General features: G+C 44.2%; 1 protein-coding gene across 1 annotated transcript; it reads right to left on the reverse strand.

Moving 5' to 3' along the window:
- Window positions 1-4,051: 4,051 nt before the first annotated feature.
- NXT2 (nuclear transport factor 2 like export factor 2) lies at window positions 4,052-49,556 on the reverse strand. The gene is made up of 4 exons (XM_086918457.1): window positions 49,422-49,556; window positions 34,896-34,982; window positions 28,172-28,316; window positions 4,052-5,036 (listed from the first exon to the last, which is right to left on the reverse strand). The coding sequence occupies exons 1-4, from the start codon at window positions 49,431-49,433 to the stop codon at window positions 4,864-4,866; spliced, it is 417 nt and encodes a 138-aa protein (XP_086774583.1). The 5' UTR covers window positions 49,434-49,556; the 3' UTR covers window positions 4,052-4,863.
- Between the last annotated feature and the right edge of the window lie 22,533 nt (window positions 49,557-72,089).

Raw genomic sequence — 72,089 nt, forward strand, 5'->3', positions numbered from 1 at the left:
TACCATTACAGACATCATTATCATGACTACCTTTATCACCCCGTAACATGTGCGCATGCCCGTGTTTGTATGCTTTAACGTATGATAGCTAGTACGCCTGTATTTGGCGTTTAAATATCAGCAAACAATCCATCTCAAGCGGGCCGCCATGGCTAAGAGGTGGCAAAACAAACAAGAGGAAAATAGAACAGCCTCAACGCAAAGACAATCATAACTTGTCTCTCTGCTAACTCGGACAGAACAACGCTTTAAATCTAAAACTGATACACTTTTTTTTTAACTGCTTTAAATTTTATTCAGAGTATGAAGAGTTGCACTAGTGATCCTCCATTGACCTTGTATTCTTGAAGGGGGTTAGGAGGTAACTTCGATATAAACTGACTTCATGATGAGATTTGGACTACTGGCACCTGCAGTGGAATCTTTATTCTCAAACCATCACCTACTGCCATTTTTAGGTATCGCCCGAGACAGCACACGTGCTGTCTCTTTGAGACATTTAGTAAGTGGCTTTTAAAAGTGCCACCAGAGGCTTTTGCTGGCCTACAGCTTGCGTTCACGAGCTAGTGCACAGCTGCCATCTGTGTTTAGGTCTCGCTTGCACATTGCTCAGGCGAGATTATAGTAAGGGTAAAATAACAGTCTACCAAAACGGCAGATTAGACACAGTTCATGTGATCTATGCGCATGCACAACGCCAGCCACGTCACACACCACCATTTGTTTGTGCCTCACATCAGACTTCAAAGGAATGCACTCCCGCTCCCCACCCCACCGCCACAGCAATGCCGAGAGCTGGTCTCCGCCTGCTCTCCTGTGTGCTTGCATCTTCCTTCCTTAGCCCTAGGCGTTTTGCGTGTTCTCCCATTCTGTGCTTTCTCGACCCCGTACTGGATTGCTGTCCAAGCCCCATCCGCCTGCTCTCCCGCGTGCTTGCATCTTCCTTCCTTGGCCCTGGGTGTTTTCCGTGTTCTCCCATTCAGTGCCTTTTCGACCCCGTACTTGATTGCTGTCCAAGCCCCAGCCCTCGCTGCCTTTATCATTAGACACTTTGCCTGTTTTCCTGTTTCCCCTTGCTTTTTCCCGGCTCCATCATTCTGTGCTATGATAAACTGAATGCGCTTTGTATCACTCAACCCTGCGTGTTCCTTGCTTCAGTCTCTGTGCTGCTGCACCATATCACTTGGGGACACCACCACATCACTCAGGGGCATCACTACCGGGCAACACCACATCATTTTGGGACACCACCACATCACTCTGGGACACCACCACATCACTCGAGGACACCGGGGCATCACTCGGGGACACCGGGGCATCACTCGGGGACACCGGGGCATCACTCTGGGGCATCACCACGTCACTCGGGGACACCACCACATCACTCAGGGACACCACCACATCACTCAGGGGCATCGCTCCGGGGCACCACCACATCATTCTGGGGCACCACCACATCACTCTGGGGCATCACCACATCACTCGGGGACACCACCACATCACTCGGGGACACCATCACATCACTCAGGGGCATCGCTCCGGGGCACCACCACATCACTCTGGGGCACCACCACATCATTCTGGGGCACCACCACATCACTCGGGGGCACCACCACATCGCTCGGGGGCACCACCACATCGCTCGGGGGCACCACCACATCGCTCGGGGGCACCACCACATCACTCGGGAGCACCGCCACATCACTCTGGGACACCACCACATCACTCTGGGACACCACCACATCACTCGGGGGCATCACTTCGGGGCACCACCACATCACTCCGGGGCACCACCACATCACTCGGGGCACCACCACATCACTCGGGGACACCACCACTTCACTCAGGGACACCACCACTTCACTCAGGGACACCACCACTTCACTCAGGGACACCACCACTTCACTCAGGGACACCACCACATCACTCGAGGGCACCACCACATCACTCTGGGAAACCACCATCTCACTCAGCCCAACCACATCATCACTCAGCACCACAACAGCACTGGCCTTGCTTGCTACCAATAAGCATTGCCATAACCAATAGGACTCGCATTAGGAAAGTGTAAGCTATTGGCTTTGTGAATAACAATGCTATTAATTTATATATTTTCAAAACATATTTAAAAAAATAGTCATTTACAATACCAATAGCTCACACTTTCCTATTGCATTGCAAATGTTTGTTTTATTGCTGTAATCCGGCTCCTCCGCTTGCACTACCCCCTCCCTTTCCCCCCTCCCTCCTGTTCAGCTTCATTTGTGTCCTCTAGCTGTGAATCATGCTCCTCTGCTTGCACTCCCCCTCTTCTTCGTCAGTTTCATTTGCGTCCATCACTGTGAATGCTCCTGCTTCCAGGCACACACACCACCAGCAGTCAGTGCACACTTCCACCAGGCACACACCACCAGCCGTCCGTGCACGCTTCCCCCAGGCAAAACACGCACACACACACACACACACACACACACACACACACCACCAGCAGCAGCAGTCAGTGCACGCTTCCACCAGGCTCACACCCACACCACAAGCCGTCAGTGCACGCTTCCACCAGGCTCACACCCACACCACAAGCCGTCAGTGCACGCTTCCACCAGGCGCACACCCACACCACCAGCCATCAGTGCACGCTTCCACCAGGCACACACCCCACCAGCCGTCAGTGCACGCTTCCACCAGGCACACACACCACCAGCCGCCAGTGCACGCTTCCACCAGGCACACACACCACCAGCCACCAGTGCACGCTTCCACCAGGCACACACACCACCAGCCGTCCGTGCACGCTTCCACCAGGCACACACACACCACCAGCGGTCAATGCACGCTTCCACCAGGCACACACCACTAGCCGTCAGTGCACGCTTCCACCAGGCACACACACCACCAGCCATCAGTGCAACCTTCCTCCAGGCACACACCACCAGCCATCTGTGCACGCTTCCACCAGGTACACACCACCAGCTGTCTGTGCATGCTTTCACCAGGCACACACACTACCAGCCAACAGTGCACGCTTTCACCAGGCACACACACCACCAGCCATCAGTGCAGCAGGCAGGCTGTTCAGAGTTTCTTGGTAAATGTGTTCGATGCCTGGGAAGGAGTGGGTCGAGTTTCCTTAAACCATGCTGAGTATGCAGGTGCAGTGCATGAACTCTTGTGTGAGTGAGGCAAGCCGCCTGGGGCTCGCTCACTCACTCCACACTTGTAAACTGAACCTGCACAAGGCTTTTTCTCATTTGCAAAGTTCGGTGCACGCGCATACCTAGGCAGCCCTTACATCCCCGGGAATGACTGCTTCCTACAACCAGAATGGAAACAACATTCCGAGCAATGAAAACAAGTTCATTTGATGTAAAGAACTGTTAACAAAAACCATGTCCAGCTATTGAAGTTCTAGCAACTTAAACAAAACAGGAACAAAAAACAAACAAGCACTGGCATAGCCAATAGGTCTCACATTTGGACCCTATAAGTATTTAGTTATGCAGCAGAATAGCCTTGGTGCAACACCACCAACTGTTGCATGGCTAAAAACTTATAAGGTCCCAAATGCGAGACCTATTGGCTATGCCAATGCTGGTTATCTTTGTACCTTAGGAAGATTAATTCCGTTATAGGTTGCTACACATCCTTCAAAAACAAGTTAAGCCTTTTCTCTTCCTACTTTTCCTTTTGGCAGTGAAGTCCTTATACTGCGGATTCATTTTCTTGCGCGTGGCCAGGTCTTGAAGAACTTGAACTTAGCACAACAGTGTAAACCTAGCCTAAACCATAACATTCATAGTAATTCCTTCCCTCTGAGCTGCTTACTCCTGCCGCTAAATCACACTACTCCCATATTGGAAACACATCAATTGATGATTTCATTGGCCTGATAAGCACACACAGAGGTCTGTTACAGCCAACACGTTCACAGATTAAATATTTACGGCTATTTGTAGTAACTAGTTACAGAAAGCAGCAAACAAGTAGCATGATGTCCGAGAACTGACACGCTGGCAACTACTCCATGGGAACTAAAACCATGTTGGCAACCATGTAAAAGTAAAATTGTTTTTATTAAAGGCTACACATAGCTAATAAACCAACTTTCACTCTTGGCAAGTTACTTTGCGCTTAACTAAGAAACTGAGGTTCTTGTTATAGACGGAGTTCCAAAATCATGTAGTTTATTTCAAAGTTTTGTTCCACGCCAAAGGTATATATATTTCATGTTTTCTCATAAATATTTTTCCGTTTTCAATTCCTTCTTATATAAATTGACAACTCTCCATCATTGGCAATAACAAAGGAACATGCAGAAAAATTCCTAATTTTGTCAGCACGCTACTCCTTCCTCCCAGTAGTTTCTTAGAAAGCTGTTCACTTCAGGAATAGGCGTGAAGCAGGAGCCTCAGGGTGTGTAAATTGGTCAGTGTAGCAGTTATAGAGTAACACCCAATTGTGGAAATGTAACATTAGAAGTGCGCACACACAAAAAAGCGGCGTTTTCTTCAAGGCAAACTTGTAAAACCAAGCGTTGTGGTAGTGGGTGGATTCGTAGGTGACAAGTCCTCACAACTTCCTCCAACAGGCTAATTGTTAATGGGAAATACCTCTTTCCTTTGGATTTGTACAAAAGGTTTCCAATGTCGGTGTTGCAATCAGCATTAAACTTCAGGAGTGTAAATAACCTACTGAACGAGAAACGTTACTCGTTTTATCTTAACAAAATATAAAATGGGTAACACATTGATGTAGGGGTAATCGCAATAAAAATACACCAAAAGTTCTTAGAAATGCCTGGATGTTGCGGCTTTAAAAAAAAAAAAACAAGAGATCCAGCACAGTCCAGAAGATGCTCCTTCAGGTCTAGGACTCCTGAAAGCGGAAGCAGTCATTTGCAATTTTCCAGACCGTATTGTCAGGTGTCACTTGTGCTGTCAGCAGTAAGTTCTGATTGAAGTCACTCGGTCTATTTCCTTCGAAGTTGACGGTTCCACAGGTCACCACTAGGACGGTTGTCTGGCCTCCAGTAGCTTCGTCTTGGAATAAAGAGAAGAAAATGCATCAGCACATAGAAAAGGGACATCTCAGATCCATCAACAACAAATTGCAGTATCTAACTGTTTACTACAATAAATCTCAAAGGGGCTCAGAAGAGGCTGTGACGAGGAAATAACTAGATAATCTGAAAGCAAACAAAAAAGAACCCTATCGCCAGCAAGCAGACACCTACAGCACAAAGAAAATGCAGAGGGCTTTGCCGTAGTCTGCCCCCTGGTACCTGCCTAATTCTTCGTGGTTTTAAATTATATTGTCATAGCAGGGGCACTTTTAGAGAAAGCAAAAAACGGCTGCCAGACATTAGGCTGGCCAGCATTTTTTGACTTTGAAAGCTTAAATCAATAAAAAAATAAATTAAAAAAAAAAAAGCCAACAGATGTCCTGTGGTGATTTTTAATGAATAAGTGTATACCCTCCCATCCCGTTTACTCGCACTGATCAGCAGTAGTGATATTGTTTGCGTTTAAAAACTCTTTGCAGACTCAAACTTACACTAGAAACACAGAAAAAATAAAACATTTTATATAACTGGCCTCCATCCATAAACAACCATAAACATTTTGTTTGTTAAAACAAGAATAGTTTAAAGCAAGAATGTTCTTTGCCCCAGAGTCCTTAAAGAGGAGGGACCCATGGACAAAACGCGCCATCGAACATGTGCCCAAAAGACCATCTGTAAATACATATACATACTTCCAAATGGGCATAAGTAAATCCAATGAAAATCTTGCAGTACTAAAAACAGTGCAAAAGAAAAAGAATCTGGAAAATTAACATCTCAAGTAACAGCTTTTTTTTTACTCCTAGGCCCCTACACAACACCAAGAAACTGCCTTTGCAAAAGATCGGTATTCAGTTTCCACACCCCACTGGGAAGGCTGCTTTTTATGTCAAACGACAAAGCTGCACACAACTTCTTGCAGATACATTGGCTGGCTCAGAGGAACCTAAAGTTTAAAAAGCCACTTCGAGGAGTAGGTAAGAGGGAATTTAACACCAATTCTTTTGCGCAGAGAGATGCCGATTATGGATTTAAACCTCAAGACCACCCTGGTCTGGTCAAAAACAGCAGAAGTCAGATGAGAGCAAAAAGACAGAGCTGATCAACTGTCTTCGAGAGGTAATAGTAGGTGCTGATCAATGGCCTTAGAAATGGAAACAGCAAAACAAACACACACACAATATTTTCATACCAGTTGAAAACGAAATGGTTACTTACTAGTAGTAGTAGCGTTGCATCTAGAAAAATTTTCTGGATTTACATGCTGTGCATTATTCCGCCAGCTAGTGGTTGGGTCCGGAATTGTCTTACATTTTTTTTCTTGTTTTGGTCGCTGTCGACCACCATTTGGTGCCAGGTACGTCCCCTGTGTGACGTTAGACGGTATCCTGGAGGTCGACGTGCGTGGTGGCCATCTTCGGATTCTTTTTTCAGTTTTCATTATGTTTTGTAATCTTTGAGATAATTTTGAAATACTGTTGTAGGCTTTTGCTTCCCACTTGTTTGTTTTCCTTCTCGGGAAGGCCGGTTGGGTCGCATGTGAATCTAGAAAATTCTTCAAGCTGCAAAAAAATACTCCTACTGGTAACTAACCATTTCGTTTTGCAGCGGGAATTCTTTCCTGGATTCACATGCTGTGCATCAGATTATGTAGTGGTTTTGCCCCTTCCTTTCTGGGAGGCTGTGGTGAAAGGAAAACCTTGCAACCAGGTGTTTAAGCACCTTCTGTCCAATTTGAGCTTCCTTACTCATTTGAATATCCATACAATAATACTTTGTAAAGGTGTGTGGTGATGCCATTGTTGCTGCTGAGCAAATGCAGTCAATAGGCACATTGGCCATAAAAGTCAGCGTTGATCCTTTCTTCCTTGAGGCGAGAGCTGTTGGTTGCAATGTTAGTTCCTTTTTGGCATTGCAACAACATAATTGGATAGCTTGTACTATGCATCTTGCAATAGTGACTTTTGTTACCGCAGATCCTGTGTTATGTGCATAGCAACGAATAATTGCTTTGTTTTCCTGATTTTTTCCCTGTTTTCAGGAAATAATAAAGTAAAGCCCTTCTTACATTCAGGGTATGAAGGCTTCTTTCTTCTTTTGTTTTTAGGTCTTTGAAGAAAACTGGCAGTAGAATGTTTTGATTTAAGTGATACTTAGATACCACTTTTAGTAATAATTGTGGGTTCGTTTTTAAGATTACTTTATCCTTTAGGATTTGTAAGTAGGGTTCTTGTATAGTTAATGCCTGCAGCTCCCATTCTCTTCGTAATGATGTTACAGCAATGAGAAAGGCTGTCTTGAGATTAATACGTTTCAGATTCGCTGTATGCATGGGCTCCAAGGGTTTGTCGTCAGTTGAGAAAGTACCTTATTTGAGCTCCATGTTGGTACAGGAGCAGGTCTTGGTGGAGCTATTCTTTCTGCTCCTTCTAGAAATCTTTGATGACTGGTCTTGTAAAAAAAGCTTTTGTATGTTTTCCTCTTGTATATGCCACTATTGCTGCGAGGTGCACTTTGAGGCTTGAAAAACTGATGTTGCTGTGCAAGAGGTAAGTAAGATATGTAATAACTATTTGTGTATTTATAGAATGTTTTGTTTATAGTGCTGCACCATGTGGTGTATCTCTTACAACTAGCTGTATAACATTTTCTTGTGGACGGTGGTCTTGCTTCTTTTAGAATTTTCATGGGTCTGAGCAGTAGATTGAGGTGTCCAAATTCTATGTATTCAGGCGCCAGGCTTCTATTTGTAGCGTTGCTGGCTCCAGGTGAAAGATCCGTCATTTGGCAGTAGATCTTTTTCTGCTTTGATCCGGATCATTTCTCCTTCGGATAGTTCTAGGAGAGTGGAGTACCAGGTCTGCCTTGGCCAGTGAGGAGCAATTGGAATCATGTTTGTTCCTGGTTCTTTTGCTTTTTGTAGCAATCTTTCCATTAGGGGTATTGGTGGAAAGGCATAAACAAATGTCTGACCAGTTGAGTGAAAGTGCATTTCCCTTTGACAGGTGGTGCGGAAACCACAAGGCAAAGTTTTTGCATTTTCTGTTCTGCATAGTTGTAAAATCGGTCCAATACTGGAGTTCCCCAGATGTTGAATAGATACTTTATATACTGTGGTCTGCTTTAACTCCCATTTGTGGGAGCAGTTCTGTCTGCTCAGTTGGTCTGCTGTAATGTTGTCTATCCCTGGTAGATGTACTGTTAGTAGACTGATCTTTTAGGGTACTGCCCAAAGCCAGATTTCCTATGCATGTTTGTTGAGGGGAAAGGACCTCATTCTACCCCGTTTGTTCAGGTAAAACATTGTAGTTGTATTGTCGGTTTGTATTAATAGGTTTATCCCCTGAATGTTTCTGGAATGCTTTGAGTGCCAGAAAAACTGTTTTCATCTCCAAAAAATGGATATGATTTGTAGTCCTTTTCACTCCACTGACCATGAACTTTCAGCTGGTTGAGATGAGCACCCCACCCGTTGAGTGATGCACCCGTGGTGACTTTCACAGATGGAGTTGGGTACTTGAAAGGTCTCCCCTGTGCTAGGTTGTTGGATACCCACCATAGGTGCCTGCACCCTTTGTGTAAAAACCACTAGATCCTCCAAACTTCCCGTGGCTTGTGACCAGCTGTTGGTGAGCCATTCTTGGAATGGGCGCATGTGTAGGAGAGCGTGAGGGATGAGTGGGCTACATGATGCCATCATGCCCATAAGTTTCATTACCTGCCTCACTGTCAGAGACGGGCCACTCTGGAAGAGGGCTGTTTCTCGATGGATAGCTTGTATTCTGGCTTGTGTGGGATAAGCCTTGGCGTTTTCGGTGTTCAGTCTTGCTTACAGGAAAGTTCTCTCTTTCTGGTGTTGTTGAAGATTTCTTGTGGTTTATTGAGAAACCCAGTGTTTGGATTGTTTTTTTAACATGATTATGACATGTTTGTTTTGTGCATGCCCTTATTAGCCAATCGTCTAAATAAGGGTAGACGTTGATTGTATCTCTTCTCGGGTATGCTGCCACTTTGTGAACACCCGTGGAGCAGATTTTATTTCGAATGGGAGTACATTGAATTGGTAGTGTGTTCCGTTGTGTAGGAATCTTAGGTACTGCCTGTGCCTTCTGTTCATAGGGTTATGTAAATAGGCGTCCTTGAGATCTATTGTTGCCAAGTAATCTCACTTTTGAATCTGTGGAATTATTTCTTGAAGGGTACACATTTTGAAATGTTGTGTTAGTATGAACTTGTTTATGAATCTTTAGTCTATGATTGGCCTTAGAGTTTGGTCCTGTTTGGGTACTAGTATGGAAAGTAGTTTTGTTTGTACCACTGTTGTAATGGTACCTTTTCAATTGCTTTTTTTTGGCAATGTTCTTTTATTTCTGAGTTGAGCAATGTTTTTTCTGATCGGTTTAACTTTCTTGTTTTTGGTGGATTTGCAGGTGGTGTCTTTGCGAGTTCTATGCAATATCTGTGTTGTACTAAATTTAATATCAAATTGTCTGTTATCATTTTCCATTCTTTGTGGAAAAAGGATATTCTTCTGGCCACTGGTATTTTGTGTGGGTCCGTTTCCATGATTAAGTCAGTTAGACCACTTTCCTCTTGCTCTAGAGGATTGGCCTCTTCCTCGAAAGGGTCGTTTCTGCTGTTGTTGCCAACCTTGGCAGCTAGACTGTTGGCCCATCTGTTGGTTTGGGTTCTGCCCCCGAGATGGTTATGCCGCTTGCTGTCCTTTACCAAAGCTGCCTCTACTTGTGTTTTTTTTTGTTAGAGAAATCTCCTCTTTTAAAACAACATCTTTGCTGTAGGGCTCCCATATCCCTTGTTGTTTCATTGTCTTTTTTAATTTGTTGGAGGGATTTATCCACCTCTGTGCCAAACAGAGCTTCACCGTTGAATGGTCAGTTGAAAATTGAGGTCTGAACTTCTGGTTTGAACCCAGAAATTCTGAGCGAGGCATGCCTTCGGAGGATGGTTCCTATGCACATTTGTCTGCTTGCAGTATGTGCTGCATCCAGGGCTGACTTTAGGCAGGTGTTAGCCATGCCTTTCCCTTCCTGGACAATAGATTTTGCCCTCTTCCTGTCCTCCTCAGGGAGTCTGTTCAGCAACTCCTCTACTTCATCTCACTGTTGGTGTGCGTACCTGTTTAAAAGGGCATTAGAGATGGCAATGTGCCACTGTGTTGCTGCTTCTTTATCCCTTCTCCTCCATGTCCATCCTTTTGCTTTCCTTTTCAGGTGGTGGCCCTGTGTTGGAGACTGCATTGCTTCTCCTCCTGGCTGTAGTGACAATGATAGTCAGGTAATGTACTTTCCTGAATATATTTTGAGGAGGGTTTGTGCTTCTTCTCTACTCTGGGGGTTACCCCCTGTTTGAAGCTGGTTCTTTGAATGCTTCTTTGGCTTGGTCCAGGACATTTGGCTGCATAGGCAGCTATGGTGTCCCTTTTGAAGCTGGTGCCAGTGTTCCTAGCAAGAAACATGTATCCCCTTGGTCCTCCTCTAGAGGGACTCCAAATTGATTTACTGCCCTTTTGAGAATGTCATTGCAGAAAGCTGTCACCAGGAGGTGAAGCTTTCGAAGGATAGCAGCAAATCTCTTCCTCTGGACTCTCGGTTCGAGATCGTTCCATTGTTCCAGGAAATTTTTGGAGTTCTCCTTCTCTTTCAGTAAATATCCATATTCCTTGGGTTCTTCGCCTTGATGTTCTGGTGTCTGGGGAGTCTCGAAGATAGCTTCTTCTCCTGCGGCGTCTTCTGCCTCTTCGGCGTCGAAAGCTCTGGTCCGGGCGCCGGTGTTTTCAGGATACGATAATCCTTCAATGAGGCATTGAAGTCCTTTTGCAGGAGCGCTGCCAATTCTTCATCGAGTCTTTTCTTTTCGACCTCGAAGGCTCTCTGAGCGTCAGTGGCCGGAGATTTTCTTTTTCCACCCAGACGTCAACGTTAGTCTTCGACGATTTAGTGGTCTTCATTGCGGGTTCAGCGTCGACCCCTTGTTTCAGCGTTTTACCCTCCTCAGTGACCTTTGGTTGGGTTCGGTGGGGTTCTTTTAAAATCGGGGTTGGCATTCAATTGCCTTTTTGCTCAGCATCGGGGCTACCTTGTGTTCATTGCCCTTCGGTTCCGACGCATTTTTAAGGTGTCTTACCTACTCTGCTTTCTTTTTTGGATCCTTAGCCTTTTTTATCCGCGTGGATTTTTACGGAGTCCCCACCTAGGACCTAGAAGTCCGATCCCTCGTGGGTCGACTCCACTGGTGCTCCATGTTCCTAGTCGTCGCTCGAGAAACCCAGGTCTCTTAGAGAGGTTTTCTTCGCTGTCTGCGACATTGTGGCGTAATGGGCCTGTCTTGGACTTCGACGCGTCCGTAGCGTTTTCGGTAGAACACTGCGCAGGCCTCACAGTCCTTGTGGTTTTCAGGCAAGCAGAGGTTGCAGACGTTGTGTGGGTTGCGTTGTGCATTCTTGCGGTGGCACTTAAAACAGAACTTGAAGGGGTTATTCTCCATCACCCCAACCTCGCCATTTGTGGACCTGAGTGGTTCTCTGGTTCTGCCTCCCTCACGACGTTGATGATCGCGGATAACTTTTCGGTGATGTCGATCATCGATTTTGTTCTTTGATAAGCTTCTTCTTTTTAATAGTTTATTTGGGGAACAACAAAAAAAATCTTCAGAGCTTCCAGTCTTGATTCCAGACCCACCGGCGGAAAAAACAATCTGAAGATGGCCACCACGAACGTCAACCTCCAGGATACCGTCTGACGTCACACAGGCGACGCATCTGGCACCAAATGGTGGTCAATAGTAACCAAAAGAAGAAAAAAGAAAGAAAAAAGACAATTCCGGACAAAACCACTAGGTGGTAGAATAATGCACAGCATGTGAATCCAGAAAAGAAATCACGCTGCAAAACAGTATTTCTGCAATGTTTTTCTCCAGCTAAAGAATGGCACTTAAGGTACTTGTAAGATATTAACCCCTCCACTGCTGGTGACTGAACCACTCCGTCATCATCCGTGGTCGTGCTGTGCTGATGAAAGAGCGGTTCTGTCACGGCCCGCTCGGCACGCCTGCACGGCGCGGATTCGCCTGTTGTCAATGATTATCAGCCAGTTAAGCATCCATTATATAGCTGGACTACTTAGTAAGTCGAATGGACCGACTGGGGGGCTCTTATGAACAGTGGTAGCTCAAGCTTATTTTTTTTTTTAAACACTTTATTGCAGACTGGACAGACAAAATTACAGTACCTTTGACCAAATATCCATCACAGTCCCCTTTTTTGTTTCTGACCCTATACAAAACTGCCTAAGTATAAGAAATGGTGACATCGTATTCCTGTCTAGTAACATCTTCTCAGGACCAAAGAAAAGCATAACATCCCTCAATGTTCATCCAGGACAATATTCAACTACTCTGTCAGTGGCAGGATAAAAAAAATACCCAACTCCACCCTCCCTCCCACAACAGTCTACCCACCCCGTGCCCAACCTCAAACCCACCCACTCCTGGTCGCCCTCTACTAAAGTCTAGTGCGTTTGCTAAGGCAAGTGACATAAACCAACATACTTATAGTGACAGGGAAAAGGAAAAACCTGGTCTTCATGGCATGGGTGGGTGGGGGTGTGTGGAGGGGGGGGGGGGGGGGGGGGGGGTGGGCAGGAGAAGCGAAGCTCATCCGCCGACCCTTCTATAGCGCCGCGACCTGTGGCACCTCATCGTCCAAACCCTCCATGGTCAGTATCATCGCATCCCAGTCCATCGCTATGGGTTGTTTCCTATGGCCTTTCTCTTCCTCCCGTCTCAAGGCCTCCCCTTCTGCCTTGCCCCACTGTAAGAGGTCTGAACGCCATGCATGCACACTGGGGGACCTAGGGGATTTCCATTTCATCGCCAAAAGCAAGGCCAGATCAATAAATTGCAGTTTAACCTTCCACGCCTTAGATCTCCTTCGCATCCCCACCAGGCAGTACAGGGGTTCCAACAGGACCGGCAGTTGTGTTATTGTATGGAGGATCTTACATAAGTCGTCCCAATAGGACGATAACCGTGGGCAGGACCACAACATGTGAATAAAATCAGCTTCACCACCCTGACAGCGGGGGCAACAATGGGTGGAGTCTGGGAACATACAGTGAATTCGCTTCGGTGTAAGGTATGCCCTGTGGAGTACCACCGTTTGAATATGCCTAAATTTAGCGTTACGCGATACCCTCTATGGGTGTTCCAGTATAAGCTGCCAGGTTTTATCCGGTATCTCAACGCCAGAATCATATTTCCAGGACGCTCTAAGTGCAGTGAGCGGAATTGCCCAGTGTTTCCGGATCCCCGTATAGAGCCAATGAACCAGATGTACCCCCTCGCCCATATAGTACAGCAGGTACACCAGTTCGTGTTGTGTTGGTTTTAGTCGTAGGGGTACCCACGTACTCCTAATGTAATGGGAGGTCACGGCATGCAATAAATATGTGCGTGGGGGAGCTCCTGTGATTTGCACGAACGAATCGAAGTCTAACATTGCCTCATCGACAAAAAAGGCATCCACTTCTATTCCTTTGTCCGTCCAGGCCTGTAGTGCAGTACGTGTAAGGGTACCCTGTGGTGTCGGAATACCCAATAATGGTATAATCGCCACGTAGGAAGGTATTGAGGATGTATAGGCGAAGGCTTTTTTCCAGCACGTGAGCGCTGTATGCAAAAGGGGAGGGCAGTTCGGGGGAATCCGGGCCCCTGGCAAAACAGTGGTGGCTCAAGTTACCGGTTTTCCCCATAACTTAGCTTCAAAAGGATACAGGAACAACTTTGGATCTATTAATTGCTGAACAACTGTTTATCAGCCCATAACAAATTTAATAATCTGACCATTTCTTAATTCCTTCCTCATCCCCACTTTAAAAAGAAATAATAAACAGTCTACCAAGAAGGTACAAACACTGTCCTAGCCACACAACATACTAATGGATCCTAATTTGGTAGGATAATATAATTTACCATAAAACACGATTACTTACTTTATGATGCATTACAATGGCACCACAACATACATCATTAATAAGGTTGCCATCCTAAAACTTTCAAAACTGAAATCCAAGAAATGCACTTCAGAAGTTCACGGAAGACCTGAACAAGGAAATGATATCTGTAAAGTAGATGAATCAGGGGTGTTCATCACCCAGCAACGATAATGGAAGAATGGAAAATTAAAACCTCACTTTCTGGCCCAAAAAGTGGGTTCTCATTGGTCTTCAGCAGAAGCGCCAGGGTTCTGTTCACAGAGGCCCATCACCCACATCACAACAAAATACATCCACACACTGACTGATAAACAGCGGAGCAGTCAGCCAGCACACACACATCTGTTTATTGTTATAATGTGTACTTTCAAATGTTAGTGGAGTATGTGATAGTCATGCAGGTGGAAAATAGTTTTGCCTGCTCCTACCCTTCAGCCTCTGCGGCTGAAGGTGAGGTATATTTCCATTTGCCTCGTCTTACTCTTTTTCCTACACGCTCTTTCTGAATCTATATTATTAACAGACAGAATTCTTTTAAGTTGTTCTATTCGGATTATGAAAGGCCTTTGGAACTGTACCACTCGTGACCGACGCAACTGTGTTTGTGGGCTACTAAATACATTTATCCTGCTTTCAAAGAATCTAAATCAAGGGATGAGTATGTCAAAATTCTTTATTGCAGCGACTATTAATCGCACAACTAATCAGAGCTGGTATGATGTAACCTGTAGGATTAAAAAAGACAAAAGAGTTTTTGTAGAGGGTTGAATGAGACTAAGATCAGACAAAGAGAAAGGGAAAAAGAACGTTAGTCTCAAGCACATTATTGGGAATGGAACAGAGATTTTAAAGGAACCACCCCCAAGATTGAGCACGGACATTGCTGAAAGGGAAACTTTATGTATCGTAAGGAAGCAGGAGGGGGATGAAAGACTCGAGGTATTGGGGTGGAGTGAATGTGAGCTTAGCTATTTAGTCAAAAGCAGGACCTTTGCTGATTTAGAAGGGAGTATCAAAAAAGTAGGTGTGTATGATGTGTATGTTTATATGTGTATTTCCATTTACCACATAACTGGGTAGTTAGCGGTTATGCAGCTTTGATCTTCCCCAGAATCCGTCACACTAATGAGCTAGACATCATGTTTTGGTTATAAACTTTTATAATTCTTTTGATAGGGACAGGCCAGTTAGTAACCTGATGATGTTAAGTTCTTTCCTGGTTGATTTTAAAGAGTCCGCAGAGTAGGATTGTGCCATCTTGTTGATGGGAGATTTCAATGTTCATGGTTGTCAGGATAAATGCCCCCCAAATGTGTTATTTGGCCCCCCGGACGAAGAAAATATCCACTTTGAACATTCAGAGCAGGGTATTTTTTTGGAAACCTTGTTGGCCGAAAATGGGTTAATTCTGCCAAATGGGTGTGAGGAGGATATCCCCACGTTTATAGGTCATGGCAGTGGTTCCGTGATTGATTACATATTCCTCAGTAGTATTTGGGATACATCAGCAGCTATTCAGTTCTAGGGTCCCACTTTAGCGACCACAACCCTGTTGTATTAAAAGCTAAGAACATATTTGTTATTAAGGAAAGTTGCCCAAACCTGGTAGATAAATATGATATGCGGTTGACAGACCAAGCACGCAGAATCAAATGGTGTAAGCTAATTCCAGAAGAGTTTTTCTGTAACCTCTGTCTTAGTAGTAGGGAGGACCTAAAGCTATGTATGGATGTTCAGGCTGGGGACAGTGAAGTAATGGAGGCGTATAAAAAGGTTTGCCTCGACATTCTCTCCAACCTGACGCGTCAGGGTCAAGGCAGAACACAAGGGAAGGAAGGCTGGTTTGACAAGAACTGCACAGCGGCTAACCATAAACTTAAGGTAGCACTTAAGTCTAATCCAGTAGTTAGACGGCTCGTGGCCACTCTCAGGAAAGAATACAAGACCGCAATCGAAAGAAGGCGGCGTGAAATTAGAGAGGATGCCTGGGCCGACCTGACCTCAATTGAGGTTTTAAAAAGCAGCGCCAAGTTCTGGGCTGTGGTCAATCAACCCCATTTCTCTGATTCCAGTAATAATGAATTGGACTGTGGAATCCAAGAAGACAAATGGCACTCGCACTTTAGGTCCGTTTACGAACAAGAGACTTTGGTGGCAGAAGGCATGACTGACTTCCCCCAATTGTCTTATACCTTAATCGTGAATGAGGAGGTGGTGGCCATGGCCATTGGTATGATGACCAGTAATAAAGCTCCTGGACCAGATGGCGTTCCCTCTGATCTTTTTAAAGTCGACATTTTATTTTGGTCCAAAGTTTTAGCCAATGTTTTTAACAGAGTTTCTAAGACAGGCATTCCTGAGTCATGGACACAGTCGGTTATTGTACCCATTTATAAAAAAGGGGACCGGGGGGACCCTGGCAATTACCGGCCTATATCCCTCATTGATTCTGCAGTTAAGGTTTTAGGGACAGTGGTTCTAGGTAAATTGACCAATTGGTTAGAGGAGACTGATACACTTTCTCCTCTACAGTACGGTTTTAGAAAGGGGCGCAGTACTATTGACCAAAGCCTAAACCTACAATTGCTTATCGGGAAGTACACCTTAGCTAAGCAAGGGTCTTTGTTCATTGCCTTTATGGATCTGTCCTCGGCATTTGACCGAGTAAACAGATTCAAATTGTGGGGTCAGCTCCTTAACATCGGAATAGATCCTAACATAGTGCACTTCCTAGCAGACCTCCATAGGGACCTCACTGCAACGGTCCGTTATGACAGAAAGGGGAACTGCACGGAAAAAATTAGCATTATCAATGGTGTGAGGCAGGGTTGCATTCTTGCTCCCCTGCTCTTTACACTATATATCAATGACCTAGGTCGAGTTTTGGGTGCAGCGTGCAAGGACATCCCGAGGGCAGGGAAATATTTACTGCCAGCCTTACTGTATGCGGATGACGCTGCCCTCCTAGCCAGAACTGCAGTAGGACTTCAATGCCTGTTGAACTCTTTATGTTTTTATGAATAATCTTGATTTAAGTGTTAACTTTGGTAAATCCCATGTCATGGTAGTGGGCCATAAAGCGAAGACCAAAAAAAATGTGATGTCATTATATTGTAACGGACATAAGCTGTCACGAGTCCCCAGATTTCCCTACCTGGGGGTTGTTTTTGATGAAGGTTCCACGTGGCACCCTCAAATGGTGGAGAAAAAAACAGCCCTGGCACGCTTGATTTCTGCGGTGTTGGGCTTCTCCCGTAAACTAGGGGTGAAGCCCATTGAGGCAGTACTAAAAGTATATGCTGCCAAATGTACTGCCATCGCCATGTATGGGGCAGATTTGTGGGGCTTTAGGCCAGTTACATCGCTTCAGGTCAGGGAAGATAATTTCTTAAAAACGCTTCTTTCCCTCCCAAGATCCACTGCAAGCTTCATAGTTCATCAGGAATGCGGCGTGGATTACTTGGAGGATAAAATTGCCATGGCCCCCCTATTAAAATGGTTAGCAGTTTGGCTAAACCCAGAGCTTGATGTGAACCATGAAATTCTAAAAGACTGTCTATTGCTAGATCATTGGGAAAAGATCCCTTGGTTGAAATATGTACAACAAATGTGGGAAAAGCTGGGCCGGCCCGAATTGTTCGACAAACCTGCTAGTCTGGTGAAAGGCGATTTGAAATGGGCTAAAAACACTTTCCTGCTGAACAGAGGAATGGACAGAGAAGGCAGGGAGCTGCTAAAGCCCTCTGTCAGGACCCATCAACTGATCGTCTCCTCTGGCCCTGAACCGGAACTTTACCTTAAAGTTGTCAACAATGCCAATCATAGGTACCTTTTAACGAAGTTCCGATTGAACAAAATTCACCTTTTCATTTCTGGCCGCCCTGGCTGGACCAGGGGTATGGACTTAGATCTATGCAAATGCGATGGCTGCTCAATCATGGACACTGCCCATTTTCTGTTCTTTTGTGACTATTTTAAGGGCATTTGGAAAAAGTTAATTATACCATTGTTAAAAGGAAAAGGCTTTAGGCAAGTGAAGCCAGCTTTGTTGTACCTTCAACTCTTGACGGAAATATGGGAAATTTACAAACGTGGCTACATTTTTAACCATAGCGGTGAGACTCAGCAAAAAGATCGCTTGGTCCTAGTTGATTTTCCACAAATGTTAACCATTGTAACTTGAATCAAGTTTTTTTTAAATTACAATTTCTTATGAACTCTCCAATTATTGATCATTGTATATGCGGTTGTTTTTAAATTCTTGCCACCATGTATTGTATATTTTATTAGGTACTCCCTGCCCTTTCATGTTGTATTTTATCATATATTATGCAGCCTGGTGACTTGTGGACCTCTTTTATGCTTGTGTACTTTTATGGTTTTTGTGATTTAAACCGAATAAAGTATCTTTTGAACCTTTGAGCTAGACATCCCTTGATCAATATCTAAAACGAAGCAAGCAGATTTTTGTGATATTTTTGGAGCATTTATATCTTCAATAGGAGTTACATTAAACTATGTTAAGATTTGAAAGCTATCAACCCAGTAGAACAGCTTGCTACTAATACAGCAGGAGCTCCAACTTTGATAAAGAATTGCTTGCTATGAGGGCTATGGTCATGCAGAACCACCTTAAGTTAGACTTGCTTCTTACGAAAGAGGGCACAGCCTGCAAGGTCATTCATGCCTAGGAATGCTGTGCCTATATCCAGAAAATAGACAACCAGCAAAATAGCTATGTTGCTAACATTACAAATATCACCAATGAGCTAACTTAACTGTAAGAGACAGGTGCCTGGTAAGGAATAGGCTCTGTATTTGGGCCTATTGGAAGAGGTTTCGCTATGGTAAGTGAGTGGCTAGAAGTATGGGTGGGGAATACTGAAATTGCTATTAACTCCTCTTTTGATTATACTAATTAGTGTTGGATGTGTGCTTCTCACCCTAAAATTCTGCTAGGGAATTTCATCAAGCAATGGGATGAACTGTGGGTTTAAGAATCTATCAGCAATGAGAGGAAGTAAAAGAAAGGATTGATGTATAGGAGGAAGAGATGTAAAAGAATCTCCAGGACATTATGAGGGACTTGAGAGAAACCAAGAAATAGAACCCAAAGCTGATGACTGATGTACTATAATGTAGGTGTATGATGTACAGTGATGATTTAGACGTCATTAGTGGGAGGGGTTGTGGGAGAAGTTTGCTCTTTAGATTTAAATGTATTAGAGATTGAGCTTGTGCCAATACGAACAAAGCGTATGCTTTATTCCATCTTGGATTGATGTCACCGCACACCACATGATCTTGGTTGTTAAATAAAGATTTGTAAGCTTTTCACTAAGACGGTGAGCATTCCAAGAGGCTCCTCACCACGCTGTACCTAACCAAGGACATTCTAACGGTCTAAGACCATCGCTTATATAATGTGTCAATTACAGTGCTTCAATAAACTGAGCGCATCTGCAACAGTATTATGAGAGAATCTTTGAATATATTCTGTAGTAAAATGTTTCTGCTTCCTTGTCCCTCATTGGTTTATATCCTCAGATCCAATTTACTTGTGTAGTAGTTCATAAAATCCTTTGTCTGAAGTCCTGTAAAATTATGTCCCTTTCCTCTGTAACCAGGGACCCCTATTCCGACCTTTATAAGGCAAATCTATGCTGGATTTTTCATCAAACTTTACTGAGTTCTTTGGACCTATATTCTTTATTGTCAACCACATTTATGATACATTTCATATATTGTACTCAATAATTCTTTATATAAACTCCTCAAAATTTTGAGCTGTGTCTATTGTTCTTACTGAGAAGGTCATGGTTCCTACTATTGATTTGAGATCACAAGAAATAGAGACCAGGCCACTCTGGGAGCACCAAAGTCCGAAGCCTCCCAGCCTGAGCTGCTGGTAAAATTAAGAGAACAGATTTGCACGTCGATACCAGCCACTTGATAATGATCAACAAAACTGGAGCACAAAATAGCAGGCCTCTGCTCATGGCACAGTACACCACAAGGCTGCTGAGAAGACAGTGGCCACTTGCAAACTAGTCGCAACTGGCATGCTCCGACAGAGACGGGCAATGGTGTCCAACCTGGCCACACAGAAACTCAAAGATTCTTGCTACTGGGGAGTTGCCTCGTCAAGTCAGGACAGAGCAAGGACTGTCTCCGCAGCAGTCTCTAAACCAGCTTAGTAATTTCCCACTCAAGGAGTCAAACTGGCACAATCAACCACCACAAACATTTGCAGAGCATTCCAACCTTTTAGAAAAGCAGGTGCAAGCAAAGTGAGTAAAAGGAAGCCTTAAATGACAATACCTTAAGGGTAGAGATTATTTACATGTGCAGGTTTGTTTACAATTATATGCACTACATAAATGTTTATATTGTACACTTTATATTCTGTGCCGCCATTCCCAAGAACTTTGGTTCTAGAAGCCATCCGACATTCTTCAGTTGCCCATTGATGGATCCCGAAGTGCTGTCTTCTTGGAGCCGGTCGCGAGCACATTTTAACTTTACCTTCACCTTCATTATCTGTTCCTGTGCAGAGTCTTGACTGTGGGTTATCCCACCTTGACATGTTGGTGGCAAGGATCAGGTAGGTATGTTAGAAAACATGAAAATAAGAGCCAGAGGGGTCTACTATCTGATAAACACTGAAGGTTTTACAAAAAACATTCCAACCTGTATCCTGCCCAGCCAGCCCTCAGAAGGTATTTGCTTTGGACTTCACAGGACCATTTGCTTTCCTAGATTCAGACAAAAGGTATTGGGTTGTTGCAATTGATTATTACTCTAAGTGGGTGTGTTCTACTCGTTAGTGCGCCTAACAGAATGTAATTCTATTTCTGGATATTTTCTCAAGAGTGTGCTGAAAATCATTATTAATCATGGGACTAATTTTTCATTTTCTGACATAAGCATTTCTTAAAACATCATGATTTCAAATGCTTAAAAATAGTTCTTTATAGCCCCTACTCACACAATCTCGTCACGCTAGCAAAAGAAAGAGGGAACACAAACTCTAGTGTCTAAAATTGAATTTTCATTACCCATTTATGAAGAAAATCTGGAATTACACTACTCCTCGTAGCAGTGACAGGCGTTTTGCCTTTCAGATTTTTGAGAAGTAGGGAGCCAGAGTCGAAGGTTAGAGCTGGGAGATTTCATAGTCATTCTGTACTTTTCAAGACTAACCTTGATTTAAATGATGTATGACAGAAATAATCTAAAGCAAGTTTCTGTGAAAAATAAATGTGACATCAGAAAATGAAATGTACAGAATGTAGAGTTTAACAAGCATTGGCAAGGCCATTAGGTCTCGCCTATGCAATGTGTTTTAGCCAGGTTGTACACCAGTGTGATTGCTGTCCAGCAAGGCTAAAAGTTAGTGGTGTGGGGAGGGTAGAATAAGGTGGATTGGAGAGTGGTACATTGAATTGTGTTAGACTGCAGTGGGGTAGATTGGGAGGATTGTAGTAGGGTAATAGAGTGGGTAGATTGGAGCGGGGTAGAGTTAGATTGCAGTGGGGCAAGAGAGTGGGGTATAGAGGAGTGGATTAGAGAAGGATAGATTGGAATGAGTGGAGTAGACGGAAGAGGGATGATTGGAGTAGGGTAGTTTGGAGTGGGGTTGATTGGAATGGAGTGGGGTAAATTTTGAGTACTGGAGTGGGGTAGATGGCGGTGAACTGGGGTACTGTGGAGTGGAGCAGATTGGAGTGGAGTAGAGTCTAGGAGTCTAATTCCTGTAAATGGTCATGGACCTGTCTATCTGTAACACAAGCTCAAGGCCCACGTCCCAAGCAGGACGCTACGCTCTTCCAGCAAAGCCCTTCTCTCCGTACCCAGAGTTCGAACAGTCAGAAACAGAGATAGAGCTTTTAGTAAAACTGCCCCAGAAGCATGGAACTCCCTCCCCATTCAGTTGAGGTTAGAGCCCGATCACATGAAATTTCGAAAACAGCTAAAAACCTGGCATTTCTAGCCAGCTGAGCCCTCCTACTTCCTGTATCAGTTGGTCATAAGGATCCTTTCTGCCTGCCAGCGCTCTGAGACCTTCGGGTGGTTTATGTGCGATACAAATGAAATAAAATGGAAAATGGAAATGGAAATAATTCCACCCCTTGCACCTTAAATACCTTTATCTTCAATGTCTTATCAAGTGAAAGGGGAGTGGGGGTGGGGAGGGTTTAAGTGGGGATGACACGCGTGCAACACGTTCCACTACCTAATTCCAAGACTGATCTCTGCAAAGTAGTTTTATTTTGCTGCCACAGTAACAACGTGCACACCAAAGAAGTAGAAAGTTGCGGTGGCTGCACATCTGTGTCTAAGCTGCAGTACAGCGATAACAATGCAGTACTTTCCTAAATGCAGTCAAGTTCAGAATCACTTGAATATCCAGTGGCAGCTCATTCCAGAGTATAGATAGAACCCAAGTTTTGAAAAGCCATGTGTTTTTTTCTTACTCTTAGACACTTGAGTGGAGGGTTCTTAACCCTACAATGTGCAGAAGGGTGTAATCTACCAGCTCAAAATGGGGCCTATAATATGCCTTATGGACAAAAGAAGCGGTCTTCGATATAATCCTCTTTCCTATGGGCATCCAGCTTAAACGGCCTTTGAAACGCGAGACATAATCAAATTGATTTAACACTATTTTTACTGCATGTTCTGGATGCACTGTACTTTTACTCTAGCATTGACAGGCAGACGCATCTGGCTAGCTTTATAGCAGTCCATATGAGAGAGGACACAAGCACCCACCATATGAACAATCATCACTACAGGGAAGAAGCGACTGATTTTCCTCATGGTTTAAAGTAGGCTGAATCTGGTTGTCCAGACCTAATACATTTGAGGTCAAAAGGATTGTTGATCAAACAACACTCCCAAGTTCTTTACTTTGGAACCTGTGAACTAGCATTCCCAAACTGTTTTGTCCACAGATTAGGAGAAGTCGTCGCCGCCATCTTATTTCTTACCCAGCTTTAACAATTACTGGTCACACAATTTTGGTTGCTCAGATGACAGTTTCAGCCTTGCAACAGCATCTGTTGATCTTCGATCGAATTTCAGGAGCAACTGAGTGTTATATGTATCAAACCAACAAGGGGATGACAAAAATAAAATAGGAGACAGAGCTGAGCCTTAGGGGGAACAGAATAATGACAGCATTGCAGACTGAGATCTGTCCTTCAGGCAGGAGGTAAGCCAAGTTAGTCTTTTTCTATGAATTTCAATACCTTAGTTGGTCTTGATGGATATAATTTCTGACTACGTCAAATGCCACAGCTAAATGTAAGATCACTTTGCAATGCCCCTAATGTTGCAAAATACTTATTTGGCCCAATGCTGCCACTATCAGTGCCTACCTGCCGTGTTTAAGCCAAAAACCTGCATGATACTTGCTGAGCGCTCTCTCTCTCTTCCAAGAGTTTGGACAGCCAAGAGGCCAGGTGCTTCTCTATCACTTTTGCTATCAAAGGCAACAGAGTAATTGACCTACATTTTTTTTATAGTTCAGCCGCATTCAAGAGACGTCCCCCACCACTCATTTTTTAAAATATTTGTTTGGGCACTAGGCCTCACCTCACAGAATAATAGCTGCTAAGCGGCGGTCTTCAATTGCTGGAAAGAACCCTTTGAAGACCTCAATGGGGCATGGTTCATAAAGAGATACAGATCTCAGAGAAAGTAAGACGGTCTTTAGCGGTTCTGGACCCAATAAAGGCAATTCTTGGATCACAGGACTACCCAAGCAAGGTAAGTGACTGGACCTCTACTGCTGCACGAGTGAGACCAGGTTTAAAATCTACAGACCGATGCACCAAGTGATCATCCCTTGGCAATTAAGTTGATCACAGGCTCATAGATTTTAATAATCTTAGCAAGGGAAAAAGTCAGCTAGATTTCTTTAAAAAGTCTGTTAGGCAGGGATCTGTCAGCACACTAGGAGGGTGACTGAACTTATTAATGATGTAAACTAGCTACCAGTGGCGATAGTGTGTAGATTTGAACTGTTCCACAATGAAGGATGTTTTCACTGCCTTGAATTCCTTCGAGGTGCTTTTGGATTTGTTTTACAGATGTTGAACTTAAGTCTTTCCTGTAGATTGTTCTATGCCAGGTGACAAGCTTGCCCAGACCCATTTTTCCCCATTCAGTTTCATTTGATTCTGAGGTTTGTTTTGCTTGGCCCAGTTGATATGACAAAGAACCCGAGGGCACAAGTAGCCCCCATACTGGTGCCCTTGATTTGAAGGTAAAGCTCATCCTTAAATAAGAAAAAGTTTCTCTTGAGGATGAAGAAGAGGCAGGACATAATAAAATCGCTATTGCCCCCTCTTAAAACCTCAGTCTCTAAAATAGACTGTATAACCTTCAGAGTGTCGTTTTGCGGGATATTTGTATAGAGGGCTTCTATATCCAGGGCGACCAAGAACTGGGTCGCCCTGTTGAAGTCTCTACCCTCAAACGTGGCAATCGCATGGGAGGTGTCTTTAAGATACGACCTTTGTTTCTTCACTAAGGGTTGCAAAAAGTGGTCTGCATAGCGGCCGAGTAGTTCCAGAATGGAACCAATCCCACTTATGATGGGTCTCATAGGGGGATCTGCTGTATTTTTGGCAGACCATAAATTGCCGGAGTAGTAGGATGCGTGTTAAGGAGAAATTTGTATTCTTGATCGGTTATAAAGCCTTCTTCCTTACCCCTTATCACTGACTCCCTTAAGGGCCGACAGTAATACCAATTTAACTTTGGTCACTTGTCGTAATCATTCGGAACAGGTAGGCATTGACAGTAATATGTTTTCCTACATGTCCAAAAGCCTAATTTAATATAAATGTATTAATATAATATTTCCTGATACCACAGAATAGTCTTCCATCAGCAGCATCTACCATGAGGCGATAATTGAAGCCCATTCTTCAATCAGGACACGGAACAGTATTATTACAAGTGACACTCCAGATTATCCTAGGGTAAGCTGAATTTAAATAGACTCGTCCACACGTCTATCCTTGAATTTTGGGTGCTCCTTGGTATAATCCATTCGGGATATCCCACCTTTCCCTTTTGAGTTAAGAGTAGTCTCAACATTGCCCCCCGGTGGCCTCTCGCCATTTTTTAGTAAAATCGTCCGATGTGGAATCTAAGACGTAAAATTGGGTCACCTATGAATGTTTTTTTTAAAATGACCCCTCTTTGAACATACAGCTGTACTTGTTTTTAATGTTGTCATGTTTTCAATGCACTTTGGGACAGTGAAAGACAGATGTGTTACTAATTTTCCACTGTTGATAAATCTTATGGCCTAATTTAGTGTGGTAACGGCAATGAACCAGTATCAGATTTTTGCTCCCAAAAAAAAAAAAAGATAATTCTTTTGAAAAGGTATATGTGTAACCATAGAAAATAAACTGATTTACGTCCAGAATCCATGATTCCTATGCTATCAATAATGAGTCTAGCGACAATGTAGAAAATGAATGGTGAATAAGTTGTGATTTTTCCACACATCACCAATAGGTTTGCAACTAGTTTACTGCATTAATATTGATGTTAACTATTTGCATGATATTTACTTCTAGGGCGATTGTACACACCCCCTGTGCTTAGCAGACAATTCACTTGTCTTGATAAAGGTGGTTATAATAAAGAAACATCACCGAAACGCGTCGACGCAACCAAAACTGTATAATTCAAGTCTCCAAACTACATACATTAAAGGGGACCCACGGGCAATTTAATGACCTGCTCTGAATACATGCCCACCAAACATTAATCACAAAAAAGTACCAGAGGGTCAAGAGTAAGACAGGCTAATTATCGAAGACAGTGAAGGTGTAACGCTCCCACTTGCCATATGACTGAAAGAGAAGTGATGTAGAACATGCCAGATCAAGATCAGTGTCTGGTCTCTGGCTCCCATCAGTCACCACTCGGAACCGCCCTTCATCATTTGGGGCTCCGAGTACCAACACTATACTAGATCTTGGTTCTCTAGCAGAAAGAAATTAACCTTCCTGTTAGTTAGTATGTGTTGGTATTATGGTCAAGACCATGTGTGTTGGTGAAGTAACTGACAGGGTTAAAAAGAGGGTGGTGTGCAGTGCAAAGGAATACCAAGAAAAATAATAAAGAGGGTAAGTAAAATTGGTTTTAAGGAGCAAAAGAATAATTTAATGGGGTATAGCTCCTAGCACCAATATTAAAAATAGCCAAGACAGGGTAAAATCTATGGCCTGTCTAGTGGTGTAACGTGGTCGACATGTTCAGCAAAACCGGCCAATAGCCTTGCTTTCTTCAGGACCTTAAATGTACAGCTACTGCAAACAGAAAAACTCAATGTGACAAAAGTATTACAAATAAGTGAAATATAGTGTAGGAACGACACTGAAAAGTCACCTGAACCTCTAGGTGTGTCTGTTCCAGATCTTCTCACATAGTCAGCGGTGGACTGACTAGTAAGAAGTGTACACCTCACCCCGCCTGGCTGCGGCTCAGGACTGGTGAAGCACCGCTCTATCCGTCGGTACTTCTTAGCGGCATCTGTGCCGTCTGGGGAGCCAGAGACCAGACACTGATCTTGATCTGGCATGTTCTACATCACTTCTCTTTCAGTCATATGGCAAGTGGGAGCGTTACACCTTCACTGTCTTCGATAATTAGCCTGTCTTACTCTTGACCCTCTGGTACTTTTTTGTGATTAATAATTCAAGTCTCCAACACTACAATTGATACGCTGAGGTGGTAGCGATACAATACTGGTGTTATCAGATCGGAGCAAGAATATACAAATCTGTATCCAACAATTGTATGTTGTAACTGTTCTGTCTGCTTGTAATTGTGCAGGTCGCAATTAACTGTACGGTCTCAATTTTACTTTTGTTTTAGATTAGGGATCTAGTTCAGTTATCCCTATTAACTGTTGTTTTTATAATGTATTCAAAATAAATGAATTTTATACTTTCCCTATGCATTTGTTGTATGTAATTGTCACGTCATAAGGTTCGTCATTTTAAACCTGTACTTAGTTGTGCCTTAAGGGAACTCCTTCTCTCTTACTTAGGTTTAATAACCCCATTTCCCTAGGCTTACTAAAGGGGTACCTCTCTGTCTTTTACATAAACAAATAACTCACCCAAAACTGCGGACCATTCAGAACTCTGTGCCCAAATCCCCCAACTTCCAATGCCACACACACGCAGCAACTTCACCTGCTTCCCATACACAGACGAGCACAATTCAAACACTGCACCCATACTTTCAAAGAACTACATAATACTGGCTCAGCATACCTCAAGATGACGATTCCCCAATTATTATGTAGAGAAAATCTTGATTTCATTAAAGATAATGGTAGGCTACCATTAGCTGCATGTTGGGGCAGCAAATAGAAGTATATGCATAATGGTAGCCTCCACATCTGCTCTTGCAAAACTTTTAGTCAACCTCTGCTCAACAGGACTACTATTTGCACACATCCCCTAAACACAGAAAACCAGATCTGGCAATCGAGTCATATACATCGCTCCTAAAGTATGGAATTACTTGTGGTCACACGTAAGAGCCTCCTCCTCACTTCTTGAACTCTACAAGAAGCTGAAGACCTGGCTTTGAACGGTCCCACTAAGTCACAGGTCTGGGTAGACTCACAATTACTCGGTATCAGAATAGTCTCCTGAGGGATAGTGCACTCTACAAATCTGCATAACATTGTTACTAAGTTGAGGTTTCCACTTCCTCCTAACAACCTGCCAGGATCTAGAACTGCAATAGTTGAAAAGGACAGCAGTTATGAAAATGGCTACTTGGATTGTGAAATATTGTGGAAATTAATTTTGCATCTACAAATTTAAATGCAGGTCTTTGCATAAAGGGGGTGGAGCAGGACACCAAAAATCAAAAGGAAGGCCATACCACACACCCCCAAGCACATAACCAGCCAGCCACCTTCGACTGAATGGACTTTCGCATGCTTAAGCTTATACATGGTAAAATTTTTTTTTAAAAAACTCCACATAGTCTTGCAATAGCCCTTTTCAAAACTAATGCTGCAAATATTGATACTGAAATAAAATCTCACCATGAACTGGTTGGCAGTCTAGAACTTTGATCCGGAACTGACTGGTTGGCAACAATTCAAAGAACTCCATGATAGCCTCTTGTCCAGACACTGCATTTCCATTCCACACTAATGTTGCCTTGTCTAGATAGAGTTTACTTAGCAGCTAAGGGAAAGCGATGTAAAATGATTATATACAGTCATACAAACATATAATTTTACATATCATTGTTTTTGCTAATACATCTTACATTAAAAATTAAACAGCACTAGGTCGTTAGACACTGGGTGTGTACTAGGTTTTATGAAGGTAATTGGAAACAATAAATAAAAAAGTGTAAACACATTTTAAAAAGTAGTGAAATTAGAGAATTCAAAGTCAAGAAATGCAACATCTTTCACTGCATTGTGTAGATACTTAACATCTTTCTAACTATGAGGCAAGCTTTTATCTGGGAACAGAATCACAATAGGGTGCAAACACGCAATTTTTAAGCACCTAGGACCTTTGACAGACGTTTATGCATTATTTGGGCACAATGTTACCAACCACACAAGCTGTCAATTTCCTTCATCAGTATAAAGTTTCTTGATCCCATGCACATGGTGTCACGTCTAGGAATTTTGAACTTGCGCGACAGATGCAGGAGCACATACAAAGAAGCCAGCCAAAAAGTGCCCAAGATGTGGAAACCCATAACTGCCCTGACCAAGAACCCCCTCTACCCCACCAAATCTGTTCTGAACTAACGAAGAACTCTATTCTGAACAATGTGAGGTGTAAGAAAGAAGAAGGACTATGGAGTAACTGATCCACCATGGTAAACGCAGGAGTTCACATTAAGAGAAAGGAACAAAAACATAAGAAAATGGGGCTAATCCTCAAGGCGACCTTATTCCAAAGAAATTCACCAACAGAAGTATCAACAAAGGAAGGTTGGACGACAGTAGCCACCCTTGATGAAGGGGCAGAAGGAGTAGACTTGCGAAGCAAGGGCAGCTGCCGTCAACAAGGCTTCCAAAGTAGACTCAAATTCTGAATACATATAATAAACAAAATAGTTCAAAGATTCTGGTGTCTATTCTTCTTCCAAAATCTTAACTTTAGATAAATTAGAACAATTTCAGCCTCAGCCAACTCTTCAGGTCGTTTTATCACCAAGTATACATATACAATACAGGAAATATACAAGTCTGGTACGGTCACACTTCATAGTCACATTCCAATCAATTCAATTTTCTTCTCATAACTCGGTCCCTATTTTATTCTGGTATTTCACCAACCTAACCCACATGTTCCAGATTGGCTGTAGCCCCTGTACTTTAGCTGGAACGTAGAGTGCTTGTCACAATGTGGGACACTGATCCTGGTGTGATCCTGGTGTGATCATGGTGTCATCATGGTGTACAGCCCATCTGGAAGGGGTTGTAGGCTAAAACCTCCTGTACTCAAGAAGGAGAGCAAAGAAACTCTTTACTGCTCTCTATAAATCATAAGCAATGAAGTGATGAAAAAACAGCCCCCTTCTACTTATGATGTGATAAGACTAAACAAATACCATAGCGGTTCAAAACAACTGCTGGATGTTGCTGCACACCCTCTCCGACCAGCAAACGCTCTGTTGCAGTGAGCATCTAAACAAAGAATGGTCACAGGCAGTAAATGGTAGGTAAAAAATATACATTAGTCTTTCAGCTCCATCTAGATTAATGGTGTACACTGCAAGACAGGATCATGCCAGGTTTTTATGATAACAACTGACCAACTATAGTTCAATATATCTACATTTATCTTATGTAGATATCCCGAAAATCTCCATTATTCTAATTGACCTATGCAGGACATGGTACAGCTCCCCAACAGGAGATCAACAAACCAGACACTGATCTTTAAATAGCTTTTGATGATACACTGTTGATATCAATTCTCGAAAAGCAGGGAGGCAAAAGTTAATAAAAGTAGGAGATATTCAAGTCAAAAGCAATTACTTTAATTTGTAGCTTACATTGTGAATACAACATTTAGACAAGTTCATGTTTACAATAATTGTGGGCAAAGGTAAAAACAACCTAAAAAATCAAAAGGAAACAAGCATTGGAAATGCAATAGGTCTCGCATTAGGAAAGTTTGAGCGATTGGTATTGTAAATGACACTTTTTTTATTTATGTGTTGGTTTTGAAAATAGCAAAATTAATAGCTTTGTCAGTTACAATGTCAATAGTATTAACTTTCGCAAATGTGACACCTATAGCATTTGTAATGCAATGTGTGTTGTATTTACGTGACTTAGATGTATTGATATTACAAATAACAATGGCTTTTAATTTTGTAAATAATACTTAAATAAAAGTTCTTGTAATTTATAATGGCAATAGCTTAAATGTTTGTAAATAACTTTTCTGAAGATTATGTTCAGTGTATTTTATTGTGACGAAAATCCAAGAACATTGCATTAGCACCTACACACACACACACAGAGGCACACACACACACATAGATGTGGTGGTGGTGGATCTGGGGGATATGGTGGTGGTGCATGTGGTGTTGGTGGATGTGGTGGTGTTGGTGGATGCGGTGGTGTTGGTGGATGCGGTGGTGTTGGTGGATGCGGTGGTGTTGGTGGATGCGGTGGTGTTGGTGGATGCGGTGGTGTTGGTGGATGCGGTGGTGTTGGTGGATGCGGTGGTGTTGGTGGATGCGGTGGTGTTGGTGGATGCGGTGGTGTTGGTGGATGCGGTGGTGTTGGTGGTGGATGCGGTGGTGTTGGTGGTGGATGCGGTGGTGTTGGTGGTGGATGCGGTGGTGGATGCAGTGGTGGTGATGGATGCGTTGGATGTGGTGGTGGTGGATGCGGTGAAACTGGTGGTGGATGTGGTGGTGTATGTGGTGGTGGTGGATGCAGTGGTAGATGTGGTGGTGATGTGGTGTTGGTGGATGCGGTGGTGGTGGTGGATGCGGTGGTGGTGGTGGATGTGTTGGATGTGGTGGTGGATGTGGTGGTGTTGGTGGATGTGGTGGTGGTGGATGTGGTGGTGGATGCAGTGGTGGATGCAGTGGTGGATGCAGTGGTGGATGCAGTGGTGGATGTGGTGGTGGATGTGGTGGTGGTGGGTGTGGTGGTGGATGTGGTGGTGGATGTGGTGGATGTGGTGGTGGATGTGGCGGTGGATGTCATGTCTAGCGCTTGGACGCCTCCGGGCAGCAATTCGCGCTGTATAAATTCACATCCTATCCTATGTTGGATGTGGAGGTGATGGTGGATGTGGTGGTGGATGTGGTGGTGATGGTGGATGTGGTGGATGTGGTGGTGGTTAAAGTGGTGGTGGATGTGGTGGTGGTGTATGTGGTGGTGGTGGGTGTGGTGGTGGATGTGGTGGTGGATGTGGTGCAAGTGGTGCTGGTGGATGTGGCGGTGGATGTGGAGGTGATGGTGGATGTGGTGGTGGATGCGGTGGATGTGGTGGATGTGGTGTTGGTGGGTGTGGTTAAAGTGTTGGTGGATGCGGTGGTGGAAGTGTTGGTGGACGTGTTAGATGTGGTAGTGGATGTGGTGGTGGTGGATGTGGTGGTGGATGCGGTGGATGTGGTGGTGGATGTGGCGGTGTATGTCATGGTGGATGTGGTGGTGATGGTGGATGCGGTGGTGGTGGTGGGTGCAGTGGTGGTGGTGGTGGTGGATGTAGTGGTGATGGGTGTTGGTGGACACTCACCTCGAAAGAAACAAGAGGGAGGGCATTGCTGTGGGGAGGGGGGGGGGGGGGAGGAGAAATGCGACACGGCCGCAGCAGGGGGCGGAGCAGGGAGAGCGGCCTTTGAAGTGCACTTTACACGGCCGGCAGTGAAACTGAAAGCACGGCCGGCCGGCCGGCCGTGAAAGCCTTTGATGTACAGTCTAATGTACTGTGTTCTTGCAGTGTGGACTGCTTGTCAGTTTCTCAGATTTACAGTGCAGTTGCAGTTGATTTTCCGCATAAACCTTTTAAGTAAAATGTGGCAAATCGATATATAGTAAATGGTTTCTGAAACGTGTGGCTAAGCTCTGGATATGACCCATCAATGCAATATACACTCTGCCATTGTAAGTGAGAGCCTGAGCCTGCTGATGGCTAAAACTAGCTTTTTTGCTTCTTCGGGGCATGCAATCAGGCATGCAGCCGGGAATGCAGTCGATGAACAAAAGTCCACGGATGATGCAAATGCAAGGACAGCCTGCGTACATGCACCCGTCTGGCATGATGGCAGGAATGGGCCCTGGACAGATGGGTCCTGGAGGCATGCCACCCTCTCAAATGATGCCTGGCCAGATGCCGCTTATGCAGCCGGTGAGTGCTTCTTTGTGTGCTGAATTGAGATTATTTTATTTTTTCCAGCTCACAAAATGTTTATCCATGTACTTGCCAGCCTAGTTAGAGTATTTCGTTTGCAATCACTATCTACATGGCCATCTTTTATTTGTATATCTTGGAATTAGAATAGTTTGAGCATTACATGCCATGAAAGTTGTTATTTTCTTGGGTCGAGGGTGAAAGAGATGCTCGCTAATATTGAGGTAGGGAGTTTCCTGTTTTGGGCTGCATGCTTTTCTCTTTGCTCCTTACCGTCTACAGATTAATGCATTTGTCTCATGTCGAGCACTTACAGGGGGCGGAGCAGGGAGAGCGGCCTTTGAAGTGCACTTTACACGGCCGGCCGGCACTAGCACGTGGGTTTTCCAATCAACTAATGACGGAGGGGGTGGATTTTAACAATAATGGAGGTCAGTGGAGTGCCAGTATGGCTTAAAAGGAACAAAATGGAATCTTAAGACCAACCTCCATATACTTGTATGATGCCTGAAAAATATTTGAGGGCTACAACTTCCACAATGCTATGTACTTTTGTACTTATGACTAGTCACAACAGCCCGTGAAAATGCTTTAACTGTTTAGGCCACTGTGACCATTTGGCTGAAGAAGCAAGGAGAACGGTTCAGCACCAATACACTGTACACAAACATTGTGAATTCTAAAAAATGTAAAGCATGCTCAGAAAATCGGAAACGAAGTGAACGCTCATGAAACAGATTTAACTGGGACAGGAGAAACCTATATCTGAAATGCGCATGGCTAACTTTGAACAAGTATAGTGTGTACATGTAGCTGGCAAATTTTTAAGACTAAAACAAAAGACATTGGCAAAGCCAATAAGTTTTGCCTACGTGAGACCTATTGAGTGTAAGGTACCGTAATTTTGTATTATGCATGATTAATTAAAACCATTGCATATACATTTTGCATATAGTGAACAGGATTTAAACAAAGTTATAAATAAAATACAAGATTCTTATTTAGTCTATAATAACAGATTACGAGAGATTTGAGCTTAAAACCAAAGGACAGCGTCTCTGGATTCAGATTCTCAATTTCATCCAGTGGTTTTATTTTGGCTACGAAGGAAACCTTCAAAAATGTCTTGTGCAAGTTACCACAGTGCAAAATAGGCTTTCTAAAAGTGTAGGAGCAAGTTCCCCCCATGACTGTCTTGCACCCACTGTCCTTGTCCTATTGGCTCGAGGTTTGCAGTTCAGCTCTTTTTGCTGTAATTAATGGTGTTGTGTATTGTGCAAATTATCTGATGTGCACAGCTGGCAAAATGATGCAATAAAAGGTTGCGGGTGGCTCATACTTATCAAGCTTGTATAGTCTGTTTGTGAGACCTACTGGTGTTGGCAATGCTTTTTAATGATGTTGCACAGCAGCGCCGGCAACATTTACTGCTCCATAGCGCTGTTTATGTTTACTTTAATCCATGTTGCATAGCAGTACGAGCTGTCTAACATGTAAATAAAAACCAAGAATTCCAAAACCTTCAGGTCGATTTTGCGCTATATAAATGTGAAAAAAACCCAGCAAGAGGCTGGGAAACAAAGAACGTGTAGCTGGAGGGGGCGGGATGGATTACAGAGAAGGACGACAGGTGGGAGAAATGTTCGAAAAAAGAAAGGAAACCGGTGGAGAGGAGGTTTAAAAGACCAGAGGAGCGGGGATTTCAGGGGTGAAGGAGATTGAGAGCAGAGGCATACACTTTCTAAAAGTGTGTGCTGAAGAGTAAAACAAGAGCACTTACAGGGGCGGAGCAGGGAGAGCGGCCTTTGAAGTGCACTTTACACGGCAGAGAAGGGGAGGGGGGAGGAGAAATGCGACACGGCGGGCAGGGGAGGGGGCGGAGCGGGGAGAGGGTGTGAAAGCAGCAGGGGCCTGGAGTGCGGCTGAGGGAACAGACGGCGATTTGGTGATGTGCACGTGCATTTAGGTCAATGCGCTTGCGCATTGACCTAAAAGCCACGGGCACAGCACCAAATCGCCCAGTTAGTTAAAGTTTGTTTAAAGCCCTATATCCTCGCAAGCTCGATGTGTGCGCATCGAATGGCGAGACCTAAAAAGCAGAGCTCTCACACCTTCAGGACAAGCTCTGAAACGTGCACCAACTGTCTGTCTTCTAAGAAGCTACACAGACTTTGTTTTCTGTAGAAAAAAAAAATGGAGTATACTTTTTTTTCAACTGTTTTGAAAGAGAAGTGAAAAGGAAGTACCATTAACTTAAAAAGGACACAAAAACTTGCAAGCACAAAATATATTCCAGCTGAAGAACAAAGTACATGGACTGTCACGATAAACGTGCGTGTCATGCAAACAGGCATATATATGCATTTTCATGGAAGAGAATCACAAACAAAACAAAAAAGAAAAAAACAGCAGACCTACCCTTCTCCTTTTATCCATGGTATCATAGTAAATGTTAACAAATTCCTCTCCAGCTTTACAAGCCAGGTCCACTCGGATCCCAAAATCCTGAAGGAGGACAACAGTTAAAAAGAAAAAAGACGATCACGAGTTAGGTTGCATATAAAAAGATAACATATCTGCTCGTAACACACTTAGTCTAGCTCATAGCCAAAAAGATTACATTTGACACACAGCAAGTAATTGTCGGAAAGACAAACAGAACCTGCCAAGTAAACTCTTCAGTAATCTATATCTTTCCCCAAGAGGAGCTCAGTCTTATTCAGATGCTAAACAATGTCAGTCAGAGATACAGGAGGAAACAATTATACATATGTGCCTTCGGAAAATACACTAGGTTAGGAGCTGGATGTCCTTTATAGCTTGGCAATTTTAGAATTTACATATCACCATCCTTCGATGTTCTGAGAAGAGTCTGCTACCTGGGTTTAGATTGTAATTACAACCCTGATCCTAGAATGGCAGTAAACAACTAAGGTAAGGCATGTGACTGGGGATGTGTGCGGGGGGGGGGGGGGTGGAGATATTTAGGACCTCTTTGTACCTTTAACAAGTAATGCAGTGGATTTCCTATTACAATGTTCCATATGAACATCACACAAAAGTGTGCCCATGCCTATATACACTGCTTGTAGGTCAGAAGAAGCAAGTCAAACCAAAAGGATAGGTATTGGAAATTATTTCACGGTGCTAGTCACATCTTACAAAGTCCACACAGTTTTAAATGCCAAGCAAAGGATATTGCCATAGCCTATCCCTAGTTAAACAAGCATTGGCATTGCCAATAGGTCTCGCTTTGGGACCTAATGAGTGTTTAGCCATGCAACACATTATTCTGGGTGCTACAACATCTATTGTTGTGTCACGTGCCACTGGTGAACGGCCACACACAACCAAGGTCAGGATTTCATGCAATTTAACCCCTTCGGTGCTGATGACAGAACGGTTCCGTCATGAGCGTCGGTTGAGCTGTGCTGATGACGGAACCGTTCCGTCATGAGTCCGTTAGAACCTTAGAACCTTCAGCACAGCGCGAAAATTCGCGCCGCGCTGAAGGGGTTAATGAACACTGAAAATGCAATTCATGCCCAGATAGGGAAAGGCTGGAACCTAAAGGATTGTAAACAATGAATAAAAAATAAAAGCGGAGGAAATGCAAAACAAGCATCATTGCCATACTGTGCTCTTCATGCGGAGGGGGTAAGGAGGAGTAGGGGCGGAGGAATCATGAGTGCAGTGCTGTTGAGGCAGGCAGTGTCAGGGTCCCGGGGAAGGAGACCGGCCTTCAGGGTGGGCTGTCGACTTTGGGGCACTGGGAGTGGCATTCGGATTGAGGTGTGGATCGACGTTCGGTGATCCTGGGCAAATTGTTTGATGTCCTTGGAGTAGCACGGACCGAGGTGGGGGGGGGGGGGATGCACCTTGTCTCTTGTGGAGTCACAGCGCAACACTGTTGCACCTGGGTGGGGAAAGATGGACACGGTGCAGCTGCTGATGTCTTTGGGAGGTGTCTCTGCGGGTTGGTCTGTCACGCACTCACTGGTTCAGCCCACTGCATGCGCTCAGCTGCTGTACAGTGGCGGGGTTGGGTCTGTTCCCAGGTGCGACCATGGTGGGGAGCCCCCAAGAGCACTCGGTTCTTGACTGCCACTGCTCGACTAATGTGAGGGCCGTGTCTGCCCTGGAAACCACATGCTTGGCCTTTGCCGGACTACTGGCGCGTGTTCATGGGCCTTGTGGTGTTGACAGGCCATGGCAACGGTTGCTGGGGGCCTGGGCTGAGGGTGCCAGATATACGGTGCACTTTCATGACGGCGCAGAGTGTCGCGAGTGGTGTGTGTGTGGTAGGGGATAGCGAAAGTCAAATTGCCGGCATTGTGAAAAAGAAATTAAAGTAACAGCATGCAGACAATAAACATGAGAAGCGCCCGCCATTGCAGATCTGAATATACAAAAGGAGGTGGGGTTATGTGAAGAGAGTGGAGAGTGCAAAAATAAAGAAAAGGAGAGGAAACATATGAAAAGAGTGGAGGGAACAGGCAAATAACAAGCGTGCCCACGAAAGTAAAAGCGACCCTTGGAAAAATGATAAGGAACAGATGGCACCCTACGCGCCCCTGTTTGCCCCCGTAAGCTGGAGGCCGCCACACACACGAGTTTCCGAAAAGTGCAGAATGTTTCCAGGAGGTCATCTCCTAGAGCAGCGCACTCTGCGCTAGGCTAGACCTAAAATGGACCAAATTATAATAGACCCGAAAAGGACTGGCACAATATTTAGTCCCATTTAAGTCAGTTCTTAAACAACTTTGTGTTCTGCCAGTGTTGAGTAATTAAAAAAAATGAACAAACTACTGGCTTCTCCATTCTGCTTTGGTCTCCCACTCTAGCCTCCGGTGTAGGCCTATTTGTAGCTTCCTCCGGGTCATGCAAACGTAAAAGACATTGCATTTATTTGTAACAACCAAACCAGAAAAAGTTGCACCACGTCTGGAGTCTCAAAGAGGTCACTAAACTTCAAGTTTACAAGGACTTAAACAATGATGCAGCATCCGGACCACACTGTAGCTTGGTTGTGCGTTGCTCATGCTCTTTAAAATGATTTCCCTTACTTACCAATTTCTAGTTACAAACTGTGTGGGTATTTCCCAATCTCATAGTACAAATATTTACAAGCAGCCATATCCTCAACTTGGCATCATCCAACTGACAGATGCTCTCTTTTGACTTCTCAGAACTTTTGATTTGGCTAACAAGGAGATCTTTGTCATCGCTATAAACATCGAGTGCTTCAAACAATTACTGTAAGCCTTCTCTAATCTAAATATACAATGTCATAAGCATACATCAAGAGACTCTCACCCCCAACTTTGAGCAGAAATGACTCTAAATCACACATAAAATCAGGAAAGTAAGCCATATAAGTGTAATGCAGTAACCCCTCTTGCTGCAAACCATAAGCCCATCAGGTGCACCAATACTGGAACAGGGGTTAACAGAATTTAGCTCCCCTTCCAGGACAGATAAAAGGCGATACAGAGCCGGTCGGTTTAGATCACTTCTTTTATGCATAAGGCATAGAACAGACCCAAGAATGTCCTTAAATATTGAAGTCATAATCTTTGATGATAAATGTGGATCTGTTTTTCGAAGATTCATGACAATACCGGTGGGTCCATGAGCCATAAAGGATTTTACCCCTCTGGGAAAAGACCATAATGGCCAAGGTCATCACCCATTCTAAGCAGAAGCAGGGTATGCAATGGTCACCCCTGGAAAACATATGAGAGCAACAGTGAAGGGTTCATGGTATTAGAGAACTACAGGAGCAGCAGCATAGTGAGGCTGCTTTTTCCAGTACTATGGCAAAATAAAAAGCCATACTTGTTAGGATTTTTTTTAAAAATTGGGTTTATCCAGATGGTTCTCCAGTTGCCAGCTAACCCTTTTCTCAAGCAGTTTACGAACCAAAGAAAAGGCAGCCTTGGTGAAGATTGCTTTCTTGAATGTACGAGGGTTCAGGATGCATGAATGATTGCACGATCCGCCAACTAACTTTGTTGGCAGTACCTGGCACAGGCTCAAGTGGAAATTCTTTGATTAATACTGAGTTGTCCACCATACAGAAATAGGAGCTAGTACAAATGTGCAATCTATCCAATGAACAGGCAACGGATCATTCCAGGGATATTACCAGAATCAAGACATACAGGGCAGGAACTTGGAGTAACATTTGGTTAGGCAGTCAAAAATAGGACACCTCTTATGGAGGCAGCTTTGCTCTAATATAGCGTTTTGGATCGGCTTTTGTCTATGTACATATATTTCTAAAGCCATTTAGCTTCCAAACTCCAACTCTGTTTCAATGACTTCAGCTCTACAGTGTGTCATGTACAATGGAATGCAGGATTTTAAGGAATGGTCCCAACGAGTTCTGTGCACCTGTCCAAATCACTCTCAGTCACTGAAGATTTGCGCAATAATGCCAATAACTAAAATTATTTACTAGTAAATTTAGATAGGCGTTAACCAAATGCCTTGATTTATGGAACTTTTAATGCTAGCTTTTCATTGGTATTACCTGTGGTAGAAAGTAGGGGGACAGAATTAAACATCAGTATGACCAGGCCAGGAGGAGAATTTGTGCAATAGAAATTGTAACAGAAAACAATTTCAATAGCACTTTCAGCCAGTTATCAGTATTGTATTGTATTGGTATTTATAGAGCGCACGGCTACCCAACAAGGGTCTCCCGGCGCTGGACAGGACAGAGTCATATAGACTGCTAAACAACAACCCCAAAGACAGAGTCAGACCTGGCAACTGAAGAGCAAGGTCTTGAGGTTCTTACAAAAGGCGAGGAAAGAGTGACAGTACCTGAGCTCAGCTGGATGAGAGTTTCAGAGCTTCGGGCCTAAGTAAGAAAATGAGCAACCTTTCATGCGAGCAAGACAAAACCTGGGCAATGTAAACAGTGAAAGGCTGGATGATCTCAACTAAGGGAGGGCACATGGAGTTTCACCAGGCCTTGTAGACTATATACAGCCATGACAGTTGAAGATACAAACAATGAAGCTACAGTTAATATTAATTTAGAAATGTATAATAAAGAGGATGATGCAGGAAATCTCAAGCACAATTTGTAGTAGACCGTTGCCCTTTAATTAATCTAAGCAACAAAATGTTGCGCAGAGATGGGAAAAATGGAGGAGATTTGAACATTTTTTAAAAGCAACATGTAAAAAATATATGTTATATTCTCCGCTGTCCTCAACATGCATCTCGTGCTGCCCTCGAGCTGCTTGTTTCCTTGACGTGGCCAGTGTTCCATGCTAACGGCCGTTATTGCCCGTTTGATCCCGGTCCCGTTGGTCGGGTCTTTCTGCGCTCTGCTTGAATAAACTCCTTACTGTCTTGACGCCCTGTGTGCCTTCCTCATTTACCCTTTACAACATTTTGGCGACTCGTGACGGAGAACGAAGAAGGGAGAAGGCAACTGACGACGGACATCCGTGTAATGGAAGGAAAATAGCGGAAGACCCGACCGAAGAAAAATCCCTGCGATCCAGTGAGAGGAATCGCCCTGAGGGTTGAAAATACCGTAAGCCTAATCCAAAGGTATGTGGAAAGTAACTCACCGGGGATAAATCCAGCCTTGAGTGAAGCGTGACGGAGCACCAGTAACTGTAAGCTCTTAGCCCGTCAACGCGAGCAACAGCGCCCCAGTGTCGTCGTGGTTAAAAAGGGAAATCACTTGCTGTAGCGAAAGGCAGCATTGGTGAGCCCCACCACTGAGAAAGACAGTTTAAAAGGGCAACGCGCTCAAGGAAGTAGTGGATAACTTAGACGATTAAAAAGGTAGCGCACTCGAGGTGAAGTGCATTTTGAACCAGCACAAAGAAGTGACGTACTTTGGCTAACTAAAAAAGGTAGCGCACTCGAGGTGAAGTGCATTTTGAACCAGCACAAAGAAGTGACGTACTTTGGCTAACTAGAAAAGGTAGCGCACTCGAGGTGAAGTGCATTTTGAACCAGCACAGTCAACTATTTTTAAATGACATTCGCAAATACAGGCAACAGTGACACACTCACTTCAAAATACAGTGTGTCATACATTTGTGGTTGAAACAGCAGTGACACACACACTTATATGAAGGATCACATGAAAACCAGATAACAGTGACAAATACAGGCAACAGTGACACACTCACTTTAAAATACAGTGTGTCATACACATTACCAGTCAAAAACTGCAGTGGCACACACACTTTTATCGGGGTAACTTATACCGTTTAGTGTGTGAATTGTTTATCTTGCTATAATCTGAGTTTAGCCATGAATGTGAGCAATACCATCCAAGCCCCTGTCCCTTTCTTAAGTGCCCCAGGTGAGCCATCCATGGAATGGGATGATTGGTGTGAAGCATTTGAGAATTACATCATAGCCCTAGATGGCACAAAGTTTTCTGCCATCAGGAAAAAGGCCTTGTTACTAGGTGCCTTAGGGAAGGAGGGGCAAAGAATTTTCAAATATTTACCGGATCCCCCCTTAGATATTGATGATGTGTATAAGGATGCTTTATTTAGATTGTACACTAGATTTGCAAAACAAGAAAATGTTGTAATGCGCAGACATAAGTTTTATACTGCTCCCCAGAGAGAAAGTGAGACTATTGATGAATTCGTGTCCAGGTTGAGGGAGCTTTCTGTAAAGTGCCAGTTTGGCAATATTCAGGATGAGATGATCCGTGACCAGTTGATTGTGCAGTGTCTTAGCAAAAAAAACACAAGAAAAGTTATGGGCAGCTAAGAACCCCACTCTCACAGAGGCAATCACTATTGCTAAGGTTGCTGAAGAGAGCGACAGATGTATGAAAGAACTTAAAAGAATACAACATGGGCACGCCAGCGGGCAAGATGTTGCAGTCCTGCTAACAGATAATTCAGAGAGCGTTAACCTACTACAAGGGAGACAGACAAATAGAGGGGGGAAGGCTACAACCTCGTTTAATAGGGGTGGGCAGACAAACAAATTCAGACAGGTCACACGCTCATGCAACAGGTGTGGTAGCCCTTTTCACTTGGCTGACTCAAAGAATTGTACAGCTTTGTCCAGAGATTGTTTGAAGTGTGGGAAGAAAGGGCATTATGCACGTATGTGTAGAACAAATAGTGCAAAAAAGGTTGCCATAGTGGAGAGTGAAACCACTGATGATGAGGCGGAGGTAATGATGATTTCTGCAGGGAGTCAGGAATTGATGGGGGGTGTTATTTTGTCTCGCCCAAAAGCAGACTTTGAATTAAATGGGTGTGTAATAAATTTGATGGTGGATACTGGGTCATTGTACACAATTATTCCAAAGAGCTTGTTTAACTCCTCTTGCAGAGAGTCGACTCTTGTCGAATCCGACATCACCTTGAGAGGTTATCAAGGGGTGAGCATTGGTGTCCTTGGGTTCTTTGAGGCCACTATCAAGTTTAAAGGAAGAATTACTCAAGGGAAGGTTTATGTATCACCACACGGCCCAGCTATATTGGGATGGTTACATCAGTACGAGTTAAACATAAGGGTGAACCCGAGAGCAGACCCACCTGTGATGTGTATAGATAGTGACAACGAGTGTAATAGCGTTCATGGAGACTTAGAAGCTATTCTTAAAAAGCATGAGAACGTCTTCAGTGAGAAATTGGGGGAAGCTGTTGGCTATCAGCATATTATCAAAATAAAGAGGGGTGTTGCACCTGTAAAACACACTGCGAGGAAAATACCTTTGTCCGCCAGAGATGAAGTCAGGAAAATTATCAAGCAGTTATTGGATGATAACATAATTGAACCTGTGGAGGCCACACAATGGTTAAGTCCTGTAGTTATCACACAGAAACCGGACAATTCTTTGCGTTTTTGTGTAGACATGCAAAGTCTTAACAGGGCTGTGATAATGGACAATTTTCCACTCCCCAATATAAATGAAATTGTGCTAAGTTTGGGTGGAGGCAAGGTTTTTTCGAAGTTGGATCTTCGCAGTGCATACCACCAGGTGAAACTTCACCCGGACTCAAAGCAGTTCACATCATTTATCACCCCGGAAGGAACATACCAATTCAAAAGACTTCCCTTCGGCCTTTGCTCTGCGGCAAGCGCATTTCAAAGAATCATCACTGACGTCCTGAAAGACATTAAAAGAGTGGTATTTTTTCAGGACGATATCCTGATTTATGGTTTAGATGTTGATGACCATAATGCAATTCTTGACAAAGTTCTCACTGTTCTTTCAAGGGCTGGTATGACTTTGCGCAAGGAGAAATGTGTTTTTGCTGTTGGGGAGGTAGACTATTTGGGGTATCATGTGTCTAGCCTGGGGATTCAGCCAAAGAAGGATCTAGTAAGTGCAATATGCAATGTGGCTGAACCTGATGACAAAGACAAGCTAAGATCCTTCATGGGCATGGTAGAATACTACGCTAAGTTTGTTAAAAATTTTGCAGAAAAGGTAGAACCCTTGCGTGCCATCATGAGAAAAGGAAAAGGTTTTACATGGGAAGCTGACCAAAGGAACGCCTTTTTAATGATCAAACAAAATATTGTGGATGCTAACATTCTCTCAAGTTTTGTACAGTCATTTCACACCATTCTCACTGTAGACGCCAGCTCGGTGGGTATTGGGGCTGTTCTTACACAAAAAGGTGATGGTAGGCAGAACACTGTTGCGTTTGCTTCGCGTTCCTTGACCGAGACTGAAAGGAACTACTCTGTCATAGAGCGTGAAGCATTGGCGGCTGCATGGGCCACTCGGTACTTCCGGGTGTACCTGTGGGGGATCACATTCACACTCAGAACGGACCACAAGCCACTCTTGAAAGTTTTGGCCCCTGGGGGTATTAGGAATTGCTCAGGGCGGTTAGCAAGGTTAGCCGTCTGCGTCCAAGAGTTTATGTGCAATGTGGAATATCTACCTGGTTGGTGCAACAGTGTTGCTGATTGCTTGTCGAGGTTGCCTGACACTAAAGTACTACCCAGAGAGTTGGTCACTGAGAGTGTGGTCGCGTTTTTAGATGATCTAGAGAGTGACTTACCTTCTTCCATATCCAAGGCGGAATGGATGCAAGAAATGAAAAAGGATCTTGTGATGGAGAGTTTGATCAAGATGTGCAAGGAGGGTGTATCTAGGCAAAGTACGGTCTCTCCCGCACTCAGACCTTACGTGCAGTTACAGGATGAAATTTCTTTGCTTACTGAGTTCATCCTTGTGCGGGGTGAGAAGTACATACCACCTGTTTCCCTTAGACCCCGTATCATTGCGTTAGCGCATGAGGGCCACCTAGGACAGACCCTTACTGGCAAACGTGTTAAGGCTGACTTCTGGTGGCCGGGAGTTGATGCACAGGTGAAGAGTTGGGTGGAGCAATGTCACTCATGTAAAGAGTCGGAAAAGAGGCTACAGGTTCGTGCCAGCAAGGGTACTACGGGACAGATCGTCTCGGATGATGGTGCGTGGCAGAAAGTCTGTGTTGACTTCATAGGACCTTTTCATGACCTGCTGGATTCTGAAAGGTTTGCTCTGGTATTAGTGGACTCGTCTTCTAGGTGGGTAGAGGTGGCCTTTATGAAGAGCATCACTGCTGAATCCACAGTTAAGGTTCTAGATGAGATATTTAGGCGTGAAGGGATCCCTTCGGTAGTTTTAACAGATAATGGCACACAACTTACCTCGGCAATCATGGAGAATTATTTTGTGTTTTTGGGTTTAAAGCATCTGCGCACGTCACTCTACAACCCTCAAGGGAACGGATTGTGCGAGAGGGTGAACAGACTTGTAAAAGGCACTATGCAACTGGCTTCGGCCGCTGGTCGGTCTGTGCAGAGGGAGATCAAAGAAATGTTATGGGCATACCGTACAACTATTCATAGTAACATGTCTGTCACACCTTTTGAACTCATGAGAGGGAGGCCTGCGGGTACTAAGTTGATTCCCACTTGGCTACATGGGAAAGTAGAGAACGGTAGTCACTGTAAGTCAAGGAATTGTGCCCCCAGTAACATTGCTGAAGGGGATTTGGTAAAGGTAAAACCTCGCGGGAATCAGAGTATGTTTAACAAGTTTAGAGGGCCTTACCAGGTGAAGTCCGTGGCTGGTAATTACGTTAGGCTGCAGAATGGGCAAACCTGGAATTTGCGCAGAGTAGCGCTTTACCAGAAAAAGACCAAGCCAACCACTCATGTGCCTGTCACCAAAGAGGTTATTGCTGAAGAGGCTTGCAGACCAGCCCGCAAAAGAGTTGCTCCTGCTTACTTAAAAGATTTTGTGTAAATGTTGCTCATCCAAGGAAAGGAGTGGGGTTACATAGCTTTATGTTACTTGGAAAGCTTATATTCTGAGCAGTGCTATTCACAATGCTATTTACATGGTCATGATATATTTGTTCTGAGCAGTGCTATTCACAATGCTATTTACATGGTCATGATATATTTGTTTCTTTTGCTCTTAAACTGAGAACTATGTGTTATAAGCAATATCTTTACTTTTGTATTCTGCTGTGTTTTATGTTATTTACTGTAAGGTGCTTTCTCTTTCCACTGTTTAAGGAAAGGAGATGTGTTATATTCTCCCCTGTCCTCAACATGCATCTCGTGCTGCCCTCGAGCTGCTTGTTTCCTTGACGTGGCCAGTGTTCCATGCTAACGGCCGTTATTGCCCGTTTGATCCCGGTCCTGTTGGTCGGGTCTTTCTGCGCTCTGCTTGAATAAACTCCTTACTGTCTTGACGCCCTGTGTGCCTTCCTCATTTACCCTTTACAACAATATACAGATGAGCAAGCAAAAGATTTGTTACTTAATCTTGTAGGTGATGATGTTGAGAACTTAATTACATTCCCAGAAAAAAAACGAGATACGTATAAAGGGGTTATGAAGTGTTTAAATGACATGTTTGATCCGCACAGAAATCTAGATTTTGAAAGATACAATATTAACATGGCTTGTCACCAGGAAGAAGAAAAAATGGATGACTATGTAACTAGACTAAAAAAATATTGTGACATTTTGTGAATGCGATAAATTTAGCAGTGAAGAGGCAATAAGACAGCGATGCAAGATTGTAACTCAATAAAGCAAGCAAATCTGGCTGTAAAGTAGAATTTTGGAAACACAAAGTATGTAAGACAAATGGTAGGAGTTAAAGAAGATTCTGAAGGAGGGGTTGAGTACTCTGAAAAACTTTACATGATGCAAGAAGAAAGTGAACCTCAACAATTCAATGTGCTTAAAAGAGCTCGTGTAGATCTACTGGTTGGTTTACAAAAGGTACCATTTGCACTAGATAATGGAGCAACGTGTAACATAATGTGTGTAACTGAATATATGAAAATGCTTAAACAACCTCATTCAAGTCCTTCGAATGTTAGCGTTTTCCAGTGGGGAGCTAAGAATCCCGTTTTATGTTTAGGAAAGTTTGAAGAAACATTACAATATGGAGGTGTGACAAGCAAAGAAGACCTACATGTCTTAAAGGGTGAAGTTCTGTGACCTGGTCTGTTGAGCATTGCACCTGCTCAGATCATGGGTTTGTTAGCAGTGAAATGTAACATGTCAATGGATCATCCAGTTTTAAGAAAATATCCTAAACTGTTTGAGGGATTAAGTAAACTAAAAGGACTAAAACGATTACTCTGCATATAAATGAAACAATAAGACCCGGAGCGCACACACATCGAAGAATACCTGTCCATTTGCAGGCAAGGGTAGAGAAAGATCAAGTCATTGCTTGAGCAAGACATAATTGAAGAAGTGACAGGACCAACACCTTGGGTGTCACCCATTGTAATTTTTCCAAAAAAGGATACTGAAGATGTCAGAATGCGTGTTGATATGAGGATTCTAAACACAGCTATTTAGAGAGAGAGGGCGATATCCTGGCCCTCATTTGAATGATCTGATCAGCAGTATTAATGGGGCTGCATTTCTTTTCCAAAACTTGACTTATACAAAGGACATCACCAATTGGAAATTGACAATCAGTAAAGATATAGCAACATCAAAATGAGACATTCGCTATTTGCGACCTCATTCGTCTTTCAGGTAATCATAAACCGTGATTTCCTTAAAAACAAACTGAATAAATACTGATCCGTTTAATTTTATGCATGTTCTTTCATACATGATGAATGGCAATTACCGAATTGCTATTTGCAAACATTTGCAATTGCTATCCAGTTGCTTATACACCTAGCACTAATTTTTTTCAATGTTTGAGAAATGGGAGTGGAATTCAATATTCTTTGTTTTAATGGAGTTCATGTGAGATGGAATACCCTGGGAGAGGATTTGGGGGTGGGGGAATATAGCTTGTCTCATCCTCTTCAGGTGGTAGATAGGATCTTGGTGGGGAGCGAAGGGGGCTTAACTTCCAACAGATATACAGGATATATTTATTTTGAGCCAAAACCCCTCATCCCTGCACCTAACACATCTTAGATCTGCTCGACCGACTTACAAAAAATACATCTTCGATGAAATGGCATCTTTTTTCCGTGGCCAACTACATCTAGCGAAAAACACACCAAGAGAACTCTTTAACATTGTCAAAAGCCAAACTAATTGCACTCCCTCTCAAGAAATCGAAGCCACCAGTGAGCGATGCAAAGAAATTGACACCTTCTTTACAAATAAAGTCTCTAAAATTGATCAATCCTTCTTACAAACTTCTAACCCCCCTTCCCACTTAACCTACCCCCCCTTCAAACTCCCTGGACCACTCAGAAAGAGCTCTTAACAAGGACAATCAGACCTACCTCCAGCTCAAAAACAATGCACTTTGGTCAGACTTTGAGCTAATGCCGGAAAACTAGGTCTTCAATATAATTTCCGATCTAAAACCTTCCTCCTACACCATGGACCCCTCCCTTACACAATCATAAAAGAACTCAACCACACCATTTCCCCTTTCTGGATAAAAATCATCAGCGCCTCTTTCACCTCAGGCTGGGTCCCCGACTCCCTTCAACTAGGACAAATCACACCCATTCTCAAGAAACCTGGGGCGGACCCTAATGATCTCAACAACCTCAGACCTATCTCTAACCTCCTATTCCTTGCAAAAACATTAGAGAGATGTGTTCTCCTCCAACTCAATAATCACATTAATGAGTTCAACCTCCTTGATGCCTTTCAATCTGGTTTCAGAAAAAGCTGTAGCACGGAAATAGCTATGCTCAACGTCACCGACGACATTCACAAGGCTCTAGACGAAGGAGATGCCTGCCTACTCATCCTTATTGACCTATCTGCGGCATTCGACACAGTAAACCACCCAGCCTTTTTGGAGACCCTGTTAAAACGGTCCGGCATCAGTGGCACAGTACTAAAATGGTTCTCCTCCTTCCTTCAACACCGCTCGCAACAAATTAAAATTAACTCCTGTCTTTCAAAACCAATTAAAGTTACACTTGGGGTCCCGCAAGGCTTGATGCTCTCCCCGTCCCTCTTCAATCTCTTCATGGAGCCCCTCACAATCATATTGAAAAAAGCCGGTGTGAATTACCACCTTTACGAGGACGACACCCAAATCTATTTCAGGATCAAGTCTCCCATCGAATTCAACTCCTCAATACTACCCTAACCGAGATCCAAACTTGGTTCTACGTTAACCACTTAAAGCTCAACCCAGACAAAACTGACATAATACTATTCTCTCCAAAAAGTTACCATCGCCCAATCAAAGAGTGGCTCAAGAATCTGGTTGCCCTTAACTGCCCCCTTACCCTATCCATCTCTAGGCATCACCCTTGACAAGAACTTATCAATGGAAGCTCACATCAAAAACTCTGCAAAAAGTGCTCTTTTCTCTCTTAAACACCTCAAGAAACTGAAACCTTTTCTACCCCATGATGACCTCAAGACAGTAGTCCAATCCCTAGTTCTCTCCAAAATCGACTACGGAAACGCCATCCTGATAGGGACTCCGAAAGCACACCTAACCCCTCTTAGAACAGTGCTGAACATGTCCGCTCGACTCGTATCTGGAGTTAAAAGATTTGAACACTTCACTCCAAATCTCAACTGCCTCAATTAGCTTCCCATGGAAGGGAGATTTATCTATAAATTGGCCTGCATCACACACAAAACCCTTCACACTCCTACCCCCAACTACTTAAACAACAAACTGATTAGAGCAGGTCAATCCAGAACACTAAGAAGCACCAACTCACTCATTCCTCCGAAAGAAAACAACCCAATACCGATCGTTCTCTGGCAACGCTCCCAGGATATGGAACGCTCTCTCTGGAGTCCTCAGATGCAACCCCTCCTTCTCCTGTTTCAAAAGAGACCTGAAACTCAATCTCCTAAACAAGTACTTTCATGACCAACGTCAACTAACCAAGTCTTCTTTTTCCAAGATGTCTCCCCTCTCCCTGGGCTTTCAAGAATAGTTGGTGACCAGACGAGGTCTTTTTGCTCTCGCCCCCTCCACTGCACTGCATATTTATTCCCATGTTGTATTTGTGCCTGTGGTTTGCCCCCTTACTGTCGGCCTACTATGTAATGTCCTCCTGCTGTGTACTGTGTGTATGTAAAGCACTATGATACCTACGGGTCGAGTTAGTGCTATATAAATCTAAAAAATAAAATAAATAAATGAAGAGGCAGGACGGAAAGCGATGTCCTTCTGGCATTGTGAACTAATTCCAGCAATATATGCGCAACAACAAGGTCATAATTCACACAAATTGCATACTGGAGAGTGTGCCTGAAGTGATGCTGCGACAGTACCTCAAAGTACACTAGCTCTGCCACCATCATAGGATTGAAAACTTTGGGGCCACATCCATCACCCCCAAAACCCCTCACGCATTAACGTAAGAAAAGTGGGAAAGTAATTGAAAAAGACGAGTTGGGGCACTAGTTCAGATGGGTGGGTAGACCGGGTAGCCTCGGTACGTTCTAAAACTTGTTAGCCAGGGAATCCACGCTATACTGACACGATCCAACACTTACTGTGGAAGCCATGAGACAGGTACAACAAGAATCACAACGCAGGAAAAAGCAGCTGCGGTTACAGGTCCAGCAAGCGGCAGGCTTCGAAGACTCACAGGTCCAGCAAGCGGCGGGCTCCGAAGTTCATTTCACACTAGAAAAAGGAAAGACAGACTTTGACGCCGGAGTAACAGATGGCTACATTGAATAGGAGTACGTGCGAACGGAGCCACAATTTGTTTATGAAAAAGACATATCTTTGAAAGTAAGTTAGCAAATTAGTAATAATACAAATACATGTCGAACCATTTACCAGTAAAATCAACTGTTATTTTTAGGATAAAAAAGTAAAAGTAAGTAATTAGATAATTGATCTTAAACTATGTACCATAAAGTTAATTAAATGAGCTTTTGCGATAAGTCAGTCCCGTTTCAGTACATTTTTTAAAGAGTTTAAGTAAATATCAACGGGCGTAGAGGAAATTCAAGATGGCCGTTGCACAGAACATCAGTCGAGTTGGAACCTTGAGTTGCTAGTATCCGGGTTGGGTTTCTGTGGTAGTGCGCCTGCGTACTCTAATATGACGGCAATAGGCACGTGAACGAATTAAATCGTACGTTTTTTTCCGCCAGATTTCTGACGCAGACAGACAGGGAATTACAATATTACTTAGCGCCTTAAATTAATCTCATTATCTTCAGTCTGTGATGCAAACACAGCGAAAAACTCCACATACGCTTGCTTTGATTGCTAAGAGCATGCCTCCAGAGTTTCTAACAAACATAATAACAAATTTAGTTAAGAAATGTCGAAGCACAGTTCTACAAACCTGGTGAGAAAAGGATACAATCTCAATAATGTTTCGGTATGGGTAAAATGTAATTTTTTTTCTTTTCTCGGTTAAAGCTCAGAATTAAGAAAAATAACCTTTTACTGTTATCTATATATAATAATGCTCTGATTATTTGCCAGTAATCCCATTTTTTTAATGCGGATTTATATAGCTCAAATTTGACCCAAAGGTATTGGAGCGCTTCACATGAGCACCGGTTATATTACACAAGGATACATCCATGCACGGGGAGATTAAGTGATTTGTCCAGCATCACAGAATGTAGACGGGCGATCACGTGGGGAGGGGGAGGGGCAGGGTGGGGGGTAGTAATGTATGGATTATGGAGTTTAACAGGTAAGTACACATATAAATAAATAAAACGAATTTCGTTGCGTGCACTGCATCACCAAATGCGATGCAGTGCGCGCAACGAAATTCGTTTTATTTATTTATATGTTACTTACCTGTTAAACTCCGTAATCCATACATTACTACCCCCACCCTGCCCCTCCCCACGTCCCCGCCCGGCCGGTACTCCCACCACCGACCGCGGCTGGCTTTTAGGCTTCACCCACCCTCCTGCCATGGGCTATAATTACATAGCCAACAGAAAGCACTTCCTGTCATACCAAGAAACAAAGGCCTGAACCGGGAGTTTTGGTGGGAAGCATGACTGGGTCGAGGACTAGTAGGACTTAGACTAATGGGATTACCAGTAAGTAATCAGAGCATTATCTTTACGTTCTCTCGACCCAGTCATTACTACTGTGGCATACCAAAGCAAAAACACACAAAGGCCTTTGGCACACCACACACAAAACACAGACCAAACACAAAAGCGGAGTGCAGCATCTGAAAAAAGTTTATTAAACACACAGAATCAGGTGGGGGGAACAAGCCCCAGAGCACGCAACACACCACAACCTAAATTTGTACTGCCAGATAGAACACAATTCAAGCGACAATGCTTCACAAAAGTAGAATTAGAGGCCCAAGTCACAGCTGCACAGATCTCATCAAAGGAAACCCCATGAAAAGCAGCCCTGGAAGCAGAGACACCCCTAGTGGACCAGGCCTGAACCCCAGAAGGACAAGGCAAACCAGAGCCCTGATAAGCCTGAGAAATAACAGACTTGATCCAGTGACCCAGCGTAAGGCAGGAAGCAGCCTTCCTCCGACCAGCTAGACCAAAAGTCACAAAGAGAGAGTCGGAAGAACTAAACACCGCAGAGCGGGCAACTTTGATAGACAAGGCACGCTTCACATCAAGAATGTGCAACAACAGCTCAGCAGAAGAGGAAGGAGAAGGTCAGAAGGAAGGGAGGATCAACTCCTGAGAAGAATGAAATCTAGAATAAATCTTAGGAACAAACCGAGATCACAAGAGAGGTCCAGCGTGTCATCCAGGAAACGTAAAAAAGGAGAACAACGCAAGGCAGTGAGCTCACCCAATCTCTGAGCAGAAGTAACGGCCACCAGAAAGGCCACCGTAAAAGAGACCAATGTGAGGTCAACCCACGCCAAAGGTTCATAGGGGGAGAACTGGAGAGCACCCAGGACCAAACAAAGATCCCAAGGAGGAACAGGAGAACAAGCAGAAGGAGAGGAGAGAGAGAAACTTGGGTACAACCGAGAAACCAGCAACCCATCCGAAGACGGGAGCGAAACTGGATCCCGGAAAGCCCGATTAGCACTCCACTGGCCCTTCAGGGTATACAAAGCATAGGTCTCCTGAAACACACCCAGAAAAAAACTGAAGGATAGAAGCGACAGGGCAAGAGGTAGGAGACAGACCAAGCCCAGAACACCAGGAGGAGAATGAAGCCCAAAGCTTAGAGTAGGAGGATAAAGTAGACTTACTACGGGAGGCCTGCATCACCATAATGAGGTGGTCAGGTAAACCCTGGGCCCCAAAAACAGTTGTTCAACCTCCAGACCGCCAAGGTGACAAGGAGCAGGAGGGAGGGAGAGGTCGACCTCAGGGTAGATGGGCAGCGAGGCAGAATCCAAGGAGGATCTATCTCAAAGAGGGGGGACTCGAGGGCTGTTTACCGAGGTCAAGCACACGTGCCCTGTCAGATCATTAATAGCTAAAGTGGATGCTGTTCCTCTAGTGGTGGAGCCTAAGCAGTAGATGTGTACCAGCCACCAATGGAAGATGGTGGTGGTAGAGGGGTACTTGGAGGGGGCAGGACTCGCAGGGGATCCCGCTATTTTGTAACTAGGGTCCTTACACACCCAGCAAGCTAGTTGTCATGCTTCATCATCTGGACCTGCTCCTCGTTGGGTCGGTGCTGCAATACCCAACGGCCACCCGCGAAGGGGCTCTTTGTCGGAGATCTTTTGTTCCTTTGCCGTTTGATGAAGTGGGGGTGTGGCCCGTGAAAGTGTAGATACAGTGAAGTGCAGTGAGTCGCTCGACTTGTTTATCCGCCCTCCTAGTATTCGCATTACATGAATAATGGAGTACAAACATGATCACAGACAACATGAAAGTGCGCAAAAATATACGTGAATGTGGGGTTTGGATTGCACCCCAAGTGCATATTAAAAATATACAAATGGAAATCCGCCGTATATAGGAAGACTGGTCTCTAGTTAAGGACAAACAAATCTTTACTAGGATTCCAGCTTCTGAGCAAAAGAGGGTGAGTCTACTATAATGCTAGTTGAGTCTTTAGCACTCAGCAGTTGTAGGTAAAACTCTTATTGCCACTGATTGATGGTCGTATATAACATCAGGTACAGTGCCCACAGGCAATCAGACTCTGCGGTGTAAGCAAGGCATTATATAACTCATGGTCATTTACCTGTATGATGGAGGAAAGCATTTAAAATATCACAGTGAACTCACCTCCCTTTTGTGGGTATGTCTCCTCAGACGGTGCGGTAAGTCAAACAGAAACCTCGGGGGATGGTGTCTTGTGAAATCAATATTAAAATGTGCACAGGATGCAAGTTAATGGTGCAAAGGTGAACCGCCGTATTGTAAAAGCAATCCACTCCTCTATGCGTGCGGACAATTGCCACGAGGATAGACATCTCCACTGTGCCGGTGCCCATCCACAAACGCTAGTAGTATCCAGGCACTGTGTGTGTGTATTGCCACTTCCCTCATGAGAGTACATGGCAGACCTCGTGGTCACATCGCAGAATTTCTGGTCAATCCTACCAAGCGCGTGGGGTAGGCTAGTGGGAGGGGGGAGCGCGGTCCTAGTGACCGACTAGTCAGCGCCTTGCAGATAGAGCGCAGTGCTGTCAAGCCGGTTGGTCCTGGGCCAATGCTCACAATCTCTCTCAAGTACTTACATGTCCAGTGTGTGGCCGCGGCGGTTCTCCTACCCTCTTCGCCTGCACCGGGATGTGTGTTGGTGACCCCCGGGCGGAGTTTGAGCCTCATTTCCTGGTCACGTTAGGCTGGGGAGGTGGGCAGCGTCTGGCCAACGTGACCATCACGTAGTTCAAGACTTACTAAGGCACACTTGCGGGTCACTATGGTGGCCATCTTAGAATGGGCCGGATGGTCTCATAAGTGATTGGAGCTGATGGAACCAGGTTCATTCTCCCTGTGGCGGGGGCATATGCCAAATGTGGAAACAGGGTAAGGGTAATCACTGTCACAAGGGGTGATTGCTTGTAAGCTGTGCATAGTGTGGGCCAGTGGCACCTGGTACCTGGTAGTGGGGTGGCAGAGGCGTATGCCACATATGGAACACGGTTAGGGCTACTCCCTATCATAAGCAGTGGTTGTTGGTAAGGTATGGATATGGCGGGCCAGTTGTACCTGGTGGGTTGAGAGTCCACTGCTATCCTCTGTTACCTAATCAATAGGCGCTAGTGATCCATGTGTTAATCATACTATGGTATGTGGTTTCTGACACTCATCGAGTTAACCGTCAGTTATCGCACTAGGTGTAATTGGTGCAAATGGTTGGTGATGGGGGGAGGCGAGAGCTCCAAACCACACCGGCAGGTGTGTCTGGTTGCCCCATCGGTTGTTGAGTATGTTCCAGCATAATGGGATCCACCGCATGTGAAGTAGGACTGGTATGGTAGTAAAACAGAGTTATTCACATAATGGAGTTCCTGGCTGGATAGGTGCTCAGGTATACATACGTGGATGTTCATCTGTTTTTCAAGGCCGTCCACGGAATGTCATCGTTCAGGCCAAGAGTGGATGTGGATAACCGATGTATCCAACGTTGTTCTAACCTAAAGAGTGCCTGTTGGGTGAACCTAGGATGGCATTCTAATACCAGCCACTGTAATGAGTCAGGGTTGTGTCCCTGCTCCCGGAAGTGTGTGTACATGTTAGTTGTGACCTTTTGGTATCTGATGTTACTCATGCTCTGTGTTGAGAATTCTCAGTCTGTCACCAGGACCGCGCTCCCCACTACCACTAGCCTACCCCAAGAGCTTGGAGGGATTGACCAGAAATTGTGCTATGTGACCACTAGGTCTGCCATGCACTCTCACGAGGGAAGTGGCAATACACACACACAGTGCCTGGATACTACTAGCGTTTGTGGATGGGCCACAGGCACAGTGGAGACGTCTATCCTCTTTGCGATTGTCCGCACGTATAGAGGAGTGGATTGCTTTAACAATACGGCGGTCCACCTTTGCACCATTAACTCGCATCCTGTGCACTTTTTACAATTTATTTCACAGGACACCATCCCCTGAGGTCTCTGTTTGACTCGCCGCACCGGCTGAGGAGAAATACCCACAACAGGGAGGTGAGTTCCACCGTGATATTTTAAACGCTTTCCACCATCATACAGGTACATGACCATGAGTTATATAATGCCTTGCCTACACCGCAGAGTCTGCTTGCCTGTGGGCACTGTACCTGATGTTATATACAACCATCGATCAGTGGCTAAAAGTCCTTAACTAGAGACCTGTCTTCCTAAATATGGTTGATTTCCATTTGTATATTTTTAACATGCACTTGGGGGACAATCCACGCCCCACATTCACGTATATCTTTGTGCACTTTCATGTTGTCTGTGTCCGTGTTTGGACTCCATTATTCATGTAAGGCGAATACTAAGAGGTCAGATGAACACGTCGAGCGACCATGTTAGGGATGTCCACATACTGTTTTTAGGAAAACTTATACGCATTTTCCATTTTATTTAATCTTTCCCTAGGTCAACAGCACTACTGGAGAATCTTGATGTAGTGTTCTTTCTCAGTGGTAGTTAGCAATTAGCTGCACCATAAGTGTAGATAGACTTCACTTTCAAGGTCCTGATGAATTGCCACGGTATTTAGCAACCACTTGGCAAGAAACATGTTGACCACAAAGAGATGAGCATAGCTTCAACTGAACCCTCACGTCAGAGGAGCTGCCACTCTTCACATTTTTAATAAGGTGGATAACCAACCTGAATGAAATTATCTTTTGGAATATCCAACCTTTTTTAAAAATGCACTCACTGCACTTCACTGTATCTACACTTTCACGGGCCACACACCCTCACTTTATCAAACGGCAAAGGAACAAAAGATCTCCTTCGCGGGTGCCAGTTGGGTACTGCAGCACCGACCCAATGAGAAGCAGGTCCAGATGATGAAGCATGACACCTAGCTTGCTGGGTGTGTGAGGACCCTAGTACCGCATTAGCTGGATCCCCTGTGATTCCCGCCCCCTCCTAGTATCCCTCTACCACCACCATCTTCCATTGGTGGATGGTACACATCAACTGCTTAGGCTCCACCACTAGAGGAACAGCATCCACTTTTGATATTAATGCTCTGACAGGGCACGTTTGCTGGACCTTGTTAAACAGTCCTCTAGTCCCCCCTCTTTGAGATAGATATACAGCACGGTTGCCACCCGTGGGACACTAGGTTACCCTAATAGTGCTAATTGCATTTCTTGGCCCATACTCTTCTCCCTCTTTCTCACGGTGGGTTCACCTGTCGACCTGATCCAACATGGAGGATGACCAAGGCCTCATCTTTAATGAAGAAGCTATGGCTGGCATTCTACAGAAGACACCCTCTTTGTTAGGAACAGTTACCAATGTGGCCTCAGGGTCACAGAATGATGGTTGGGCCACATTATCCGCCCTTAAGAGGGAGTGGCTTAAGATCACCCTCCATGGGGCTATGATGACAGAGTACCTGTGGGCTAACATAGCACCAAACTTGTTGATTGTTAACATCATACCCAGGATCTTTTTGGAAGATCATGTATTTAAGAAAGATTGGTGTATGGTGTCCTTGAAATGCACTAGAGATCTCCTAGTATTAATCATCAACACCGCCCAAAGGCTGGCAGATGCTCTTCTAGCTAGGATCCAGACAGCTGAGGCTGCTCTTAAATCGGCAATACAATCTACCCCCTACAGATCAAAGTTGGCTGAAATCAACAGCAAAATTGCTGAAAACAAGGAATATCTGCTTAAGCGCAAGATTGCTAAGCTCCAAAAGGATATTCAGAAATTTAATAAAGAGACAATTTACTCCTATCTAAAAGATGACTACATCACATCCTAAAATGGATACTCATTGGATGAAGGAACTGACAGTAGCAGAAGGGGTTCCTCTAATAGTGACTCCAGCACGGACAGTAGGGACAGCAATACCCAGAGGAGGAACTACTACCACCCCCACCCAAACTACAACAATGCACCCCGGTGCCAAGGGCACCGCCACCCCCACATGCCCCTTTTTGGCAGTTCCACATGTACCCACAGGGCCAACCACAATACTACACCTTCGAAAACCCTCGTTTTTTAGGCAAAGGTTGGGGCAGAGGAAGAGGGCGCAACAGAGGGGCACCAAACGGTGTCCAATGGCAGGATCAGGCGGCTCAACCAATGGAGACCAGGAGTCGCGCCAAGGGGAAAAGGAACTAAAAGAACTAGTCGTCAATTTATCACACAGGACCTTGACGAAAACTGAGCTTAGAGTACTGGAAAAAGGACTGGGTTATGTACCTACTCCTAGAACTGATAAGTTTTGGGACACCTCCGAAATTCAAGAATTCTTCAGGAAAATCCGCTTGAAGGCATTTTTCCACGACACTCCACAAATTGAGAACGATGACTCACACCTGAGGAATCCCTCAACTTTCACTCCCAACAATGGAATGTTACCCCCGGAGGTGATTACATTTGAGAAAAGCAGTGCTCAAGGATCTGGGTAGGATTCTATTGACAAAGCCCTTCCACAATCTGTCCAATGCTGAAAAAACAGCCGCTAAATATCTTGCAGAAGATGCAAGCATTACTATCAAGCAAGCAAACAAAGGGGGTGCTACAGTGATCCAATCCAGTTACGACTATGACAGTGAGTGTAGGCGCCAGCTGAACAACACCAGATACTACACCCCCATCTCGGTAGACCGCACCACTAGACTCATGACTGAGATTAGTAGTATGGTGGTTGAGGCAGAAGCCAATGGGTTGAGATTGTGAGCATTGGCCCAGGACCAACCGGCTTGACAGCACATCCAAACATCCAACATCCAAACGCCGGCATTTGGATGAAACAAGGAATCCTTCGCACAGAAGGTTGAACCCCTTTTGAATCGAGACGTCCCGCCAAAGTGAAGTGAAGGCCATTATTTATATTTCGGAACTTGGGGGATTTGCTCCTCTTTAAGGTATATTGGTGTGACGGATGCCTTTCCAACTTACACGGAATCCAAGCCACTAGTGGGCATGAGGGTGCCATATGTGAAAGAGAGTTTGGGGACAGATTAACATACCCTCCGAGCATTATTAATAGGTGAAATCATACATCTCCCCCTGTGTGAGAGAGTCCACACACGGTCTGAAAATTTTTCTTCTTTCTTCCCATACGGGGACTTCAAGATTACCAAGATCTGGTGATATTGCCCTTCCCCCGATTGTCCTGATGAAGACTCGCACGGCCGAGGTGTAACTTACCCGTCGGGCCATTAGACGAGTCGAAACGTCGACGCCCATTTTTTTACTTCACCCGGACCTGGATTGATCCCCAACATAGACGTGCTTATTTTGGAACCCATGTCCAATTATTTGCATTTGTGTAAAAATTCTATATATACATAATATAATGGCCGGGTGACCAATTGGACGGTGAATACAAACTGTATTTTAAAATATTTTTTGTCACTATTTTCCTGATCCTTTCTTTATCTATTCTATAACACTTATACCATCTCTGATCACCTCTACCTATGCACGTTTCTCCTTGGGGCACATTCACCAATGTTGTATTATTGTGATTTATTGACAGTATTGAATTGGTACTCATACACTGTTCGTTTATGAACGATAAGAAATGAACATACTGGATAAGCAATGAATTAAAATTGCTTGGTAATAAGTAAGTATGTTGCTTTTGTTGTGTTTTGTGATCTAGTATAGTATTTTTTTACTTTGAGCTGCTGATATAGTCTATGCTCCAAATTAATTGTTTGATTGAGTGACTAAGTATTGATTGGGACAGTATTAAATTGTTGTTTTTCTCTTATCGAACCCTTAACAGGGACTGAAGTCGCAAAAGCCGGGAAACAAGAAGGAACACCTTGCCCTGAACAGAATAGAAGTCTGCCCCAATGAAGGACCTCTGGGTGGCAGAAAGCAGGTGGCATTTCGGGAAGTTCAGGAGAAATCTATGATGGTCTAGCGTATGAATGGTCAAAGACAGGTGCTGAGACATGACCAAAGGTGAAGGGGAATGGAGAAAACAATAGTCTAGATAAGGAAACACAGACAATCCCAGGAGGTGAAGATGGGCTACCAGGGGAGCCACCACTTTGGGAACACCCTGGGAGTAGACCTTAGACCAAACGGAAGGACACAGAACTGCCAACGAAGACCTCCCAGGCAAATCTGCAGAAATTTTGGATCCTCTAGAGCCACCGGTACATGAAGATATGCATCCTGGAGATCCAGTGTAGACATCACCCAGCCCCCCTGAAAGAAAGGGATCACACGTTGCAGGGTCTCCATCTTGAATGGGATGTTCCGGACAAACTGGTTCAAAGGCCGGAGATTAATCACAATCTGAAATCCCACCGTGACTTTCGGAACGAGAAAGATGACTGAATAGGTCCCCAGACCCCATTCTGACTGGGGAACAGGTACGATTGCCTTTTTCAGGGACAGGGACGGAACGCTGTCCAACAGAGACCGACGACGAGCCAGTCCCAATGGAGTCGGAGACTGCACCATGCCGGAAGGCGGAGGAGGGGAAAGAAACTCGATCCGATACCCTTGGCAGAGGACATCCAGAACTCACTGGTTGGACGTTGTCAGATGCCAAGCAGGCAGGAACAACCGCAGTCTCCCACCAACCACTTGCGGACCACCAGCGGGACCTTCCCGGGGGGTCACATAGTCAGGAACGCTGAGGACCCTGTCCAGCATCCTGAGGGGGTTTCTTCTGGATTGTGCACTGGAAACCCTTACCAGCTCCTTTCTGGCTCCGAAAGGAAGACTTTTGAAACCTCTAAGGCCTACAGAAGGACTTGGCATTAGAGAAGAAGGACTCCTTACGGTGAGGCTGTGAAAAGCAGCACGTCTCCTAAGACCTCCAATGCTGTCCGGCGCAGGGTCACCTTTAATTCACTTTGGATTCGCTATCTAAATAATGAGAAAGGCGCTGGAAACTGGAATCCAAGAAAAAGGTTCATTACTCTCAAGAGGAGACCACGTCAACTGCAGACACCGGGATGTCTCAGGACGGTGTTCTAACTGCATCTCTTTTGGCTCTTCCTTTTATACAGGTTTGACACAATGCATCTGTTTTATTAATATGGTTACACAAGCTTGAAGTCCCCGCCCCGGGTAGGTTCCCACACAAACTCAACAGTAATTCTACCCCACCCAGGTCAAACAGGCAATTGTTATCTCGCAGCTGGACCTTTCTTCAGGGTCTAAAACATGTGAGACTGGCCAGATCTAAGAGTCCGTTCTGTTGATAAAAATAGGTCCCATTGTTTGTAAAACAAGTCTCGCTGTTTGTAGTAAATTAATAATGTCTGCAAGGGTCATTTTAGTGCTTGGGATCGGTTTGAGTAACTAGGTGCGGTGAGGGGGAGATTGTCCAAAGGCTTGTTTGTAAACATGGATGAAAGGAGAAACGAGTTTGGGGCAGCAAGTGGCACTAAGGTTTGTCGTGACAATGGGGTTTATAGCCCCCAGCACACATATCAGGTTTGGTCAGAAAGTTAGAAGGATGCTAGCAAGGACAGGGTGAAACGAAGGTGACCAACAGAGTACAAAATAGCTGTGATGGCTTAAATGGCTGCAGCTTACGTGCACATAGAAATTCCCACTAAACAAGATGGCGCAGGCAATGTTCACGATCGTCATTTTACTTTTAACAGTGGCCCCTTTGAACATAACTTAGCCAGCTTGTCAGTCTATTTTGATGTCCATAATGTCCTGTATCTCTTGATCATACATTACTCTCATTTTTGTGAGCTGAGTGTCCATAGTTTTAGGGCGCAAGGTGGTTAGGCAAAGAGAACACAAAGGTGGTATACAGTGTATACCCAAAAAACAACCACATATTGTCAGTACTAGAAACAAGAGAATCATTGATATTTTCCAAGCCCACTCCTTCAAGATGCCCCAAAGCCAACTTCCAATTGTCCAAGTCTCTGATCCTTGATGAATTTCTGAAGACAGTCTGTGGAGATGTTCGATTGCTTCATAGACAGAAGGTGAATAATCAGGGATGTATATGCAGCAACTTGCACTGATGATGCGACATGCTCCTCCACAGTCCGCTAGTACCACGTCCAGGACCATGCGGTTTAGTAGGGCAACTAGATGGACCACTTGGAGCTCGGCAGTGTTGTTGGTGAGGATGCCAGCTGTGACATTCAGGGCGGTTTCTACCGCTTGAGACAGATGTCTGATGGCTCAGCTGTTTGCCATCGGACCCCATAGCGGGATGAGCCCTTTTGCTGCGTTGAGGAACTGTGATGCGGCAGAGTCTGCTTGATCACTGTCTTTAGAATGCTTTTCTCGATGATGCTCTCCAGGAGCTGTGTAGGTTGGTGGCAAAACAAAGGCGATGTAGCACCTGCCCCCCCAGTTTTTTGGGAGCCAGGTGTAGGCTTTAGTTCCACAGACAAAGTACATATTCGGTGAGGCAACAAATGCTGGAGGGTTGGCAGTGTTCAAAGTCCTTACAATGCTACAAGTGCTGTGACCCACATTCTTAGTCCCACGGCCGTCAATGCATACAAGGCCAGATATGTTCACCAAGGATAGGGCCACTGTCAGTGTTGCAGCAGTTCTTTTCTTCAGGTAGGAAAATGTGGCTCTGACAAGATTATTGAACACTTGTATTTCCACTCGTTCTTTGGAGGGGACATTCATTGGGAATGTCGCATTGGAGGTGTGAGGGCAAAAGGGAGCAGCTGTTCTTCCTGTTTTGTTTAGCCACAACTTGTTGTAGAACTGAGCGATTGTTCCATCGGAAGTGGCATTGTCTTTGTAACTTTCTTGTAGGAGCATCATCCAGGCAAGGCAAGATCCGTGAGCAGAAAAGGGTGAAGGGATGAAAGGGATGGAATGTTCAGTGGCATGTGGTAGCAGCCCACAGACCCAACAGTTTGTGGCATTTGTGGCAAGATTGTGCTGGTGCAGCATCTGCATGAAATAATTATTCCAGAATTCTTTGCGTCGTTCTCGGAGATGTGGCGACAGTGATACCAGATAATGTTCTATCTTGGTGGTTGGTTTCATGGTGGTTTGACATTGTTCTGTATGCAGGAGCATTCTCTTCAATAATCCAGAATGTGACCATTAGCAAGAGACAGGTGAGAAATGTTGCTGCAATTGTCTTTGTGCTGCGCTGATTGGCAGTCTTGGTGTCTTTGCGGTTGCTCTTCAGGTGCTCAGTTTCTTCCATCATCTTCGACGGGCTCAATGACTGGCAGGGCCACAGACTTTTGTCTAGTGCTTTTCCTGGTAGCGTTGGTTGATTGTGCTACCGATCTGAGACCTTGACTCAGTTAGTGGCCTGGTCGTTGGAGCACCCTCCTTTCGTCGATCGAAGGTTTTACCCTTTCTTGGATGGCACTGTGGGGTCGGGAAATTTGGTCCGTTCGAGTGCGTCTTCTTGCGGGTAGCAACTCAGAGCTGGTCGGTCTTTTGCGAGTACTTCCTCTTGAACCTCCACCTCTTCACAGGTTGCCAGCATTGGAGGGACTTTTTTACAGTGGTTTGCATGTAGCCAATTTCGTTTTCCTTCCACTCGAAGGGCAGTTCGGTTGGTGATCAAGACTTGCTTGGACCTAGGCTCCAAACTCTTTGTCCTCTGAAAGTTTCTGATGAGGACGGGATCACCAGGTTTTATTTCATGTCCCGGGCCCCTGGATACATCTGCTACGGCTTGCTGCACCTGTTGATGGATAATCATTAGCTCGTTTGTCAATTTATACAAATAATCTGACATTAATATGTTTGGGACATTGTTAATGGAGGTTGGTTTTGGAGCCGCCCAAATGCTCATAGGCCTGCCGAAGACCACCTCATACAGGGTCAGTCTGTGTTTGGTTGGGGTGGCGCGCATCAATAGCAATGCCAATGGGAGGGTGTCGGGCCATTTCAACCCGGTCGTGGCAACTATTTTGGCCAGTTTTAGTTTCAATGTTGCATTTTGTCTTTCTACCAGGCCCGCTGATTGGGGGTGGAAGACGGCATGGAACTTTTGTTTTACCCCCAAACCTCTCAGTATGTTCTGTATCACCTCGGCTACGAAGTAAGGGCCGTTGTCGCTCCATAACATTCTACAAAGGCCCTATCGTGGGAAGAATTCTTTCAGCAATACTTTTACAGTTGCTAAGGCGGTATTGTCGCGGGTGGGGTATGCCTCCACCCATTTGCTAAAAGCGCACACAACCACCAGGACATATTTTAGACCATGGCATCTCTCTAGTTGGATGTAATCCATTTGAAGGACTTCAATGGGGTGGTCAGGGACTCCAAACCCTTCCCGTGGTACTACTATCCCCTTCCCTGGGTTGTGTTGTAGGCAGACTATACATTGTTGTACTAGACGTTTTGCAGCTTCTGTTATCTTGACTTTATGCCATACACTGGTGATTAGTTCGATTACGGGGGTGGAGCCTATATGTGCTGGTAAATGTGCCATGATCAATATGGGGATTAGATAGGCATTGGGTAACAGCCATTTATTCCCGTCTTTAGTTCTCCAGCAATTTTCCTCGTCTTTTAGTCCCACCCTTTCCCACTCGGTCAATTCGTCTTGTGTGTCTGTCATCTGTATGTCCCTTACAGTGGTCCTGGCATCAGTCCATTGTTCAGCTTGTGACCTGGTCACATACATTTGTGTCGTAGTTCTGTCTTCTGCCGTGGCTCGGGCAGTCACGTCTGCTAGTGCATTTCCCTATCCAATGAGATCTGTCAGTTTCCTATGTGCCTGGCATTTTATCACTGCTAGCTTTTTGGGGAGGAGGACTGCTTCCGTCAAGGCGGAGACTAAATCTCCATGGAGGATGGGTGTACCGTGTGCAGTCAGGAACCGTCTTTCTTTCCATAGAATCCGGAAATGGTGAACCACCCTGAAGTCGTATTGGCTGTCAGTGTACATGTTAACTGTCATGCCAGCTGCTAAAATACATGCTCGTGTGAGAGCAATGAGTTCTGCTGCTTGGGCGGAACGTTGGGCAATATGGTCTGTTTCTAGAATGGTTCGGGCTGTGGTGACAGCGTATGCAGCTGAGGTGGTGCTGTCGGGGAGTTTGATGCACAAACCATCCACCCATAGTTCTCCACCTGGCTCTAGAAAGGCGGTGTCTCTGAGGTCTACTCTACTCTTTGTTTGTTCATCGTTTAGTGTCACACAGTCGTGTAGTGGGGTCACACTAGGATCATTTTTAGGTAGGTGTAACATTGTGGGTGGATTGAGGGTGGTGCATCACTTTAGGGCAATGTGTGGTGCTAGCAGGGTCAACTCATATCCTGTCAGTCGGACGCTAGTCAAGTGTTGGGTTTTGGTCTGGTTTTGTAGTGTGTCGACTGCATGAGGTACTAATACAGTGATTGGATTGGAGAGCACTATTCCTTTGCTCTGGCGTATTGATACTGCTGCAGCTGCCACAGCGCGGAAGCACGCTGGCAGTGCTCTGGCTACTGGATCGAGGGTGGCAGAGAAATATGCACAAGGGTGTTGTTTGTGACCAATTGATTGTGTTAGCACAGACAATGCACATCCCTCCCTCTCGTGTGTGTAGAGGAAGAATGGTTTGGAGTAATTTGGGTTCCTAGGACAGGTGCTGAACAAAGGGCAATGCGTAGCTCTTTAAAGGCTGATTGGCATTCAGGGGTCATAGGGAGAGGTGAGGGGATGTCTTTAGCTAGGAGGGAGAGAAGAGGTTTGACAATGAGGCTAAAGTTCGGTAACCACTGTCGTCAAAACGAGGTGAGACCTATTAAAGAGCGGACTTGCTTCTGATTTTTGGGGATAGGGGTGTCTAGAATTGTCTGGATCCTGTCCGGCGTGAGTTTCCTCCCTTCCTTTGATGAAAGGTGACCTAAATAGGTCACTTGTGATTTACAGAACTGCAATTTCTTTCAGGAGACCTTGTGACCATTCTCAGCAAGGAAATGGAGTAGTTTGATGGTGGCTGTGACGGCTATTGGTATGGTGTCTGCTGCTAGAAGGATGTCATCTACATATTGTATTAGCGCCACTCCGTCTGGCAATTGTATGGCATCCAACTGTCTTTTAAGCTCCTGGCTATAGATGCTCGGGCTCTCTGTGTACCCCTGGGGTGCTCTACAAAATCTATACGAACGATAATTTAGGGTAAATCCAAATAGATAGCGGCTGTCCTTGTGAATAGGTATGGAAAAAAACACATTTTTGAGATCAATTACAGTGAAGGTGGTGGCAGTGGAGGGGATTAAAGTCAAAATTGTGGTGATGTCGGAAACTACTGGGTATTGTGGTACTACGGTTTTGTTTATCTCCCGCAGGTCAATGATGAAGCGGTAGGCTTTTCCGTCTCCCTCTCCCTGCTCTTTTCAATCGGTAGTATGGTACTGTTACAAACGTTGCTCACTACTTCCTCTACCACCCCTGCCTCTACCAAAGAGTATATGATCTCTGTCAGTGTCTTCTCACCCTCTGGCGATATTTTGTACTGCGGTACTTTCGGTGGGGTTGCATCTTGTCGTATTGTTACGTGTACTGGGTCAATCATCATTCGTCCTACGTCTGAATCAGCCCTAGCCCATAAGTGTGATGGCAAAGTGTCCAGAAGGGATGCGTCAGTCTCAGAGATGGGATACATGTGCTGAGAAGGGTTATCTCTATGGTGCTGGCGGTTGTAATACAGGATGACATGCACTCTGTCCGGTGAGCATCTGATAGTCGCATGGAAGTGTTTCAAAAGGTCGAGACCCATAATGGCGTCTGGGGTGTTAGAAGAGAGGAGGAATGTTGTTTCAATGATATTTCTGTCAAGGTTAAAAGGGATTGGTCTGGACAAAGGTTTGGTGGAGGGCGTACCATCAAATCCTATTGAGGTCACATGTGAGCAAGACAAGGGTGCCCATGGAATCAGTTGTTTGGATAGTGCACTACGTGTTGCTCCTGTGTCTACCAAAAATGGTGACTTTGTGCCTAGGACCTCTGCGTTAACATAGGGGCCTTGCTGATCAACATAGAGCTCAACTGGATCCCTCGCTTGCCCCTGGCTGTCCTATGCAAAGTCGTACATATTGTCGTAATCTGTCTGTTGGTACTGATTCTGTCTGGGATGGTCAAATGCGTTCACTCTTCCTCCCTTTCCTCGCTTGCTCCTAACATAGCCGGGCATTGGGATTTCCAGTGTCCATATTCTTTGCAAAATGCGCATTGGTCTTGTCCTACGTCACGGCGTCCTACATATGATGTCGATGAATTGTTTCTAGGTGGCTGTACTCTAGGGGCATTCTGCTGGTATCCACCCTTATATTGCTCCCTTCCTGTATTCACCCCCTAGAGTTGTGCTATCATTGCCCTTTTCTTCAAGTCCTTCTTTTTCTTTTCTGTAGCCCTGTCATTTTCTTTTTTCTGATGCTCATAGTACTGGGCCATTTGGAGGATGGCCGCCGGTTTAGATGCTGCCCAACTACTTTGGCTGGTTTGTAATTTCTGGGATACCTCTGGCAGTAGTCCTTTGACATAGTTCTGCACAAATAAGTGGTGTCCGGTTGCGGTGGACATGTCTTGTCCACTGTAATCGGAGAACACTGTTTCGAATCTGGAGAAATACTCTGAGACATCCTCTTATGGTTTCTGGCGGCATGTGGTTACTATGGACCAGTCTATCTTTTTCGGGGATCACCGTTTTCACTTTCTGCACTATTTTGTCGGGGAGGTCCAATATTGCTTTAACCATTTTTTGACCAGGGTTCCGCTGTTTATCTAGCGTGCTGAGTTGTTCCCAGGTATGACCGAGCAGTTCTGTGTGGTCTACTTTCCTAATCTGTTTCCACACATCTGCTGGCAAACATAACCCAAAGAACAAGTCTATGTCGGCAAGTATCATTATTGTTGCTCCCAAAGCGGTACCTAGCTAGATGTAAAAGGTGGTGGGGTTGGTTCGTAAATCCGGCAAAGATTTATGGAACGTCAAGATGTCCTGTCTGTCCCATGGCTGATACACCCAATTGTAGACCACCCTTCCTCTGGCGTCTTGATGGTTTATATCGTCATGAGTCCCTTGTGCTCTAGGAGGAACCCAATAAGGGGCAGCTTCTTTTATCGGTATCATGCTATCTGTTTTTTTATCGGGGGTCCTGCTATTTTAGATGTCCTGTCCTTATCTACCCGTCATTGTTCTATGAGATGACGGAATACTTCTAGTGTGGATGGAAAGAGTTCTGTCACATCGTTGTCGCCTTCATATCCAGTGTCTACTTTCCTATAAAGAGCCACTAGTCGCTCAGGCCCTGCATCCTGGTACTTCTCTTCATACGCAGTAAGAGTGTGGTAACAGAGACGTACAATAAAGTATCGTTTGTGGTTTTCGACATAGGAGTTGCATATGTCAGTTACATATTCGTCTGTCTCTTTCCATGAGGGTTTTAACTATTTTATCAATGCCTGCTTGCTCATTTTTACTTAATCGTGGGACCCTAGGCAACCCTTTTTCCTTTGATCCTACTTCTACTACTGTATCTTTGGATGAGGCATTTGGTGCAAGTGGCTCGGTTGGCGCAGAGGCGGTGGAGACCGAGACAATTGTGCCACCTCCGGCTATACTTTGGGGTTCCTGGCGTTGTACTACGGGATGAGTAGGGGCGTAAGGGGGTGGCATGTATATGATTGGAGGACCTAATAATAAATCATCATTTATTCTTTGTTTCGCCGGTAACTCGGGTAAAGAGTCAAGGGCGCTCTAACAGGGTATTGACCTGATATTTTTGATGCCTGTTCCTTTTTATTGGTTTCTTTTTCTTTTATTTCTTCTTCTAACTTTTTACAGGCTTGGTAAGCTGATTTTTGTATTTCTTTATCTTGTATAGCTTAGTCTCTTTTCTTTCGTTGAGCTGCCTCTTTTCGCCATAGGCCAAAACTGTCAAGCATGACTGGCGAAGTTTTCTTTTTGTGGATAGCTATTTCTAGAGTTTTTATTTTAGCGGGATCGAAAGGGCCACTTATTTACCCGGTCCTTCCTAGTATATTTATGCCATAAGGGTAGTTGGCCCTCCTGTTACCTGCAGCAAGGCCCACACAGTGGTATTGCTAAGAGGTCTTCGGAAGCCATGCCCCCTTTGTCCACCACTCTTCAAACGCACCTCCTGGAGCACTACTGGTTGGGGGATGAAGTCTACTTTACTCCAGAGGGACCTTGGGGGCCAAGAAGCCCTCCTGGTACCTCCTGTAAGTCCTACACATCAGATTTCCTGAGAGGTGGTCGGAGGCCCAGACCCCTTTCTCCACTACTCTGCAGATGTGACTGCTAGTTAAGAAACTTTAGAAATTCACTGAAAAAAAACAGGTTTCAGGGACGTAATAGTTAGAAATTAGCATTTAAAAAACCCTTAAAAATGTATGGAAAAAAACAAAGGTTACAGGGACGTTATAGTTAGGCTGACATTTCCCTCATACAAAACCAGAGAAATTCAGCCGTTATAGTTAGCTGAGGTAACTATAACTCGCGTCCCCACAATGCACTGCTTATGTTATGTTATGTTACGCTATAGGTACTTATTTTGCGCACAGCTGCTCCAGCAAAGGAGCGTCCTCACATATTACATCCCTCATGACATCCCTCATGACATGGCCAGTGACATCACTGATGACATCACTGATGACATCTCAAATAACATCACTGATGACATCATCCACAGCATTTCTGACACACCCCCTCACACCCCTCTAGAATCTTTTATACACCCGTGGCCACTGCCATTCCCACACAGCCATTCACAAACTCATTCACCGAACCGGTGAACAGACAGAATATCGAGTTGTTTATTTCGTAGTACCATAATATCGAGTTTTTAATATCAAGGTACAAGAATATCGACTGCAAGAATATTGTGGTACAGAATATTGACAGTAAGGTAAGAAATATTGGTTTTTTAAAAACAAATAAATTCATTGGTAGCAAAGCAAGCGTTACAATTAAGGAAATTCGGTCACATACGTTCGACACAAGGTGCAGTCGATCCGTTCGAATGGAATGTGGCAATCTAAAAAACACTATAAGCGTACAAGTGCAGTCGGACTGTCACACAGGCAGCATATTGAACCATTTACCCCAAACCTTCTCGAATAGTTCCAGGCATCCCCGGGCCTGAAAGAGGGGCTCCTCCTACGCCCCACACCAGTCCACTCCTCTCCTCCACTGCCGCACAGTCGGGGCCTTAGCCTGACACCAGAGTGCGGCTATGTCCCTTTTTGCCACAGCAACCGCTGTCCCCAGGAAGTGCTTGTCAGCCCTGGAGCCATCAAGGCCATCAAACACTCCCAGCAGCAAGCGCTTCGGGTCATGAGGAACCTCCAATCTGAGAATATTGTTTTTTTAATATTAAAGACAGTAAATTGTTTGTAGAAATATCATTGTTAATAATATCAATATTTCTATTACTATTTTTGTATAAGTATAGTTTTCTTGTATGTATGTGTTACATTTTTAGCATTAATTAATTTTAAGTTAATATTATATGTTAATATATTTTGGGGTATTTGATTTTTATGAGTTTATAGGGGAATAGGGTGGGAAGTAATTTAATTATAATAAAGTAATTATTTAAATTTATTTATTAGTATTTATCATTAATGTATTACTAATTAATTATTAATTGGTTATTCATTTTTATTAATTACATTAATTGTGTTATTTCTTTTTTTAAGGAGAGGGTTGTGGGTTTATAGGGGAATAGGGTAGGAAGTAATTTAATTATAATAATGTAATTATTAATATGTATCCAACACTTTCCCTACTGTTGCACTTTCTATAGTGGGAATAGTAATCTTTACCCCTACGCTATCCAACACTTTCCCTACTGTTGCACTCTCTGGAGTGGGAATGGTAATATTTACACCCTTCGCTATCCAACTCTTTCCCTACTGTTGCACTTTCTGGAGTGGGAATAGTAATTGTTACCCCTACGCTATCCAACACTTTCCCTACTGTTGCACTCACTGGAGTGGGATAGTAATTTTAACCCCTCCGCTATCCAACACTTTCCCTATTGTTGCACTCTCTGGAGTGGGAATAGTAACTTTTACCCCTATGCTATCCAATACTTTCCCTACTGTTACACACCATGGAGTGGGAATAGTAATTGTTACCCCTCCGCTATCCAACACTTTCCCTACTGTTGCACTCTTTGGAGTGGGTATAGTAATTTTAACCCCTTCGCTATCCAACACTTTCCCTATTGTTGCACTCTCTGGAGTGGGAATAGTACATGTTTCCCCTACACTAACTAACACTTTCCCTACAGTTGCACTCACTGGAGTGGGAATAGTAATTTTATTCTCCACGCTATCCAACACTTTCCCTACTGTTGCACTCTCTATAATGGGAATAGGAATTTTTACTCCTACACTACCCAACACTTTCCCTACTGTTGCACTCTCTGGAGTGGGAATAGTGATTTTTACCCCTGCGCTATCCAACACTTTCCCTACTTTTGCACTCACTGGAGTGGGAATAGTCATTAACCCCTTCGCTATCCAACACTTTCCCTATTGTTGCACTCTCTAGAGTGGGAATAGTATTTTTCCCCTACTCTAGCCAACACTTTCCCTACTGTTGCACTCTCTGGTGTTGGAATAGTAATTTTTACCCTTTCGCTATGCAACACTTTCCCTAATGTTGCACTCCGTGGAGTGGGAATAGTAATTTTAACCCCTCCGCAATGCAACACTTTCCCTATTGTTGCACTCTCTGGAGTGGGAATAGTATTTTTCTCCCCTACTCTATCCAACACTTTCCCTACTGGTGCACTCACTGGAGTGGGAATATAAATTTTACTGTCCTCGCTATCCTACACTTTCCCTACTGTTGCACTCTCTGGTGTTGGAATAGTAATTTTTACCCTTTCGTTATCCACCACTTTCCTTAATGTTGCACTCACTGGAGTGGGAATAGTAATTTTAACCCCTCCGCTATGCAACACTTTCCCTATTGTTGCACTCTCTGGAGTGGGAATAGTATTTTTATCCCCTACTCTATCCAACACTTACCCTACTGGTGCACTCACTGGAGTGGGAATATTAATTGTATTGCCCACGCTATCCAACACTTTCCCTACTGTTGCACTCTCTACAGTGGGAATAGAAATTGTTAGCCCTACCCTATCCCACACTTTCCCTACTGTTGCACTCTCTGGTGTGGGAATAGTAATTTTTACCCCTACCGTATCCAACACTTTCCCTACTGTTGCATTTGTTGGAGTGGGAATAGTAATTTTTTTCCCTCCGCTATTCAACACTTTCCCAACTGTTGCACTCTCTGAAGTGGGAATAGTAGTTTTATCCTCTCTGCTATCCAATATTTTGTCTACTGTTTCAGTTAACGTAGTGTAAAATGTATTTGAAAAAGATTAAAAATATTTTAATATGTTAATTTATTATATATTTTATTTAAATGTTTATGTTTTGGTGTATGTTTATATACATGTATTTAACATTTTATTAGGTTTCTAACAATTTATAATGTATTAAAATATTTTTTCATCAATATTATTTAGTAAATATATATATTATATTTTATATATATGTGTCTTTAAGTTATTTTTACATTGTATGTATAACTTATAAGTTTAAACATTTTCTAATAATTCTAAATATGTTTTATTTAATTATATGTATTATTTCCTTTATTTCACTTTTTTGTCAACATTTAAAAAAACGTTATTTTAACAACAATATTTTTAACAACAATATTTTATTTTCAATATTTTTGTACTTACCATCATGTAGATAGGACTTCGACATTCTGGACAATGATATTTTTGCTTTGATATTTTTGTACCTCGACATTTATGATGTGGATATTCTGTCAGTGATCCCACAGAGCAATGCCAGTACTTACACACCCACTCACTGATTCATTGATCAATACACACATCCCCTCGCTCACCCATACTGCCACTCATAAACCCACTCACTCACTAGCACTGCCATTGACAAAGCCACTCATACATTCATAAAGGTGCGTTCACACTTAGTGAGTCATCTATAGAACTACTTACACACCTATACCCTCCCTACAGTCAATCGGACAACCACTTACTCACCCAAACAGTTACAAACACACCCACTTACTTACTCAAACAAATAGTAACACATACTCACTCACCTATACAGTCACTGTTAGAAGCATGTACTCGTCCATATAACCACTCTCACATTC

Source organism: Lissotriton vulgaris, chromosome 4_1, assembly GCF_964263255.1.
Source record: "Lissotriton vulgaris chromosome 4_1, aLisVul1.2, whole genome shotgun sequence".
In the NCBI taxonomy this organism is placed as follows: Eukaryota; Metazoa; Chordata; class Amphibia; order Caudata; family Salamandridae; genus Lissotriton; species Lissotriton vulgaris.

Coding starts and splice junctions, on each gene's coding strand:
- NXT2 (XM_086918457.1), bottom strand. Junction 28,317..34,895: donor CCATGGATAAAAGGAGAAGG/GTAGGTCTGCTG, acceptor GCTTTCCCTTAG/CTGCTAAGTAAACTCTATCT. Junction 5,037..28,171: donor AGACTGCCAACCAGTTCATG/GTGAGATTTTAT, acceptor CTTTATTCCAAG/ACGAAGCTACTGGAGGCCAG.